This window comes from Gossypium hirsutum, chromosome A07, assembly GCF_007990345.1.
Source record: "Gossypium hirsutum isolate 1008001.06 chromosome A07, Gossypium_hirsutum_v2.1, whole genome shotgun sequence".
NCBI classification, from domain to species: domain Eukaryota; kingdom Viridiplantae; phylum Streptophyta; class Magnoliopsida; order Malvales; family Malvaceae; genus Gossypium; species Gossypium hirsutum.
The window spans coordinates 7,902,694-7,974,782 of NC_053430.1; the positions used below are offsets into that span (position 1 = coordinate 7,902,694).

The 72,089-nt window shown below is 33.6% G+C and overlaps 5 protein-coding genes, 1 long non-coding RNA gene and 1 pseudogene across 6 annotated transcripts; 1 reads left to right on the forward strand and 6 right to left on the reverse strand.

The window, feature by feature from the left end:
- Window positions 1-1,659: 1,659 nt before the first annotated feature.
- Window positions 1,660-7,263, forward strand: LOC107926590 (ketol-acid reductoisomerase, chloroplastic). The gene is made up of 10 exons (XM_041117465.1): window positions 1,660-1,897; window positions 1,964-2,056; window positions 2,619-2,684; window positions 3,123-3,233; window positions 3,386-3,613; window positions 3,694-3,811; window positions 3,893-4,032; window positions 4,174-4,341; window positions 6,366-6,521; window positions 6,600-7,263. The coding sequence occupies exons 1-10, from the start codon at window positions 1,814-1,816 to the stop codon at window positions 6,966-6,968; spliced, it is 1,533 nt and encodes a 510-aa protein (XP_040973399.1). The 5' UTR covers window positions 1,660-1,813; the 3' UTR covers window positions 6,969-7,263.
- Window positions 7,264-11,856: 4,593 nt separating this feature from the next.
- Window positions 11,857-13,530, reverse strand: LOC107926666 (flavonol sulfotransferase-like). Its single transcript, XM_016857560.2, has one exon. The coding sequence runs from the start codon at window positions 13,290-13,292 to the stop codon at window positions 12,246-12,248; it is 1,047 nt and encodes a 348-aa protein (XP_016713049.1). The 5' UTR covers window positions 13,293-13,530; the 3' UTR covers window positions 11,857-12,245.
- Window positions 13,531-19,079: 5,549 nt separating this feature from the next.
- LOC107926670 (uncharacterized) lies at window positions 19,080-25,973 on the reverse strand. Its single transcript, XR_005930285.1, has 3 exons — window positions 25,962-25,973; window positions 25,825-25,872; window positions 19,080-19,214 (listed from the first exon to the last, which is right to left on the reverse strand). It is a non-coding gene; the product is annotated as an uncharacterized lncRNA (long non-coding RNA).
- A 1,614-nt stretch (window positions 25,974-27,587) lies between these two features.
- LOC107926647 (amino acid transporter AVT6E-like) lies at window positions 27,588-28,222 on the reverse strand (annotated as a pseudogene).
- A 4,134-nt stretch (window positions 28,223-32,356) lies between these two features.
- LOC107926669 (flavonol sulfotransferase-like) lies at window positions 32,357-33,742 on the reverse strand. Its single transcript, XM_016857561.2, has one exon. It carries the CDS (start codon window positions 33,608-33,610, stop codon window positions 32,564-32,566), a length of 1,047 nt encoding a protein of 348 aa, XP_016713050.2. The 5' UTR covers window positions 33,611-33,742; the 3' UTR covers window positions 32,357-32,563.
- Window positions 33,743-60,041: 26,299 nt separating this feature from the next.
- LOC107926622 (flavonol 3-sulfotransferase) lies at window positions 60,042-61,530 on the reverse strand. Its single transcript, XM_016857516.2, has one exon. It carries the CDS (start codon window positions 61,360-61,362, stop codon window positions 60,337-60,339), a length of 1,026 nt encoding a protein of 341 aa, XP_016713005.2. The 5' UTR covers window positions 61,363-61,530; the 3' UTR covers window positions 60,042-60,336.
- Window positions 61,531-62,594: 1,064 nt separating this feature from the next.
- Window positions 62,595-65,076, reverse strand: LOC107926646 (uncharacterized mitochondrial protein AtMg00810-like). The gene has a single exon (XM_016857544.2). The coding sequence runs from the start codon at window positions 64,249-64,251 to the stop codon at window positions 63,013-63,015; it is 1,239 nt and encodes a 412-aa protein (XP_016713033.2). The 5' UTR covers window positions 64,252-65,076; the 3' UTR covers window positions 62,595-63,012.
- Between the last annotated feature and the right edge of the window lie 7,013 nt (window positions 65,077-72,089).

Here is a 72,089-nt window from a genome sequence, read left to right on the forward strand (position 1 = left end):
TCTTAGTTATTGTATAATTTTTTTTTTTGTTCCAAACAAATTTCTTAAACTGTGTGCAGAACAATAAAAAAAATATTGTACATCACAAAATACTATTTTCAATATATAATATAAGTTTTTTTTTCTTTTTTGGAATGGAGTGATTCTTCTTATACCTTTAAATACAACAATTGCACATTTGAATTATATAATATTAGAAATCAAAAGTTTATATAATATATTTTTGCATTCAAATTTTGAAGTAAATAATTATACTTTTAATATTGAATAATGTTAGTATTGATACAATATATAAATGTTAATGGTTAAAGTTATTATTATATCAATTTTAAAAGTTGCCAAATTATTTTTTTTTAGTAATTTAATAGTTGATGACCAAAAAAAGAAAAATTCAAATAGTTAATTAATCATTTTGTAACTTTTTATAGTTGAACGAACATAAAAAAAATACTAATAGTTAGATGACTACCGATGTAGTTTATCCATTTTATAATTACATTTGAATTGTTTCATGTCTAAATAATATGATTAGTTAATTTTATGTGTGTTAAAATTTTGAGAAATTACAATTGTTTTGGTGACTAATTTGAGAGAGAAATATTTTTGGAAAAATGATTGAGTAGAAGAATGTGAAATGAAGTTACAAGATGCAGAATGTGAATATTAGTAGGCATGATTTTGAGGAAAATATCCTTTGTGCGTCTATACTAACTCCTTGGCATTGTTGAGGTGGGCCACCAATCTCCCCGCAAATACCTTCAGCATGTCTATCAGCTACCACTTTCAGATATGTGAAAATGTGATCTTTCTCAAAATCATTTCTTTTACATTTACTTGTCTACAATGAGAGGTTCATCCAAGCTGATTTCAATGCAAACTTGCCCCATTTTGCCTATCCTTGCTACAACAAACCAAGGGCCCTACTTCAACGCATTTTCCTCTCTTCCTCACAGAGAAACTCCATTGTCCTACGTCTATTCCTCAAGCTTGAATGAATCTACCTTCTTGCCAAAACCTTAACTAAACTAAACAATGAAAACACCCAAAACTCTAAAATAATTGGACGACAAAAAGGGCAACATTGATTATTTTATAATTAAATATAATTATTTATGGTAAAAACCAAGATTTTTCACATGTTTACCATTACTTCTCGTTTATGGGTAATTTAATTAGAATTTTGATTGTAGGCACAATATTTCTTTTTCTTTTCTTTTTTTTTTCCCTAAATACTGATGGTTGACAATTTTATTATTCACCATTGCGTTACATTTGATACAGTAGCGCCTACTAAAGCCGAAAGTTGCAGAGGGCAGGGCTGGCCCACCTCAGAAGCTTACTTAATATTATAATTAATAACCTTCGTTAATACAATTTATTATTACATAAATTTAAAATAAATAATAAAATCAAAGTTTATTATTTAGGTTTACTAACGGAACAGAACATTTGGATTGATATGAAAGTATCGAAATAAAAGTTCATGTACATTTTATATCTTTTTAAAAATTTAATCCTTATTATTTAAATTATATTGCTATCAAATAATAATTATTTTATTTTAAAAAGTGATACTAACAAATTAATAATAAAAGAAAAACAAACTTAAAAAGATTAAATTTGTAGACTAAATTCCAAATGCTTGTGCCCCCTTTTTGCTAAAGCTCAATATTTGGCGCCTACTTACTTCACTGCTCTCTCTCCCTCAATTTCCTCCAAAACTTTAATTTAGGTTTCTTGACGTCCATTTTCAGTTTTTTTGAGTCCTCTCATACCAACTACACTGACTATTCATAATTGCTGCGACTCAGCTATGGCCTCCCAAACCCACATATCTCTCGATTTCCAAACTTGTGTCTTTAAGAAAGAGAAAGTCTCCCTCGCTGGTCACCACGAAGTGGGTTTTTTTTTTTTTTTGTAATCTCATTTCGAGAGCTTATTGATTTGGGTTTTTTTTTTATAGTACATTGTGAGAGGAGGAAGAGATTTGTTTAAGTTGCTGCCTGATGCTTTCAAAGGGATTAAGCAGATTGGTGTTATTGGCTGGGGCTCCCAGGTACCAAACCAAACCCCCAGAATTTTATTTTTATCATTTTTTTTGTCTTAGGCTTTATTTTCGTTTTATTTATATATGGCCATTTATGACTTCTCCACTCTTGTATATATATTAGACATTGCAATTCGTGTATGCATGGAGTAAATATAAATATTATTTTATCCTGGAATTGAATTATAAAATATTTGGTGTAATTTTATTTTGTATTCATTTATAATTCCATCATTTTGGAAAAAAAAAATTCATTTGATGGCCTCTAAATTTGCCTCTGGTTTGATGGCATCGTGTGCGTTGTGTTATGTTATATAGCTTTTGGTTTATTAAGCAAGTGGTATCCATGTATTGTTGTATAAAAATACTTTGCATCTTCACTCAACTAAAGAAAGAAATGGTATTTTGCTTCTTGTAATAGATATTGTTGCCCCAGCAACATGGGTTGCTGTTTATATCTTTCATATTCTTCATTATGGTTTCATGAAGTACCCCTTTGTTCAATGTATATCGGAATGTAAGTAGAGGGATAAAATCTCCAACTTACTAACTGCTAACAAACTTCTTTCAGGGACCTGCTCAAGCTCAAAATTTAAGGGATTCTCTTGCTGATGCAAAATCTAATATCATTGTCAAGGTGATCTCTTTAGTTCAGTTACGTTGTTATCAGCAATTCAAATAGCGGAAGAAAATGGTTGTGAATATAAATCACAACAATAGCGGCGCATAATGGCCGCAAGAATAGCGACAATAACATCCCGCTATTCTCATTTTCTGGCTTTCATAACGTTAAAGGAAAAAAGATGGCGTTTTAAGCTGGAAAGAAAATAAATTAATGTTACTCAAATTCTTAAACATTTCAAGCTTTAGCCTTTTTACGTGTTTTAAGTTTTGGTTTTTTAGGTGCACCTGCTAAAAAAACCTAGAATGTTAAAATAGAAAATAGAAAAAATTTTATAATACGTACAAAAATTTAATGGTTTTATTTTTTATTTATTTTAGAGATGTAGGCATTTACATTTATAAAATATAATATAATATTTTTGAGAAATATTTAAATAATATAAAATTACAGGTTGGACTCAGGACCGGTTCTCCTTCTTTTGCTGAAGCTCGCGCTGCTGGGTTCTCTGAAGAAAATGGCACTTTGGGTGATATGTGGGAAACTATTTCTGGAAGTGATCTTGTATTACTCTTAATTTCTGATGCTGCATAGGTTTGTTTCAATATAATATTTCTTTTGGCTAAACTACTAATGAAAATAACTGGTTGGTCATTGGTCTTACTAATTATATGATTTTTCTTGCGCAAAGAATTGAATTCTATGTGATTTTGCAGGCTGACAATCATGAGAAGATATTCTCCCACATGAAACCCAATAGCATCCTTGGGCTTTCCCATGGCTTTCTTCTTGGACACTTGCAATCAATGGGCCTTGATTTCCCAAAGAACATTAGTGTAATTGCTGTGTGTCCTAAAGGAATGGGTCCATCTGTAAGGAGACTTTATGTTCAAGGGAAAGAGATCAACGGTGCTGGAATCAATTCTAGTTTTGGAGTCCATCAGGTATTTTTTTCCTTGTCTTGCTCCGTTCTCTTTTCTTTTCTTTTCCTGTTAAGGCATTGACTAATTTTCTTTGTGCACAGGACTTTGATGGTAGAGCTACTGATGTTGCCTTGGGGTGGTCGGTTGCCCTTGGATCACCTTTCACCTTTGTTACTACTTTAGAACAGGAGTACAAGAGTGACATCTTCGGGGAGCGGGGTAAGTAATTTACCATGCACTTCTGCGATCAACTTATATGCTTTTTCTTTTAGCTTATTGTGCTTTGACAATCATTTCTAGGCATTCTTCTCGGTGCTGTTCATGGAATTGTGGAGTCTTTGTTTAGAAGATACGCCGAAAACGGAATGAACGAGGATCTTGCTTACAAAAACACCGTTGAATGCATTACAGGAATTATATCAAAGACCATCTCAACAAAGGTTGTCCATTGTGTCCAATTTCTTCAACCTCTTATATTTCCTAATCTTTATCTACTTTTCTCTTTTGCTCTACCATGGTGCAGTTGGACCTGTTAAGTGTTTGCATTTATTTACTGTATTCTATTTTTTTTCCTTTAATAGGGCATCTTGGCTGTGTACAATTCCTTGTCAGAAGAGGGAAAAGGGGAATTCGAGCTTGCCTATAGTGCATCTTATTACCCATGCATGGATATACTGTATGAGTGTTACGAAGATGTAGCTAGTGGAAGTGAAATCCGCAGTGTTGTTTTGGCTGGGCAACGATTTTATGTAAGTATTTTCTTTAATCAACTGTTGATACTTTGACTTGTAATGAATTCGAGTTTCTCATTATTTGGAATTTAAAGTTGCACATGGTTATTGTTATATAATTTATGGATTTATTCACACTCTGGACCAGTAAGATTCATTGTGTTTGGAATTGTTGTTGAAAAATAAAATGTGAAATAATGCTTAATCTTTATTAACCATGTACATCCATATATATACAAGTATTTACAACTAACTGCCTTGATAACTAATCCCTAACTACCGGCTAATAATTACAACAAACTCTAACACTCCCCCTCAAGTTGGAGGTTGAAAAACATCCTTAACCCCCAACTTGTACATTAAATTGTTGTGCTGTTGGGACCCTAAGGCCTTAGTCATGATATCTATTTCGATATTTTTGTACGCTCATGGTAAACAGGATTTGCTGCAATCTGTATTGCTGCTTTACTATCACAACACAATTCAACTGGCTTCAATGCACTCCTATCTCTTGTAACAGTCCTGTTAACCACACTATCTCTGCTGCCACAGTAGCCATGCTCCTATACTCGGCTTCAGCTGAAGACCTAGCCACTGTAAATCAAGGAACTCCCCAGCATGATGCAATAACCAGTGACAGATCTTCTCGTCATTGGGCAAGCTGCCCAATTAGAGTCACAAAACGCGGCAAATTTTCCTTCATTATTAGCCTTGAACAACAAAACCTTGGCCTGGACCTTTCTTGATATACCTCAAATCCTAATTGCTGCCTCCATGTGAGACCGTTTTGGCTGCTGGATAAACTAAGATAGTGCACAGCAAACACTATGTCAGGTCTAGTATGAGTCAAGTAGATTAATCTTCCAATCAGCCTCTGATAGCTTGTTTTGTTTTCTAGCAGTGCATCCTCACTTTGTATGTCTTTATCATAATCCACAGTTGTCAACTTTAGATTTTGTTCCAATGGTGTTGAAGCTGTTTTAGCATCTTTTAAGCCAGTGTCTTCAATTAATTCATGCGCATACTTCTTCTGGCTCAACACAATTCCTTCCTTAGACCTCAGCACCTCAATTCCAAGAAAGTACCTCAAGTCTGCCAAATCTTTCATCTTGAAGGTCATATTTAAAACTTCTTTTAATTCCTCTATCATATCAACATCATTCCTTGCTATCAATAAATCATCCACATATACAAGTAACACCACAATTTTTCCTTCAACTCTTTTTGTAAACAAAGAGTAATCATACTTACTTTGTGTAAACTCGGCTGCAAGCAAGGCTTCAGTAAGCCTAATATTCCACTGTCTGGAAGCAAGGCGTATCAAGAACTGAAATAACCGCTGTTGCAGCAAATGCAACAAGTTATCTTGAGCTCAATCACAACGACAAGAACTATAGGGCACAAGAGCACTATGCTTATCCCACAACAACTTCAATCGATTAAAGTATGCAGCAATCAAAGAATCACCCTGACTTGCAGTAGCAATCTCTCTATGCAAGTAAAAAATCCTCGCCCCATCGACCTTATTGAATCTCTCCTTCAAATCTCCCCAAACCAATGCAGCACTGGAAGCAAACACAATACCTGCGGACAAATCTCGGCTCACAGTATTGATGATCCAAGACAAGACTAAAGCATTACAGCGATCCCATTGGCTACGAATCTGATCATCAAAATTCTCCCTGCGACAAGTGCCATCCACAAACCCTAATTTATTCTTCGCTAAAAGAGCAATCTCCATAGACCTACTCCAAACGTTATAATTCTCCTGTTCAGTCAACTGTTGTGAGACTAAAATCATCCCGGCGTATCTGACGGATGCAAATATAGCTGGTGAGTGTAATCAATAGAAACATTCTCCAATCCCGATGACGGAAAACCTGCCTCGGATACCATGTTGAAAAATAAAATGTAAAATAATGCTTAATCTTTATTAACCATGTACATCCATATATATACAAGTATTTACAACTAGCTGCCTTGATAACTAATTCCTAACTACCGGCTAACAATTACAACAAACTCTAACAATTGTTTCACAGGAGAAGGATGGTCTCCCTGCTTTCCCAATGGGAAAAATTGATCAAACACGCATGTGGAAAGTCGGTGAGCGAGTCCGAAAGGCACGTCCATCTGGTGATTTAGGGCCATTGTATCCATTTACTGCCGGTGTCTATGTGGCCTTGATGATGGCTCAGGTATGATGCTTGCCTTTGATATAGACGAAGGTTGTCAAACTTGTCTGATGATTTTTATATTGGTTTGAATAATTGCAGATCGAGATATTGAGGAAGAAAGGGCACTCGTACTCTGAGATCATCAACGAGAGTGTGATAGAGGCAGTGGATTCGTTAAATCCATTTATGCATGCTCGTGGAGTTTCTTTCATGGTTGACAATTGCTCTACAACAGCACGATTGGGATCCAGGAAATGGGCCCCTCGGTTCGATTACATCCTAACCCAACAGGCTTTGGTGGCTATGGACAATGGCACTCCCATCAACCAGGATCTGCTTAGCAACTTCTTGTCAGACCCAGTTCATGGGGCTATCGAAGTTTGTGCTCAAATGAGGCCAACGGTTGACATTTCAGTGCCCCCTGATGCTGATTTTGTGCGACCAGAGCTGCGTCAATCTGGCAATTGAGTAGGTGGAATCTTGGAACTTGAGTGGGCAGCTATATTTATATAGTGTGTTTAAGCCAAAACTTTCTCTTCGTTTATAAATGAGTGATGTAGTTTTAGCTGTCTGTAGGGTATTTGAACACTAATGGCACTAGATTCCTTTTTTTTTTCCTTCCTTATTAGCCTCTTCTTTGATATGACTCCTTTGGATTTACTCTTGAGAATGCTTTTGGTGACCAAATTTCTTGAATCTTTTAGATTGCTTTTTGAAAGTTTTGTTGAAGTTATGAGTAAGCAAAACAGTTTATTGTTGGAGATCTTTAATTGCAGTGGTCATTGCGTTTATCACTTGCAAAATAATAATTCCATCTTCTCAGAAAATTTTTTTTGGGGGGGGGGGGGCCGGTTGAAATTTTAATTTTTTATAATTTATATTTTTATAATTTGTAAAGGACTAAATTGAATTTTTATAATTTTAGGGGGCGCCAAAGTGTAATTTTACCTTTATTAATTTAAAATTTTTAAAAAATTTCAAAAGCTTAAAATGTAATTTTCTATTTTAGGGGGCCGGGGCCCATTCCAACCCCCCTAGCTACACCCCTGCATCTGCTCCTTTTGCCTTCTTCAAAATACATCTCAAAAGTCTATAAGGACTCAATCTCTCTGTAATTTGTTTCCTTGACGGTTATGACCTTAATGGCAAAGATCTTTTTAACACTTTTCTAATTAATTAACTAGAAGTGCACATGGCTAGATCGGGTCAAGTTTTAGTTGGACCATGTAAGGTTTTGTAATTTTTTTATAAATAAAATTGTTTATGATTGTAATTTTAAAATTTAAAATAAAATTAGGTAAACTACATCAACAGTCAACTTCAAGAAAATAACAAAATAATCATTGAACTTTCAACCATGTCAATAAACTTTAGGAAAATAACAAAACAATCACCCACTAACATTTTCCGTTTCAAACTAATAGAACAGATGACATGACAATGAACTAAACAGCAAAAACAGAAAGAGGGGGGCTTTTTCACCATTTTTCTTCATCCCTCTCGGCTCCCTCATCACCAACCTCGACGTTGGCCACCTCCACAAGCTCACTATCATTTAATCACCACACCAACATCACTCATTGTCACTCCTTTGTCAAGACACCACCACCATAACCACAAAATCCCTACCCTTAAACATTCTATACCCATGGAATCCCAACCAAAAATAAAAATTCCAAATATCAAATCAAATCAGCAAAAGCAAAACAAGAATCCCTAATTGGCTTGCATCAAAAGAGAGAAATAAAAAAAACAAAAAAAAATCAAAAGAGAAGAAATACACACCCATTTTGTGTCTTACGGGTTGGAGAACTCGAGCCACCAGTTCGATGATCTAAATAGAGTCATGGTTGATTGAAGAAGAGTAGTGGCCGAAATATGGTGGTGATCCAACGATGGACGACAGAGATCTATTGAAGCCTTGTTCGACACTTTGAGGTCTTAATCTCATGGTTTTGAAGGCCTATTGATAAACCTGAGGTGAGATTTGAAAAGAGGCAAAAAACAGCCATTTAGTGATAGCGGTTGGCCAAAGAAGGCCATGAACCGCAATGACTAGAGTTATGAAAAGAGAGAGAGAGAGAGAGAGAGAGAGAGAGAGAGAGAGAGAGAGAGAGGGAGGGAGAGAGAAGAGAAGAAGAAGAGAGAAAAAAAAAGAAGGACAAAGATTCAATGGAGTTGCCTTAGAGGAACAAAACAATCGTAGTTAAGGTATCTCCATTTCTTCTCTTCTTCTTCTTCTTCTTTTTCTTCTTCTTCTTCTTCTTCATCTTCATCTTCATCTTCTTCTTCTTCTTCTACCGCTCAGCCCAGCTAGGGTTCTTATGATACGAGCACGCCCCGCGAACTTTATCGAGCAAGTCTGTCAAGCCGAGCATTGACATGTTGGCAAGCTAATCCCAGCTCGTTTCCAGCTCTACGAGCTCCGTCCAGTTCAAATCCAGCTTATTCGAGCTTAATCCAACTTGCCTGAGCTAAACCGAGCTCACTCCTAGCTCATATTCAGCTCACGAGCTAAACCTTAGCTCAACTTCAGCTTAGGAGTTTAATCTCAGCTCAACTTTAGCTTAAGGGCTAAAGCTTAGCTCATTTTAGCTCAAACCCGGTTTTAGACTTTAATGCATTAAATAAAATCTGAACATAATTATTTAAGCATCAAATTTGACTTATATTAATATTTGTTTTAATATGTCATAGTTATTACATATTTTAATTATGTTCACATTGTAGCCGATTTAATGCATGACATTAATGTGTTCACATGATGTCTCATAATTTGATTTTATTTTATTTTTTGTAGATAATGATCAAGGACGGCACAATGAATGAAGAAGTATTAAATACTGGTGCATGTACGGCTAGATGCAATGTTTCTACAAATTCATGCATGTGTCGAATGCATGTATGGACATTAAAGGCTAGTCCATGAATGGATCAAATGCATGGGATGATAGAATGCATGAATGGCTTAAGTGCATGTATAGTGGCTGTCTCCTAACTTTCCAAGGCACTTATTCGGCCAAGAAGTAGCTACTAGCTAATTCCATGTTGACCATAGAGCTCCTTGAACATGTTCACACTTTGAATTGACCTATAAGCTACTACACATGCATGGATGGGTTCAAGAACGTCCAAAGGAAGGAATTAACTCAACAATTGATTGAATTAAGTGCATGCACAAAGGGGAGAATGAATTTACTAGGTTCATGCTGCCATTTATGAACCTACATGCCATTAAAGTGTTTAATTATGAAGATACATGTTCCATACAAGTGCATGAACGTCCCAAGGAGATGAATGCAACCTTTGGTGCACATACAAGTCACTTGAAGCCTTTCTTTATGACTAAGCATTCATGCACACACTTAGGGGGAAGAAAGTGTCCATTCAACTAGTGCATGAATCTGTCGAATTTATGAACTATTTTAATACATTAGTGTGAACGTTTTTATTATTGTATGAACACCTAGATGTCGAATTTGAATGGTCATCTATGTGCCTATAAATATTTGTTTTCTTTCATTTGTAAAGTGGGTTTTTTGAACTTTGTTTTATTGTTTCTTTGTTAATGAAACTATTTAGAGAGGATCTTTCTCCCATATTTCGTTGAAGACTTGTTGGCCTATCTAGTTCTTAGTTGGTGTCAACCTTGTTCTTCTTTTGAACTTATTGCTCAACCGAGTGTGGCGTTCATCCTTATACCGAGGTTCCTACTTTGCTAAGTAGCGGGTCGAGGTTTATCACTTTCATCCTCCACCTTGAAAGCCTATAAGCATTTGGGTGGATATTTTCTAATATTGGTTCGTGCTTGCTTTTAAGAACCCTTTCTTCCATATCCATCATTAAACCATTATACATAGCTTCTATCCTATTTTCCTATCAACTTCATTCCAAAATCGAATTGAACGATACTTTCTCGTAGACGATCGGGCAACTCAGCATACGACTTGACTCTCCCCGAGGCGGTTCGTATCATCTTAAATTAGGGTTGTTTCTACCATAGGATGTCAAGATGACCATTAACCATGATAGGTTAGCTTTCTAGTGCAGACTAACTGAAAATGATTATTGGTGTCTAGTTTATTTTTTTTACTCACTAGTGGTGTACTTTACCAATAAAATTATTAATTTTAAAGGTACAATCAATTTATAATGTTGGCATTATAAAATCTTTGTGAGAATTCTTTTTACCAAATTTAAATTCCATAATACTTTTAAAATATGAATTTATGAAAGAAATATATATTTTAATTTATTTTTAAAATTTGAAATCCTACGAATAATTTATTTCAATTTTTAATATAATGTTTTGAGATTTTCTTGGAATATTGGTTCCCCTTTTTGGATCTACTTTTATTTACTTTTTCAAATAATATAGAAATGAAACATAGTTTTGTATTAAATTAATTGTTCATTTAGTTTTTATTTGTTTAAAGTAAAATTTGTAATATTTATGGATAAAAATTTATAAAATACTAAAAATTTTATATTGACAAAATAGATATTAATAAATTAGTATAACATGATATTTTTCTTTATTTTTAGCCTTGGATAAGTTATTTCAATAAAAAATTTTAAATATACTTGATAAGTTCAATATGTTGTTTGGTAGGAAGAATAGGTTAAGGGTGGGTTTGTATGGGCGGTGGTGCGTTTAATTTACTTTTTGTTTCATGCTATAGTATTTAATCTTACTGCTATCGATATTTTTACATTGATCACAGATAAACGTACCACCCATCTAAACCCACTTTAAGACATATTAAATATTGCTACTTCTCATTCTATCAACATCAATATATCTCCTATCATTGTCCCTAGCAAGGCCCGTTAAAGAGATTAAACCAGTGCTGCCTTTTATTGCCTTATCGATATTCAGTTGGAATCAACTAAATTCTTGATTAATGCTTTCAATATGATTTCATTAGATATTTACATCCTACTCAAAGAAGGCAATATATTCTACTCAAAAAATTATTATTATCTAACCCCCCCCCCAAAAAAAATTAATTTTCCTGTTCAAAATGTTATACAAATTAACCCAACACACTAATTATTATACAAAATAGTTAAAGGTATAAACAACATGTGACAGTTGATATAAAATTTAATGGCAAGAATGATTATTTTTTTTTGAAGTTTTTTAATCCTGTTTCAATAAACAATATGTTTAAATTTACTTAACAAAGAGATATTGAAGAAGAAAACAAGAGTTTTAAAAGCCCAAAATAAAATGAATTCATTATGTTAAATTAAAAAATAAATTAAATTAAACTAAAAGTAAACGAACATTTAAAAATACAAAGAGAAATTTTATGTTATCTGTCACATGTTTGTCATACATTGATTATTTTTACTCCTTCGTAAAAGTAACATTGTTAGCATATTGGTAGATTTAACAAAATAATTTTAACCGTATAACAATTGGGCTTGAATTTTGAAAACTGAAAAGTAGATGGACTAAAATCTTAAAAATAAAAGTATATGGGTGAAAGGATATGGGAAATGTAGTTTGGGCGTATATGTTTTGGTGAATGTATTTAAATTTATGTATATATTTTGGTTTGTATAGTTAAATAAATTTATTTACAAGTGTTAATGATGCCGGTGAACATATGTTTGTAAACATAAAACTAAATATGTTGATTATATATATAAAATAATGAAAGATAAATATTAACATGGGCACATAATAAATACATAGAAAAGGTATTTAGTACGTAGTTGAATAAATGAAAATAGAGATTAGGAAGGAAATAGCAATCCAGAAGCAAGTAAGTTGTGATATGTTATTTCATCTAAACGTTCTACCATCTCAGCTGTTAAATAATTCCTCCAATCTCCAACTTTTCCCTCTCTAAAAAAATGGCGATTATCAACTGTGGCACCTTTGCTGAACTTTTGCACACTTGTTCTATTCACTTCTAAGTTGCTCAAATTCTCAAAACTACATAGTTTCACTATTTCTTCAACCACTCCTTTACTTTCTTCCTCTAACGAAAAAGGGTAACCAAGAAATTCACCTAAGCTCTTAACAATAACAAAGGGCTCCTTCTTCAACTCTTCGTATTTCAAGAACAATATCTTTTCTGGGGTTTCTAAGCTTGCTCTCCAATACCCTAAAACATGATCCCAAAAAGGTCCATAAGGGGATATCCCTTGGCAAAACAACTCAAATGCTTCCTCAAGTGAAAGGGGTGCCAATTCTTTAGGCCTCAACTTGTTCATGAAGAGCCATGTCGAAACAAGCACATCTTTGGGGTCCCTACAGATGTAAATGAACCTGTAACTTTGATTATCAGTCATGGAATTTGGTAACGAAGCATAAGGGATATGACTTGAAAGAAGACGTGGTGAAGGAAACCCATCAAGATCGAAACGAGACCGATCTTTTTCATATAAGTGAGCATACAAGAAAGGGAAGCAATCGTGAGGGCCAGTGGTGAGCAAAGGGTGGTCGGCAAAACCATAGCGGGTGCGGTTGACGATGGCGAAAATAAGTGCCTTGAGCCAAGTGGTGCCGCTTTTTGGAAAGGAGGCTAAGAAAATATCGGTGGGTCTAGGTTTGAAGTGGTCTTGGATCCACATCAAATTTTTCAAAGCTGCATCAGGGTTTACCCAAAAACCTTGGTATTGAACCAGATGTTGAGTCATCCAGCCTTTGCCTTTAGGAAGATTGGGGAGTGTTTCCCTATATCTTTCATCTGCTTTTTGGATCAAATCCGAATCTGTTTGCTCACTGTGGATATTGGAGATGTTATCACACTCTAGAGAGGGTTGAAAAGTAGCCATGGAGGAAGAATTAAAGGGTCGCTTCAACACTAGTGGTGAAGTATTAGGGTAAAAATGGTGAGAGAGACCCAGTCTATACCATTACATCTATATTATTATAATCCCCAAGGATTATTAGCTGGACACATTCCTAGGCACATGGCCAGCTTTTCTTAAATTAGTTTAATTTTTTTATATCGCATTATAAAGACATGATACTCACAAGTTTAATTTAATTATTTTGAAATCATGTATTTAATTGTGTACGGTAATTCACTCATGGTTGTATATATTAAATTTTATAATTCAAATATTTTTTTGAAATAAAAACCAATGAGCTTCATTAGAGAAAAAACAAGTGGCCAACATGCAATAAAGTATCATACTTAAAGAAAGCAAAGTAAAAGTCCACCTCCTACAAACTCTACCATCTACATGAATTAGAGGTGTGCATGGCCGGCCCGGGTTCAGGCCGTGTTTAACTAAAATTTTAGGTCCGTTTGTTAGGTTCGGCTAAAAAAATAGGCCTAAAATTTTGTCCAAACCCAACCTTGATAAAAATGTTAAAACCCAAACCTGATCCAGCTCACCCATATTTATTTTTATTTAAAATATATACAATACATACTAAAAACATCAAAATAAATATTTCCTAACAAATTAAAAATAAAATTTAAAAAATATGTATACTTAAATAACACTAAGATAGATGCAACTTAACAAGTAAATGTCTCTAAAATAATAACAAAATTAACAATAAAATAAGTTTTATACAATATCCAAACAATAACAACAAAATAGTAGCAACATAATAATAAAATGTTAGCAAAATAGGGAGAAAACAATAAGAAAATAATATTAAAAAACAAAAAAATATACTTTTTTTGTCCTCTAGTAAATTCGGGCCGGGGCAAAAATGTCTTACCCGAGGCCCGACCTGTTTTTTAAATAGACCTTGTTTTTGTCTAAACCCATTTTTCAGGCCTATATTTTTACCCAAACTCTCTCACATTTCGGGTAGGCTTTTTGGCTGAACCGGGTAGCCTGACCCATAAACAGGTCTACCTAGAATACTAGCAAAACCATCCAAATCTCTCTCCTTAGCAACACATATCAGATACAGATGAGAAGACCCAAACAAAAACAAATCTCATCTTTCAACTACACTGAATGCCCTCACTCCAACCCCGGTGGATCTTCAACTCTATGCACTACTTGATCAAGTATTTCCTCCAACCCAAACATTGGTTATTTGAGTTTTGGGAACCCATTGATGTTGTATTATTAAATTAAAGAGGTTATTTTAACAAGACTATTTTTGTAATGGCCTAAATTCAAAGTTATCGGAACAGTGGTTTCGTAACCACAAATCTGATTTAAAGAGAAATTATTGTAAAAAATTATTGCATGAATATTAATATAATAGGAAAATCGTATGAAAATATCGATAGAAAAATTTTACCGATTTAGTGGTTAGTTAGAAAAAAAAGAAATTATTGAAAAAATTGGGTAAAAATAAGGTATTGATATCTCGATCTCATAAAATCGAGTCGAAAATATTTTTATAAATATTTATGAAATGTTAGTGATGTGGTATTAAAATTTCGTTAGAAAATTTTAATGTTTGGGTATTCAATTAAATGAAAAGGACTAAATTGGAAAAGATGTAAAAGTTGCTAGAATGATTAAATAGCTTAAGTGTCTAATGAGAAAGGATTTAAAAGGAAATTAGACCCAAAATTTATTTGGGATGGATCGCAAGGGCATGAAATCAGCAAGAAAATTGATTATTTAAGGGCAAAATTGGAATATTGCATAATTAAATAAATAAAGATGGGACTAAACAGGAAATATCTAGATTTCTCTTCATTTTTCTTCATTCTCATCAGCCAAAACGCCATAGGAGGGGTTCTTTAAGCTGTTATTTCATAATTTTTGCACCAAGTGAGTTAATCCTTGCCTATTTCTTGTAATTTTTGTGTTTCTAAGACTTTTACAACTAGGTAATACTATTAAATTCATTAGTTTTTTATTTCATGGATGAAATTGAAAGTTACCATGGTTGAGTGTTGTAGGTTTATGATGAAATAGAATGAAATTGAAGCTTTAATTTGTTTATGAGATGATTTTATTAGGTAATTTAAATAGAAATTGATTTTTAGGACCTAATTGTGAAAATGTTTGAAATTAAAGTCTAGTGCTGAAATTATGATTTTCAAAGGTTGTAAACTAGTTTAAGGTGATAAAATAAAGTGTTAATTGAGAAAAATCAGCTCAATTGAGAGGCTAATTGAGTAGGGACGAAATTATCATTTATTAAAAGCCTAGGGAAAAATGGTAATAAACCGCTTGCACTAAAATAGTTTTGGATAGCAGCAGTAGGCTAACTTCGAAAAATCACCATAAATTGTATAAATATATTTAGAAGATGAAAAAAATATGGAATTAAAGATTATTGAGTCTAGTTTCTCATAGAAGAAACGGTGTAATTTGTGAATCATGAGATATAATGAATTTTGTGAGACAATGTCAGAATGAATTCGGGTTCCCCTGTTCTGATTTTGAAAAATCATAAAAAAATTGAATAAAAAAAATTAGGGGCTTAAATTGATATATTTAGAATCCTGAATGAGTTTATTTTCAAGAGAAAAAAATGGGAACATCATTCGAATCCTGTATGAAGAGATAATTAACTTTTAGTGAAGAAAGGTCAGAACTGTCACACAACAAAATATGGGTGACTTTAAAGAATAAACTGTACTTATTGACTAACAAAAAATTCTAAAAATTTTATAGTAATAAGATATATGAGTCTAATTTCAGGGAAAATTAGCAGATCCTAATTTGGAGTTCTGTAGCTCAAGATAAAAATAATTTAGTGACTATGACTCAAGTAGACAGCTTTGAATGAACTATAAATAATAGTGGAATTATAGAGAATGTTGCATATGAACATGAAATGTATTAAATTGATAATTATATTTATTTATTTAGATCCAGAAGATTCAAATACGAAGCTAGATTGAGGAAAGGAAAAAGTTCGGGATTAGTAGATTTTTGTTTACGAACAAGTATCGAGGTAAGTTCGTGTAACTTGAATTATATTCTTAAATGCTTGAAATGTATGTTATTGATGTGAATATGATTTGAAAGTTCATTGTATGAAAATTTATGAAACATTAATATATTTGATAAAAAGGGGAAGAAACCCCGGTTGAATGAAAGGAAATGATCTCTGAAAAGGAATTGACAGTAAAAAGTATCTAGCCCGGACGGGTGATCCTATCTTGATATAGCCCTCCCGGAGAATATGTGTAAAATGGATTTAGCCCGGACGGATAATCCGAATTAGGGTCTGAATTTAGCCTGGACTGGTAATTCAGATCCAAGCTTATTAGAGTAATTGTCGTTGCAGGGGATTTAGCCTGGACTGGTAATCCCGACAATACTCTATGAGTTTATATTACAGGAGATTTAGCCTGGACTAGTAATCCCGCTGTAAGGATGATGTTCGAGGGAATGTGCTCTTTGAAATGAAAATGTGCGCACATGAATATGAATTGACGGACCCGAAAATGTATACTAAAAGTGTACCTCTGAAAATCCATCGAAAATTCCAAGAAATTCAATGGGATAAATATGGAAAAATAATAAGGGAATGAAAATCATGGTATTGATGAGTTCATCAATCATGGTATATATATTATTGACACATGGAAATTATTGTACTAACTTGAATGTTGAGTTTGTCACTACAGGAAAACAGACTTTTAGCGGCGCTTTTTTTAGCCTTTAGCGGCGCCACTAAAACTTTTAGCGGCGCTTTCTAAAACGCCGTAAAAAACGCTGCTATAGGTAACGCCACAAAAATTTGTGGCGTTTATTGGAAAAAAACGCCGCTAAAGGTCAAGGCTTTTAGCGGCGCTTTTTTTACAAACGCCGCTAAATTTGGCAGATTTGTAATATTTTTTTACACCAATATCCAGCCCTTCCTGCATTAAAATCCAACCAAATACAACAAATATAATATAAAATGCAGCCAAAAACAGTAAATTTAACATAAAAAATACAACCAAAAACATTAATTCTAAATGATACTTCAAATTTAACTAAAGATATATGATATAATTAATAAATAAAGTATAATTTAAAATATTTTTACAATAATGTTAAACGTGACAAAACTTAAAAACATTCTTACAATTAAGAAAACTAATGTCTAAGACGGCGGCTTTTGCGATTGTTAAAACATATGCATCATCTGCTGAAGCTGTAGCTGGAGGTCATCGTACTTTTTGCTCTGTTCTGCTACCATCGCTCGTGCCTCTGCTTCTCTCGCTGTAGCCGCTGCCTCTCTCTCTGCTGCCTCCGCTCTAAGTTGTTGCTGGAGTTCTTCATATTTTCGTTGAACCTCGGCAATTTGCTCAACCGTGTTCGCTTGCATCTGAGCTATCTGGTCTCTTAACCTCTGAATTTCAGCTTGAGCTTGACTTCCGGAAGGCATGTATTGCTGGGAGCCAGATCCAAAATATTGGGTCGGGGTAACACCAGATCCTTGAAATCGAACCCGACCGTACCTTTCAGGACCCAAAACTTCAGTGATAATTCTGTTATCAATGTTCTCAAGATTAACAGAACTATCACTCGAAGCAATCGCTTTATATTCCGCCTTCTTCTCCTTTAGTTTCTCCTAAAAAATCAATTAAAGAGTTAGAAACGAAATATATAATAAAAAGAAATGCAACATAACTTAACATTTTTTAAAACTACTAATGATGAATTGAATTAAACAATTATAATTAAAGATTATAAATATTTAGAATAAATCAAATATTATTAAGTGAATATACCATAATTTCTCCAGCTTCGGATGTCATAGGAGATCCATCTTTCTTCCTATGCGTAATCTCAAAAAGCTGAAGGCGTCCAACTTTTTGTCCAGATTTGACTTCCTACAATATAGTAGTAAGAATATTATTTAATAATAGAAAGTTATTAATATTTGAAAGAATTAATAAATTCATAATACCTCGGCCTCAGCTACAGAAGCAAAACTTCTCGACCTTGCCGTGTGCGTGAATTTTTGTTTTTGCCTGCTGCTTGTTCCAACTCGCTCACGGTCCTACATAATAAAATTATTATTACGTATATAGTAAACACTATATATAAGAGTTTGGAAATACGCAATATCTCTCCTTTCTTTGAATTCCAAAATCTAACCGCATCTTCCCATTGATACCTCAGCATTCCTGACGGAACATTTCTCAGTTTTTCCTCGAGGCTTATGTCTTTCTTAAAATATTGTTTCTTTAAAGTGCTTTTATTGTCTCTCCATCTTTTACCTAATGCCTTCTTGATATAATTATCGGAGACTTCTAAAGCAAATCTCTCCTAAAAAAAATAAGTTTAGAATGTAAATATAAATGAAACTTAAACCAAAGTATTATAAATTGCATTCACATTTTGTTACCTTAATATTAGCGAGAGCCTGGTTTTTGTTGCTATCAGGCATGTGATGCCATGATTCGTAGTTGATAGGCAACATATTTGCATTTCGTGCTAAAATGCCCAAATAGCCTGCTAAAAGTCGAGCTTCAGATCCAACAGGCTGACCATGAGTATTTCTACTTACTTTAACACGTTCGACAGGATCTAAGTCGTATAAATCTCTAAGTAGCGTACGTCCTCGAACTCTGCGCGTCCCACCACTTTCAGCTGAAAAATGATATACTATTATTATATTAAAATTGACAAATAACTCAATAATAAAAGTCAACACATGTAAAATGAACATAATATTACTTTGAAATTCTTCAGGCTCATCAAGTGTCTCCGGTACATTCGAAGATCCAACAACTGTCTGCAGTTCACTATTTCTTTCTTCCAAATTTGGAGTATTCTGGACAATACTTAAATCTCGTACTCTTCTTCTACGCATTTTTCCTGCAATACACATAAAATAATTAAAGTTTTAGTAACCAATTACAACAATAGTAGTACATATAAAATAGTTAAATTATATAACATGACAAAGATTAAAATTATAATATTACATATAATTAAAAATTGTAAAATCTTACTACATCATTATTCGTAAATATCTTCATCCACATCATGTCGAACCCATTGATGTTGTGTATTAGTACTAGGGATATTTTCATCTAAGTTTTGTTCTGGAAAAGGTAATGTTTCTGATCTTTCGACGATGTCATCTCTACTTCCATTACCCATTTCAAACAAGTCTCTAGGGGTGTTCCGGAGTACAACATACCAACCCTCATCAGTTGGATCTTTCGAATAAAAAACTTGTTTCACTTGAGAGGAAAATACATATGGCTCGTCCATCAATTGTTGTCCAGTGTGAATCAAGCGAGAGAAATTCAACATTGTAAAACCAAATTGATCTTCTTTAATTCTTCGAGCAGTATTAACATCATCCCAATCACACCGAAATAAGACAACTTTCCATCTGCCATAGTAATCCAACTCAATAATGTCGGTAATAAGTCCGTAATAGTCCACATTACCCTCAACTGGATTACTATCCCTAGCACTAGCATAACTTGTAATTGAAGAATTAACAACAACTCCACAATTTTGAGTTCTCCTCATTCTCTCACGATACTTTGTATGAAATCTGTATCCATTGATAAGGAAGGCACTATATCTTTTTATTATTCTGTTCGGACCTTGGGAAAGCCATTTAACTTCGTCATTGACGTCCTTTCCACTCCAAACCTATTGAATCGAAAGTAAATTGAATAATTAACTAAATTTCGGGATTATATGTAACTTATTAACTTTAGTTACATACCGTTTGACTTAACCATTCATGAAAAGGTTCTGTGAATAACTTATTAATCTCTCGATGTTACAATCTTCGAGAGCGTGCACGAGATCTCAAAATTTGTTTGTACTCACTATGTTAAAAACAAGTGTATTTGGTTAGAAGATAAACAAATCAAAACGACAAATATGTGAGGAAATTTTATAACTTACTTGCGTAACGGTTCAACTAAATCGTGGTGAAAAAGTACATATCGATGTGCTTGTATCCACGATATATCATCTAATTCTGCAATTTCAACTTTGCCGATTGGTTCTCCATAACTTTGGAATAAATAAGTTTCGGCCAAGTTATGATCATTGAGCCCAGCATTTCTATTTGGTCTATTCAATCGTGTTTCAACATCTTCTAAATATCTAGAACAGAATGTCATGCACTCCTCTGCCAAGTAGCCTTCAGCAATTGATCCTTCTGGATAACGCTTATTGCGACAATAAGATTTCAATTTGCTTAGGAACCTAAACACGATATACAATATTTATCAAAAGTTGTAACTAAATGTATAGACGCGAATAAATAAATACTTGACAAATAAATTAGCACCTTTCTATTGGATACATCCATCGATAAAAAACCGGTCCACCAAGTATTGCTTCGTGAGGGAGATGGATTACCAAGTGCACCATAATAGTGAAGAAGGAAGGTGGAAAGATCTTCTCCAAATTGCATAAAGTCAAAGCAGCTCGATCCTGTACTTTCTTAAGTTCTTCAACATCCAAAAATTTGCCACAAATAGCTTTCATTATATTGGATAGTTCAATTATACAGGACGTCACATTTTTTGACATGCAGCACCGTAAAGTAACTGGGAGTAAATCTTGCATCAATATGTGGTAATCATGTGATTTTAATGAATATAATCTTCGATCTTTAAGACTCACACATCGAGATATATTTGACGCATACGCATCTGGGACCTTTATATCCTTCAACACCATACAAAACACCTCTTTCTCTTCCTTTGACATTGAAAAAATAGAAGGCGGCAACCGATATTTCCCATTCGGAAGTTCTTGAGGATGAAGATCACGCCGAATTCTCATGTCAACTAAATCAAGTCGACTCTGAAGATTGTCTTTTGATTTTCCATCGACATTCAAAATTGTCCCAATTATGTTCTCACAGACATTCTTCTCAATATGCATGACATCAAGATTGTGACGTAAAATATTATGCTCCCAATAAGGTAACTCAAAAAAATACTTCTTTTTTTCCACAAGTCTGCCTCATTAGGATCATCCTCTTCGTCAGATTCATCATCAGATTCATCCCTTGATATTCTCTTTGATCTCGTGTTAGGTGGTTGATTCATCTTCCCATAATTAAAGTTGATATCTTTTAACATAAACAAGATTTCAGATCCAACGGTCTGCTGAGAAGCTCCTCTGTACTCTTCAGTACCGTCAAATAGAGTCCTCTGAAATCTAAATTTATGATTTCCATCTAACCACCGACGATGGCCCATGTAAGAGAACTTCTTCCCATTGTACAACCACTTCGAACAAGTTTGCACAGCACAACAAGGACAAGCATAACGTCCTTTAGTACTCCAACCCGATAAATTAGCATAAGCCGGGAAATCATTAATTGTCCACAATAAAGCGGCAAGTAAATTAAAGTTCTCATTTCTCAATACATCATATGTCTCAACACCCGACCATAATTGTTTTAACTCTTCAATAAGTGGCTGCAAATAGATGTCAATATCATTTCCGGGACCTTTCTCTCCAGGGATAATCATTGATAAAATAAATGAAGATTGCTTCATGCAAATCCATGGAGGCAAATTGTAAGGAACAAGCACTACAGGCCAAGTACTGTACGAAGTACTCATGATTTTAAATGGATTAAAGCCATCAGCTACTAGCCCAAGCCTCACATTCCGAGGATCGCTTGCAAAGCTTGGAAATTTACTGTCAAATGATTTCCAAGCTAAAGAATCCGCAGGATGTCTTAATAATCCATCATCGGTCCGTTGATCATTATGCCACCTCATAGATTCGGCTGTCTTTGAGGACATGAAAAGCCTTTGAAGTCTTGGTATCAGAGGAAAATATCGCAAGACCTTGACTGGCTTCTTTCTTAACTGTGCCCCACCTTCATCCGTATTCACATCTTCTGTATTACTATTCATCCAATGAGACTTACCGCAAACATGACAAGATTGTTGGTTTTTCTGATCACCCCAGTACAACATGCAGTCATTTGGGCAACTATGAATTTTATCGTACCCAAGGCCCAAATCTTTTATTAGTCTCTTCATGTCTTGACAAGACTGGGGAATTTTTGCAAACAGAAACATCTCTCTTAGAAACTCTAGCAGCATTGTAAAAGAGTTTCCGGTCCACCCTCCCAAACATTTTAAGTGAAATAGACGAATGCAGAAGGACAATTTCGAATATTTTGATCCCTCGTAAAGTTCTTCATTCATTTCATTAAGTAAATTGTAGAACTTAGCCGCTTCTTCATTTGGCTCCTCATTAGGTGCACTTGTTCCCGTTTCGCAAAAAACATTTCCAGTAATATTACAATCCTCAGATATAATAAAGTCAGGTGGAAACGATTGCTCACCATGACTACGCATATTAAATGCATCCCACAACATATCTTCCATGTCATCTTGTCTAACATACTGATGGTAATCAGTATCAGGATAAGTCGGATTAATCGTTGAAGAAGTTCCACTAGATGTACACTCTCCATGGAAAATCCATTTTTTATACCCCTGAATAAAGCCATCAACAATTAGATGTTCGTAGACAACTTCACAAAAATACCAGTAGATGTTGCCACACTTCTTACACGGACAAAGAATCATATTCTCTTGGCTTGCATTTTGAAATGCAAAATTTAGAAAAGTTTGTACTCCATTTTGATAGGCATTGCTTACCCTTGACAATTTCATCCAACTCCTATCCATTTTGTAGTTCTTGAAATCTAAAGTTGACAACATATTACAGTTACTTAAATGTTCTCAATTGATTTAAATCATATCATTATATTAAATATCAAGTCTCTAATGGGTATAAACTAATTTAGGCAAGTTGCAGGATTTTCGACTATAGATTTATGTATTATGTAAGTTAAGTAAATTTCGTAAACTCGTTATGTATGATATGATATATATTTAAGTATTATGTAAGTTATGTAATTTATGATATGATATATATTTATGTAAATTATATATTTATCTAAGTTATATAAGTTATGTAAGTTATGTAAATTATGATATAAAATATATTTAAGTATTATGTAAGTTATGTAAGTTATATATTTATCTAAGTTATATAAGTTATATAAGTTATGTATGTTATATAAGTTATGTAAGTTATATATGTTATATAAGTTATGTAAATTATGATATCAAATATATTTATGTATTATGTAAGTTTTTTATTTCACGATGTGGAAAATCACATGGATAATACATATCAAATATCAAGTATCTACAGGTAAGTAGCGGGATTAAATAATATTTATAAAAATTATTTTAATTAAATAATATACATGTCGTTCGTTTTTATTTGACAAATCACATGTGCAGTTAAAATAGTCCACACTTAATTTAATTTATGTTTTACAAGTCATCTTTTCTTAAGTACATATTAAAGCACTGTGTGGACATCCGTATTTAGCTTAAAAGCTATGATTTAGTTTGAATAAAAAGTTTAACTTAAATGGTAAAACGGACGATAATATTTGTGATAAAACGGACGAGAATATTTCAATAATAATTTAAATTTAAGTTAAAAACTATATAAAATATTTTATTAAATATTTGTATATTAGATGGGACATATTAAATTGAAACATACAAATTTTTTAAGATTCATCATACGTGGCGTTGTTACACCTAGGGAGGATCCATTATATCTTGCAGCTCGATATAAGGCAACCCGTCAGGTTTCCAGCCTATATACTTTGAATCTTTAAAATATTTAAAATAAGGTTGGAGAGAAGGTCAGGTATTGTTGTAATTTTGATAAAAAGTAGTTATAACTTTTAAAGAAATTTAAAAATATTAAATATTAAAATAAAACATTATTAATATAAAAAATAGTAATTTGAATATAATAAAATCAAAAAAGAATCGTAGTTTAATTTTTATAAGTAAATTGGAAATAAATTAAGGTTATATAAATATTCAATAGTAAATGAGCTCGATAGAACTTTTTTCAAGTCTTTTTGAATTTTTTAAGGTTCATCATACGTGGCGTTGTTACACCTAGGGAGGATCCATTATATCTTGCAGCTCGATATAAGGCAACCCGTCAGGTTTCCAGCCTATATACTTTGAATCTTTAAAATATTTAAAATAAGGTTGGAGAGAAGGTCAGGTATTGTTGTAATTTTGATAAAAAGTAGTTATAACTTTTAAAGAAATTTAAAAATATTAAATATTAAAATAAAACATTATTAATATAAAAAAATAGTAATTTGAATATAATAAAATCAAAAAAGAATCGTAGTTTAATTTTTATAAGTAAATTGGAAATAAATTAAGGTTATATAAATATTCAATAGTAAATGAGCTCGATAGAACTTTTTTCAAGTCTTTTTGAATTTTTTAAGATTCATCATACGTGGCGTTGTTACACCTAGGGAGGATCCATTATATCTTGCAGCTCGATATAAGGCAACTCGTCAGGTTTCCAGCCTATATACTTTGAATCTTTAAAATATTTAAAATAAGGTTGGAGAGAAGGTCAGGTATTGTTGTAATTTTGATAAAAAGTAGTTATAACTTTTAAAGAAATTTAAAAATATTAAATATTAAAATAAAACATTATTAATATAAAAAAATAGTAATTTGAATATAATAAAATCAAAAAAGAATCGTAGTTTAATTTTTATAAGTAAATTGGAAATAAATTAAGGTTATATAAATATTCAATAGTAAATGAGCTCGATAGAACTTTTTTCAAGTCTTTTTGAATTTTTTAAGATTCATCATACGTGGCGTTGTTACACCTAGGGAGGATCCATTATATCTTGCAGCTCGATATAAGGCAACCCGTCAGGTTTCCAGCCTATATACTTTGAATCTTTAAAATATTTAAAATAAGGTTGGAGAGAAGGTCAGGTATTGTTGTAATTTTGATAAAAAGTAGTTATAACTTTTAAAGAAATTTAAAAATATTAAATATTAAAATAAAACATTATTAATATAAAAAATAGTAATTTGAATATAATAAAATCAAAAAAGAATTGTAGTTTAATTTTTATAAGTAAATTAGAAATAAATTAAGGTTATATAAATATTCAATAGTAAATGAGCTCGATAGAACTTTTTTCAAGTCTTTTTGAATTTTTTAAGATTCATCATACGTGGCGTTGTTACACCTAGGGAGGATCCATTATATCTTGCAGCTCGATTTAAGGCAACCCGTCAGGTTTCCAGCCTATATACTTTGAATCTTTAAAATATTTAAAATAAGGTTGGAGAGAAAGTCAGCTATTGTTGTAATTTTAATGGACAAGCAAGCTACACGGTAATAAAATTAATTCATACCTATTCATACTTAAGTTGAATCAAATAATAATTAAGTTCAACCAAATATTTAAAATTAATTTGGAAACAAAATAGTTCTACTCTAAACAGAACTAGCAATTAAATCTTTACAAAATCGCAACCCCAAAATATTAATTTTTCCAAAATCATCATGATAAAACTATTATTGATTAGAGTTTTGAAATAAAGCCTACCTTAATAAAATGTACCTGGTCTACTCCACTCTCACCAGCAAACAGAGGCTGGAGTCAAAAAGAATTATGTATTATGTAATTTAAAGTGAAAATGCATAGAAATAACGAAAAATTTTAGCAACGAAACTTGTACGTACCTAGAACAAATGCCAATGGCTGTGGTGTATTTAGTTGCACCAAATATTAATTCAGGTGCTCGATAGTACCTAGAACAGATGTAAGATTATAAGAGTAGCACCAAATATATTTCAGTTTAAGCAAATATAAAAACTTTACCTATATCAGTTTTGCAAGTACCCACTTGTACCAGGATCAAAGACACTGCCAATGAAGCTATACATCTTAGCAAAATATGGCAAAACTGCACAGTAAACACATAAGTTGGATAGAAACATGAAAACAGACCAAAAGAACATCTAAAAAACAAAAATGGAATCACCATTAGTATGTAAACATGAAAATGCACAGCTTTAAACAAACCAACTTAGCATGTGCAGAATCATACTCCACAAAACTCATAAACATTAACTTCTCCTAACCAGAATACCAACTTTATGTTTACAGAGGCCTTGATCAAAACTAGCATAACTGTTGATTTATAACTTATCTAATAAGAATCACAGAATATGCAGAAAGTACCTGAGCATTTAGTTTCAAGAGAACCATGTATTTGAAGGAAAAGAGCCAGAAAATGATCAATGTATGCAAAACCTGGTCTATATTTCAAAACTGGAGTAAAGCTTTCATCTAGTACCAAATACATACATATATAGAGACACAAACACACAGGCATACATCTTCCATTACCTAAATCTGTTTCTTGCAAATAAAAGATAAGTAAGCTTCTACATGATTCATACTAGATTGCTAATCCTAGCAGAAAAAATGTATGATTCAGTTTCTAGAGATGTTGAATCTTTCATCATAAACATAAAAAACATAAAAGGAAAAACATGTTGAAAGAAACATAAATGTTAGGGAAGACAATGTTTACCTTGATTGAATTGGAAATGTTTTCTTGAGGGTTTATTTGGAGATGCTTGGGATTGATCTCTAATAATGTCGAGAGATTTATCTACTCATTGCATTTGAAGAACAGAAGTCTGTTTCTGGTCGACAAAACAATCAAATGAGTTCTAAAAATAAACAATATTTAATGATTGGTATAATATTAATTATATTTGCTAATAACAGGTGGGAATAAACAAATAAAATGATAAAAAAAATAGAAGCTACAAGAATTACTAAAAATAAAGCTACGTCAACAATGGTATCATGAGAACGAAAATTAAAAATCCGAATTAAGTAAAAAAACAGAGAAAAATATAAAAGAGAGACAAATAAGGGGACAAAGGGCTGGTTTTGTTGGAATAACCGAAGTTGCCGAATTTTCCACTAAAAATCATAGTTAAAATTCTAGGGAAAGACAGTAAGTAACAGTCACCCTAATGAAGACCATTGTGAGGAGAAATAGGACCAAGCTCAATACCATTAAAAGACAGTAAGTTACATTGTATACATATTATCATTGCAATTTGGTATAAATATTTCCTATTATCCCAGCAATGCTAACTATCACAGCCAGTATTAACATTAACCACGAAAAAAAATTTTCTACTCTGCTCAAGCTCATGCTCTCTTCTTGCTAACTTATCCTTAATGCAATTAGAGCAGGGAACGTAAAACCTAAGGAAACAGCTATTGTTGCTCCAGTAAATTTGAAAGCTGTCCATATATTTGGGATCATAGTAGATCCAATAAGCTTAATTAGGGAACGTAAAATCTGGGCTCATCCTTGGAGCCTCTATCTTCCCCTCAATAAGCTTAATGAATGCAACAGCAAAGCAAACCACAACGAAAACAACAGCGAGAGCTACCGAAGTAGCCGAAGTCATGATCAATGAATCAATCCTATCTAACTCACAAAGTGGAGTAAGAAAAACAACCTAACAACCAAAACCAATAACTTCCTATGATCCCAAAAAACATATCCTAACCACTTATCGAAACCCCAATATGACGAACCGAACCAGACATAACATCACCCATAATAATCAAATAAACTATCAGGACACCTGCATTGTTGACAATTATGCAAATCTCAGACAAAACCCTAGCAGTTCTCCCCATTGCAATTTGCACAACTTCCCCATAAGATCTAGCTTTACAAGAAACTGCAAACCTAATCAACATCTCGACACTAATTTCAGACAAAATCCCAACCAGGTTTATCCAAAAAATTCCCTAAAACAAGCCCCAGAACCTTCATAGTAGCAGCTAAAGCCATGAATCCAGCACCAATAATTGTGGTGGTTAAGTTAAAAACAGCACTAGAAACACCAGACCCGGTATTGGGTTTACTTAAAACAAGGGTATAACCATCCAGATCAAACCCATTTCAAACCATTTCAAACAAAAAAAAAGGCAAGTAATACATGAAAAAACAAACAAACAAAACCACACAAGGAAAATAAAACAAAACAAAACAAACGCCCCAAGTACGAAAGTTAAGTTGCTTTAACACGCAAAAACTGAAGGATTAGATTAATTAGTTTAGACCATAGTTGAACTAAATTCAGTGTTCTATAAGGTGACTTTTGGTTTAAGTAATATTTTCGAATTCAATAGGCTGGCCTTACCGCCAGTTCATCATTGACGATATTTTAAGGAAAGAAAAGAAATACTGTTGAAGCTTCAAGGACCCAACAAATAAAGTGAAAGAAAAAAGCGATATGGCTTAGCAGTTACCAGAAAGTTTGGGATCGATCGGTGTATAGTTGACGTATGAAGAGTTGGCTCTTCTGGTTCTGGTTCAGACGAAATCGAGTGAGAGAGAAGTGCTTTGCTACTTTTTCATAACATTCAGAAATTGAGCTTTGTACGAATCAACTAACCCTGATTTGTCGATAAAATGAATCGATAGGGCTTTCTTCTTGTATGTTTTTCAGTTGATGATCATTGGGCTAAAACCCTAAATATGAAGCATATCACCGTCGACGAGAGGAAAGGGAAAATAATTAGGGATTTCGGGGATGGGGGAACAGATTAAGGGAAAAGAAGGGGACTTGGGAAAAATGTTAGGGATTTCGGGTTTGGGGAATTAGGGGATGATTTGGGGAAAAAGAAAGAGGGGTTTTCTGTTTTAGGGATTTAGGGAAGGAAGAGACGAAATGGGGGAAAATTACTTAGCAAAAATCGAAACTGATTTCGGGTAAAGGGCATAAACCACAGGAGAGAAAAAATGACGCCGTTTCAAATAAGGAAATTTTGTGGCGTTTTCAGAAACGCGCCGGTAATGAGCCCTTTTGCGGCGTTTTCAGTAAAGCGCCACTAACGCCCTTTTATCTACACAACAAAACGACACTGTTCTAATACGAGTTGTGGCGTTTATATTAGAAACGCCGCTAAAGCCGCTACTATTCAAAGGAAACGATGCCGTTTTACTCTAATGTATATTGAAGTTTTATGGCGTTTTCTAAAAAAACGCCGCTATTTCCTATCTTTTGCGGCATTTTATGTATAAACGCCACTAATACGTGAATATTTTATAAAAATTGATCAAAATTTAAAACTATATATATTTAGAATTTCTTTTAAATTATATCTAAATAATGTTACTGTGATGTACAAAATATATATTTCAATCTTCAATATATTAGGTTTAGTACAAATTCGCAAGAATATCGTAAAATTCAAAATATTGGTTCAGTCTTCAACAATAATATACCTTAAACTTTAAACCTCAAACTATAAACTTACACTCTAATTAAACCCTAACTATAGTTAAAATTTTATTTTTGATTTAATACACATTTTAAAATACATATTATGTATGCATATAAATTAATTAAATAAAAACATGATGCTATTTATTATGTCAAAATTAATTAAATATTTTACAAGATCTAGATCAAATTATAGTTCATGTACACAATTGCACACTAAACCACTTTTCATATATATATATTTATATATTTTTTTAAAAATAATAATTTATATATATTTATCTTATATACATTTATCTTCTACATTAAAATCCAAAATTATACTCTAAATTTAAAACCCTAAACTTCAGACTCTAAACCCTAAACCTTGGACCACAAACGCAAAACCCCTAACCCCAAACGTTAAACCCCAAAACCATTCGGTAACCCCTAAACCAACCATAACTCCTAGACCATAAAGCCCAAACTATAAAGTGTACTTCAAAAACTGTTAACCCTAAACCATAATATTCGTAGACATATTTTTGGAATTCGTGTGGCCAATGTTAGTGTAGTACAAATTAAAACACATATGTATATATGTTTATATTCTTATATTAAATAATATGAGTATATACAAAATAGCTTGAATCTTAGTAAAATCCAAATGTTCTTCAGTTAATTTCTAGCTAGCTAATAGTATCATTTCCTTAAACCCTTAACCTAAACTTACACCCTAAATATATATTAGAAGTTTAATATATATATAACAAAGGACAAAAGTAATTCAAATAGAATCTTAATGCTTACCAAAACTCTAAAATAAATTAATTTTTTTTCATTAATCATAACCTCTAATCCCTAATAGCATAACCCCTAAAACATATATATGTACCTATTTTTTAAAATAATAATTTATATTTATCTTATTTAGATTTATATTATAAAAAAAATCCAAGATACACAAGTTAAGTAGTTTACCATATTTACCTCTAAATTCTAAACCTCAAATCTCAAATCCTAAACTCTAGGCCCTAAACACTAAACCATAACCCATAAACTAAATTACTTTTTTGCGGCGTTTTTCCAAAAGCGCCGCTAAAACATCGGCCTATAGCGGCATTTTTCCAAAAGCGCCTCGACCTATAGTGGCGTTTTTCCAAAAGCGCCGCTAAAACGCCGCTAAAACCTCGACCTATAGCAGCGTTTTTCTAGAAGCGCCGCTAAAACCTCGACCTATAGCGGCATTTTTCCAAAAGCGTCGCTATTGTACAGTTTTTAGCGGCGTTTGGGCCAAAAACACCGCTATTGCTCAGTTTTTAGCGGCGTTTGGGCCAAAAACACCGCTATTGCTCTGTTTTTTGCGGCGTTTTACTGCAAACGCCGCTAATGTAAAATATTTGCGGCGTTTTTTGTTCAAACGCCACTAAAAACGCCGCTAAAGCCCTATTTTCCTGTAGTGTGTGCATGTTAGGGTAATAATGCATTGAATGATATTTGAATGTTTATTGCAATGTATTGAAAATATTAGGTAAGTATAATTCTTGTTACTTGAGCTTACTAAGCAAAAAGTGCTTACCCTGTTTCCTTTTCCCCTGTTTTGTAGTGTTAAGAGCTCGGAGGTCGGATTCGGTCGGAGATACATCACACTATCAACCTCAAGACTTCGGTATATAAAGAAACTTTATTTTGGAAATCAATAGCATGTATAAACTAATAAAGTAAATGTTAAAATGAAATGAATGTAAGGCCAGTCATTGGTATGGCTAACAAATCTTGGTTTTGGCATGTGATGATGTTATCTTATAAATATGCATGAATCTATCTTGAAATATGTTGAATTGGATTGGTTGATGTGGATTGGTCTCGGTTTAAAATTTGCAGGGAAGGTTAGATATCTATAAAGGGGCTATGTTGAGTAAAAAAATTTAAAATTAATTCGTAAACTCCGGTATTGCCTCGTACCCTATTCCGACAATGAATACTGGTAGGGGGTATTACAATTTTCTTCTTCATGATTATATTTAATTATTTCAAAAAATTAATCATGAAATTACAGTCCTAGTGATTAACTAAATTTACTCAGTTGTGAGATGCTATGAAAAATTAGGAATTTCTTATTCTATGTTATGGTTAAACCAATTAAGTTATCAGTTTATTGGTTTGATCGATTCAACCAATCCGATTAAAAATTTTTTAAAAATTCAAAAAATTAATTTAACCACTCAATTCAATTTGATTTTTTATTGGGTTTAACTAATTCGTATCAATTTTCAAGTTAACCAATTCAAAGCCTTATTCTAAATCGATACCTCAACTGATTTCAAACCCAATCGACCAATCCAATTAAGACAACATTGGTACCTACACTAAAAAAAAAATAACACAAACCGCACGTAAAAGAAAACCTTGGAGCTAAACTACCAAGAAAATTGGAAATTGCTACAATTATTGAAAATGAAACTCACCTTGCGAGGATAAATTCATGCATTTTCAAGGACTACTATCATTTTCTTATTAAAAAAATTAAAATATGTCACTAGTTTATTTTTCACGAATCTAGAATTTAATCCTTGTATATAATTTTTAAGAATTTAGTTTTTTTTTTAATTTTAAAATTTAAGTTTAATTGTTAACTTTGTTATTTTTTTTATTAAATTTGTTGTGACATTTACAAAAAAATCACTTGATAGTAATGTAACAAAAAAAAAGTTGTGATGAATCTGAAGTAACAAAATAATTTTAATAGTATTAATTATTGGACTTAAATTTTGAACTCAAAAAAGTAAATAAACTAATTTTCAAATTTACAACTAGTGCATTGACTTATAACATATTTTAACTTAAAAAAAAATTACAACCCTAAATTGTAAATAATGACTACCAACTAACCAACAAGTGTTGGTGTAATAATACATTGTACTTTTAAGAGAAGAATGTAGAAACGACATTATTAGAACCAACAAACACAGATTGTAAAACATGTATAAAAGATACCAACAAATTTTGAATAGCAAGTAAATTAAATTGGGAAATTAACTGCCAAATACCAATCCGGAACCAAGTAACTTCTCATATGTTATTTCATCTAAACGTTCTACCATCTCAGTTGTCAAATAACTCTTCCAATCTCCAACCTTTCCCTTTCTAAAAAAATGCCGATTATCAATTATGGTATCTTTGCTGAACTTTTGTACACTTACTTTATTCACTTCTAAAGTGCTCAAATTCTCGAAACTACATAGCTTTACTATTTCTTCAACCACTCCTTTACTTTCTTCCTCTAATGAAAAAGGGTAACCAAGAAAATCACCTAATCTCTTAACAACAACAAGAGGCTCCTTCTTCAAATCTTCATACTTCAAGAACAATATCTTTTCTGGGGTTTCTAAGCTAGCTTCCCAATACCCTAAAACATGATCCCAAAAAGGTCCATAATGAGATATCCCTTGGCAAAACAACTCAAATGCTTCCTCAAGTGAAATGGGTGGAAAATCTTTTGGCCTCAACTTGTTCAAAAATAACCATTTCGAAACAAGCACATCTTTAGGGTCCCTACAGATGTAAACGAACCTACAACTTTGATGATCAGTCATGGAATTTGGTAACAAAATGTAAGGGATATGAATTGAAAGAAGACGTGGTGAAGGAAACCTATCAAGATCGAAACGAGACCGATCTTTTTCCTGTAAGTGAGCATCCAAGAAAGGGAAGCAATCGTGAGGGCCAGTGGTGAGCAAAGGGTGGTCGGCAAAACCATAGCGGGTGCGGTTGACGGTGGCGAAAATAAGTGCCTTGAGCCAAGTGGTGCCGCTTTTCGGAAAGGAGGCTAAGAAAATATCGGTGGGTCGAGGCTTGAAGTGGTCTTGGACCCACATCAAAATTTTCAAAGCTGCATTAGGGGTTAGCCAAAAACCTTGGTATTGAACCAGATGCTCAGTCATCCAGCCTTTGCCTTTGGGAAGATTGGGGAGTGTTTCTCTATATCTTTCATCTGTTTTTTGGATCAAATCCGAATCTGTTTGGTCACTGTGGATGTTGGAGATGTTTTCACACTCTAGAGAGGGTTGAAAAGCAGCCATGGAGGAAGAGTTAAAGGATCGATTCAACACTGTTGGTTAAGTAGTATTAGGGTTGAAATGGTGACAGAGACTCATTAGCCGCCCCAAATTATACCATTCCTTCTATACAATATTAAAGAAAATATAATCCCTAAGGATAATTGAAGAATTTCATGGAAGGTGCAATCGTAATGCAAATTCTCAAAGTTTTTTATTTGTTCGCAAAAGCTACTTGATAATATCGTAATACAAATTAACTAAGCAAAGCAAATTATTTGGTTTTAATTAAGTTAGAGTCATAGTCTTGGTGGAATTATTGAAAATAATAAATTCACGCATTTCCAACTAATAATATCATTTTCTTATTCAAAAAGTAAAAATATGTCATAGGTACATATATTTTTCATAAATTTAGAATTTAGTTTCTCTATTTTTATTTTCAAGAGTTTAGTCCTTTTATTTTCATATTTTAAAATTCAAGTCAAATTATTAACAATGTTAAATTGTTTTTGTTGAATTTGTTTGTAACGCCCAAATTCCAGTGGTGTCGGAACAGTAATTCGAGATCACTAAATCCGAAAAATGAATAGAAAATATTATTAATTTAATGAAAGTAAGTTAGATGTGAAGTTAGGAAAATGATTGAAATAGTGAATAGTATTTTATAATAAATACTAAATAATTTGGAAGTGAAAACAAGGTATCGAGACCTCGGAATATTAAACTGAGCCATAAATATTTTTATAAATATTTATGGAGTGTTAGTAAGTTAATATTAAAGTTTCGTCAAGAAATTTTAAGGTTTCAGTAGTCAATTGGGTAAAAAGAACTAAATTGAATTAAGTGTAAAATTGTGAAATTAAATAGCTCTAGTAATAATTAAAGGAGGACTAAAGAGGCAATTAAACACCTATTATTGGGCTGGACGGCATGTGTGTGCAGGAAATATTGAAATTAGGTGTAAACAAGGGGTAAAATTGGAAAAGGAGTAAAAATTGAATAGTTAAAAATGAGATCTAATTGGAAATCTTGAGATTTCTTCAATTTTCTTCATCCTCTTCAGCTAAAAATAGCCATTGAAGAAACCTTAGAGCTGGTTTTTCATATTTTTACTGCAAGTAAGTTCAAATCTTGATTATTTCTTGAATTTTTTTTTGTGTTTTCAGTCTTTTACAACTAGGTCCTATCATCTAATTCATTAGTTTTTGATTTCATAGTTGACTTTAAAAGTTTCCATGAATAAGTACTGGAAGTTTATGACGATTTAGCATGGAATTAAAGCTTTAATTTGTTTATATGCTGATCTTATTGAAAGAATTATATAGAAAGTGAATATTTCGGGACCTAATTGTAAATGTAACAGCTCGATTTGTACCCTAATCGGAACAGTGGTTTCGGGATCACAAATCTCAGGTTGGAAAATTATTTTAACATTATTTTTAGTGTTTAGAATATGTTAATTACTATGTGTGAAAGTTTCATGAGATAATTTTAACGTTTAAATGCTTAATTACAAAAAAAGGACCTAATCGAATAAAATATAAAAATTGCATGCTATTTGTTAAAGGTGTTAATTGACCTTGACCTTTAAAGGGTCCTTGCATGGTAATTATACCATTAATGTTGGTAGTGGATATTGATGGACATGTAGTAGTTAAATGTTTAATGAATTATGTCATAATAAAAATAGTAAAATAATGTATATTAGATATCAAAATAAAACAAAAACAAAATTTAGCCATTTTGTGTTGTTGTCTGCCGAATATTGAAGAAAAAGAAAGCATTTGAAGCCTTTAAAATTTCAGCACTTGCATGATCAAATTGAGGTATGATTTGAGTTCGGTTTTTGATAATTTTTTCGTTTTTGAGATCGTTGCTTTGAGTATTAGCTAGCCCATGTCTTAATTTTTGAATGTGTTAATGATGTTGTGAAATGCCATTGATGAGTGTTGAGCTCTTGAACGTTTGATGTTGAAATATGAAAGTTTGTTAGAAGTTGAACTATGTTTGTAAAATGATTTTTGACAAAAATGTCAATTAGGGTTTCAATTAAGAAAATATGAAAATGTGTGGGTAAATGTCTGAATAAATGAAATTTTTTGGCTGCTATGAAGCTATATGAAATTCGGCTAGCATGAAATTTGAATGAAATTGTGTTTTAATGAAATAAGGACTAATTTGTAAAAAATGTGAAACTTTAGGGGCTAAAGTGTAAAATTTTTATTTTTGTATTCTTGAGTGAATTTGAATGAATAAGTGATTAAATAAGTTAATTTTTATTTTAATTAGATCAAGAACCAAAGAAAACAGAATTAGATCAGGGGAAATCGAAAGTAGTTGAATAGCCGTTCGTTTCCTTTCATTCTATACAAGGTAAGTTCATATGCAAATAAATATCGTTACATTGAAATGCTTATGTTATTTTTTCATTGAATTGTCATGAATGTTGAATGATTGTATATGAGCAAGAATCGACAAAGTTGCGATATCCGAAACCCCGGCCCATACGAAACTTAGGAATAGTATAGGATACAAATGTCCTGACATTAAGTATTGAGATGTGGTTACATGTAAGACCCTTTGTGGGATACTGGCATTTTATTACGATTACGTGTAAGACCATGTGTGGGACATCGGCATCGTTAATCGACTTCATGTAAGACCCTGTGTAGGACAGTGGCATCAATACATCTTAACATGTAAGACCATATCAAGGATATGACATTGTACGAGCTATAAATGATTACCAAGTATCCTTAATGATTCCAAATGGTTCAACGGGAAAAGTTAAATCGGGAAAGAAAGTGTAAGTGAATCAAGTGACTCAGGTATGTACGAGACTCATTTAAGTATTGAAACGGAAAGTATTGGACGAATTCAACTATAGAATTGAATGTGTATATTATGAAGTAGGTTTGTGAATTTGTTTATGCATTTATATGTGCTCATGTATAACTTGCTAATTTGATGAGAAAGATATTGATGCATGAGATGATTTATTTGTATATGGCTTACTAAGCTTTTAAAGCTTACTGTGTTTATTTTTCACTGTTTTATAGATCATCGAAGCTAACTCAGATTCGGGGATTGTCTGGAAGCGTCATCACACTATCAATCAATATTTTGGTACTTTTGAAGTTATGTATATATTGGTATATGACATGTATAGGCTAGTGTCACAATGGTATATTTTGGCTTGTAGATGAAGTGTGTTTGTGGTCATTTTAATTGGCTTTAAATGGTGAGTTTGGCTCATGTTATGTGATGCATATATAATGTCTAGTGATAGTTCATTTTGGTAAGTGATTTAGTTGTTGATTTAGTAGGTCATGAAGCATGTTTTAATTGATGATATAAATGGCATGATTTAGACTTGAATGAGGTTGTTTTATAACCATTTCATGTTTTGAAATGTGTCATGTTAATGGCTAGTGAATTTGTGCTTGTATGTATAATTTGAGGGTGGCATGTTGGCTTGGAAAATAGCTTTGAGTTGTCCACACGGGTAGACACACGGGCATGTGTCTAGGCCGTGTGTGACACACGACTTGCACCATGGGCGTGTGCCCTGGCTGTGTGAAGTCTGCACCTTAATTTTGGATTTTTATTTGTCACACGGGCTGAGGACACAAGCGTGTGCCTTGGCCGTATGCCTCTTATTTGATTGTTGATGTCACAAACAGAATGCGAGCTAGTTTTGGCATGGCTGAGCACACGGCTTGGACACGGGCGTGTGCAAGGCACACGGGTTAGACACACGGGCGTGTGGTCTGGCCGTGTAAGAAAGTCAGTATGTATGCCCTGTATCGACATGGCCTCAGACACGGGAGTGTCTATTGGCCGTGTGAGTTACACGGGTTGGGCACACGGGCGTGTGACCCATGCAGTGATGAAAATTTTCTAATTTTTGTAAAGTTTCTCGAGTTATCGGTTTAGTCCTGAACCCCTTTTAAGCATGATTTAAGGTACCGTAGAACCTTATAAGGGACAATGTGGATGAATGTATAAAAGTTTTAAATTGTATGCAAGTTTTTGTTGTGATATATGACTGAATGATTCGATATAAGTACGGTAATGCCTCATACCCTATTCCAGTGTCGGTTACAGGTTAGGGGTGTTACAGTAAAAGAGCTTGAAATTAGGGTTTTATGTGGAAATTATAAATTTCAATGGTTGTGAAGTAATTTAAAATGTCTAAGGAAAGTGTTAATTGAGAAGAAAAGGTTCTATTGATGAGTTAATTGGTCAGGGACCATGTAACGCCCCTAACTCGAATCCGTCACTGGAATAGAGTTACGGAACATTACCTGAGTTACTGATTTATTTATTAGATATTTTATTTCATCTAACGTTTATATTTGGAACCAATTAAAATCAATCATATTGTACTTTAAACATACTTATTTTTCTCGAAATGTTTTACTTGAATTTATTACTCGTCTCAATATACTTAATTTCCTTGTATCAACGTATCAAAGATAATCACATATTGACATATCATGATAAATATCATTTTCTTGCCATTTCTTCATAAACATAAATCAGGTAATTCATTATATCGATATTTCATGCATTTAAAAATAAAATTCTTACAATTTAATCCTTATTTCCAGCCATTATTCTCATACAAATTGATAACAACCCGTGTATTCTATAAAATATCAGAATTTTTCATAATTTCAACACTTTTCAATTTAATCCTTAAAACATGTTTTTCCCCGATCTTGAACTAAATTAATAATTTTATTCAATTTTGAAATTTTAAATAATAAAATAATCTACTTCATGCAAATTGGTCATTTCTAACTTTTTACAAAATTGCCCACAAAGTTTTACTTTTATTCAATTTAGTCCCTGAGCCTAAAACATGCAAATTAGCTATGCTAGCTGAATATTAATACATATTTTCCTCCTCCTCCTCTCCATTCCACATCCTTAATTTATATATTATGCTTATAAGTAACATTATCTATAATTTCACTATTTACTTATATGTATATTCAAAGTTGTCCATTTGAGTCATAGTTACTAAATTATTTATATCTTCAGCTACATAACTCCAAATTAAGATCCGTTAATTTTACCTGAAACTAGACTCACATTTCTTATTACCATAAAATTTTCAGAATTTTTTATTTAGCCAATTACTAAAGTTTATTCATTAAAGTCTCCCCTTTTTTGCTCTTTGACAGTTCTGACCACTCTTCACTAAAGTTTAATTATCTCTTTAAAAAGAATTCAAATTATGTTATAATTTGTTTCTTATAAAAATATACTCATTAATTAATCTAACCATATAAAATATGTCCAAAAATTATTTTTTTATAATTTTTAATGATTTTTCCAATTCAGAACAGGGGATCTCAAAATCATTCTGAACCAGTCTCACAAAAATATAAATATCTCAGAATTCATAATTCCTTTGCTTTCTCTATTTCTTTTATATGAAAATAGACTCAATAAGATTTAATTAAATATATTACTAAGCTTCTAATTCAATTTATACCATTTTTTGTGATTTTTCAAAGTTAGCCTATTGCTGCTATCCAAAACCACTTTAGTGCAACATATTGATTACCAAGTTTATAATACTCTGATTTCCATTCTCTACCATATTTACCATTATTTTCTCTCATTTCCCTTCACTAATATATCAAGAACATGGATCCTTATATAAGAAAACTCTACCTTAACATCATTTTCACGCTTTTGATATTACCTTACATGAGAAACTCTAGTTAAAATATATTGAAATCTTAAAATTCTTACCTTGTCCCATTGATTTTAATCTTTAACTTGATTTTTGTCTCTCCTCCAGCTTCTATTTCTTGAATCCAACTTAATATTCCAACTCCCCTTAGTCTCCTTAACATTTTTCTCTCTTGGTAGCTATGAAAATTCTTTTGATTTTAGGTGAAAATAGTGAATTTTTGGTGGAAGAACTAAATTGTAAAGAAAGCAAAACTTTCTTTCTTCTCTTTTCTTCTAACGTGAAATGCATGGAGAAAGATGGATGGTGTATATATATTTTTTTCCACACACACACACACACACATATATATATATATATAGACTAAATAAAATAATAAAATAATAAAATATCTTATTAACATATTAAATAAATAATAATTATCTAATTAAATAATTATAAAATATCACCAACATCATCATTCTTTCTAGATTTCTCTCTCTTCCAATTTACCATTTTGCCCTTTGGGATCTTTTAAAATTCCATTCTTGAGTCATCACTTAATTTGATAAAATTACAATTTAGTCCCTCATAATTCTTTACCTATTCAATTTAGTCCTTATTCAACAATTTTCCTTGGTTTTTAGATCATTCCACCCTTAAAATATTTTCACTATTAGTTATTCAACTTTTTCATATTTACACTTTAATCCCTCAAATTTTGAGTATTTACTCTTGGGCTACAAAACTTTTCTCACTTTTACAATTTAGTCCTTTCTTGAATCAATATGTCATAATATACTTTCCAGTGACATAACTCAATTTTCCTCTTCTTGTCACTTTATTTCCTTATTTTACTATATTAAGGATAATATCTTACTGTAGAAATTTTCAGGGTGTTACAGACCAAATTGTGAAAATTATGAAATTTGGGGTAAAAGTGTAATTTAAGAATTAAAGGGTATAAATTGTGAGATATAATAAAATTGAAATGAATGCTAATTAATGAATGATTTTTTACTTATAGATCAAAAAATTGAAGTGAATCGTGGAAAGAAGAAAATAGTCGAATAATTTTCTCCAACTTCTACAACTATTGTGAATTAGGTGGCTAAATTTTAGTGATCATTGTTATTCTTATGAATTTTATAATGAGTTATACTATATGATTATGATAAAACCATGAATAATGTAAAAATATGAAATTGAGGAAATGATCAAATTGATAAAACATTGGATTGAGTACTTTTGTCCAGTGACAAACGATGAATTGACGGAAAAAGACCATGGTTGGACCATGGCAACAAGTGATAAGCGATATACGTACAAGACCATAGCTTGGCTATGGCATCGGAAAACAAGTGATAAGTGATTCCCGTATAAGACCATAGCTGGGCTATGGCTTCGGATTAAAGTGATACAAGCGATCCATATAAGACCATAGTTGGGCTATGGCATCGGAGAAAAGTGATAAGTGCTTTCGTTTAAGACCATAACCGGGATATGGCATCGATATGATATACCATATCCGGGATATGGCATCGGTATGATATATGACTCATGTAAGACCATGGCTAGGGCCATGGCTTCGGAAAGTGAAACGTGATCATGTACAAGTCCATAGTTTTACTATGACAAAGTGAAGACGAAGTACTCAATTCTGTATAGTTTCTTAATTTGAAAAGAGATGGTAAGCAATAAATGGACCCAAAAGAATGAAGTTTAAGCGTGAATAATGTAGCGACGTAAAAATTTCTGCTTTCGGTCGCTAATTAAGGCGATTATTTGAAAATTTAAAAACTGACTTTTGATTTTATTAAAAAAGGGAGTCGCCACCGATCTTTTTTCTAGGTGTGACCGGACACCTAATAAATCATCCTTTTTAGAAAAGAAAACTTATTCTTGCACAAAAATGAAGGCCGAATTTAGGTCTACGTCAAAAGTCAGAGTAAAGTTGGGTTCGGGAGTCGGTTACGCGCGAGGAAGGTTTTAGCACCCTTGCGACGCCCAAAATTGGTATCTTGTTAAACTCGTGTTGTCTTGATTTTCAAAAGTACGAATTCAATTTAACATTTACTCGTGATCCAATTGAAAAATGAGAATTTTTAGTTTTCAATTTTTTTATTAGAAAGGGTGTCCCGTTTTTTAACACAAGCCAACAAATTTCACCCAACATAGCGATGAAATCGATGGCTTAATATTTAATCGGTACATTGCCTTATTTTTGAAATTAATTAAAACATGAGAAAAAATATTCTTAAGGTGAGAAATTAAAAATAGATAAAGGACACAAAAAAATGATATCATTAATGAAAAATATTAACATAGAATACTAGAATATTAGAATAACAATAATAATGATATTTACAAAAAGGAAAAAAAATAAAAACAAATCATATACTAATAATAAAATAGGAAAAATGATATATTTGGTAATAATAATATAAAATAATAATATGTACAAAAAAATACACATATATATATGCATGTAATAAAAGTATGTAATAATAATAATATTTACAATAAAAGAAAATATTAGGAAACGTACATAAAAAATATATACATAAAAAATTTACAACAATAATATAAAATAATGATATGTACAAAAAATATATATATATGTACATATGTACGTAAAATATACACTAATATAATAATAGTTATAATAATACTAGCAATAGTAATAATTTGTAACAATAATATATACACAATATGGTATTTTTAAAAAAATATAAATATATATGTATATATAATAATATTTAAGAATATATACATAAGATGATATAAAATACATACATGGAATAGTATGAGAAATATATAACTAATGGCATTAAAAATATATACATAATATATATAAAATGCATATAATATATATATACGTATTAGAAATGATAAAAAAATTATTAACACACTACATAAGTAAATGAAATATGATAATAATACTAAAATAATTAATTTAAATTGCAAAGTAACTAAAAAGAATTAAATTGAACTAAAAACAAAATATTGGGGCAAAATTGAAATAAAAATAAAAGGAAAGGACTATATTGAACATGCGCAGAAATAGTGGGGGGCCAAAACAACAAATATTCCTTCTCATCAAAACTCAGCACATCAGCGGGGACTAAATTGAAAATCGCGACAAATTTCGGGGCCAAATTAAAAAACGAATAATGACTTAATTGCAAAATAATAAAAAGCGGAAGGGCTAAAAGCGCAATTAGCCCTTCCTTAAAAAAACACGAGGATCCTAGGCGGGTCGGGTCTGGTCGAACCGGTCCAAGTCAAAACGACGTCGTTTTGGGGCTTAAGTGTAGCCTCTAAAACGACGTCGTTTTGGTGGGCTATATAAGGCCTAAAATAACCAAAAAAATCATTTGGTGAGAGGGAAAGAAAAAAAAAAAGAAGAGAGAGGGAAGAGAGAAGAGAGAGAGAAGGGAGGGGGAAGGGGAAGGGGAATCCGGCCAGGGGCCGGTCACCGGCCGACCGTCGGCCGTCGTCCGTCGCCGGCGCTGGCAACCACACGCGGTGGCCGGAAAAGGTAAAATTTTTTTTATATTTGTTTTGTATATATATTTTTATTATATTTTTTTATTATGATGTATATATATATAGATTAATAGATTCGAAAAAGGGGAAAAAATAAAATAAAAATAAAAATAAGAGTAAAATAATAAAGAAGATAAAATCACCTTTAGGTATTTTTTTAGCTTTCGATTTCTGAGATTTTTGGTTTGTATTCGACGCTATCCACTTTCTTTCTTAGTTTTAATCTGCTAATATTGATACAAAAATGAAGATAAATTCTTTGTATTGATCAAAATTCCCTCCATTTACATGATTTTTGAATGGCTTTTTATAGCCATCTTTTACATGATTTTCCATTATTTCTTTTTCTATTTTGTAGTTGATGGTGGCAGACAATGGATATCAAAAATGGGAGGAAAAATGGGGCAAGTGGGAAAGTGGCTAGGTGGCTAGGGTTTCTTGGTTTTTTTTTTTGGGTTAGGTTTTTTTTTTGGGTTTAATGAGCTTTTGAATTGGGTTTAATATTTGGGTTTTGTAATGGGTTTAGGTAGATGTAAATGGGTCATGGGTTAAGGGTTTTAGTGGGTTTAGAGGTTTGGTTGGGTTTTGATGAAATCGGGCTCGGGCAATTTGGGCTTCTACAGTTGCCCCTCTTTGCTCATTGTTGTGCAATAGGAATAGAGCAAAGACTTTCAAGGAAGACCAAATTTGCCCGGTCTTGCTAGGTCTTGACTTGCTTTGGAACTCTTGTTTAGTTAGTCCCTTTTCAGTCCACCGCATCTTGTAGCTTTGGTTCACTCCACTGCATCTTATGATATACGCCTTGTAGCTTCAATCTGTTCCAATGTAACTTCAAGGATATGAAATTTATGGCTTTGACCTACTTTACTGTAAATTCAGAAGGGTGAGATCTACAACTTCAATCTGCTCTTCTATTGCTTTAGTGAGATAAGGTTTGTGGTCTTTTCTTCTGCGACTTCAGAAAGGCAAGATCTGATGTCCTTGATCAACTCCACTACAACTTTAAGGAGACAGAATCTGATGTCTTCAATCAGCTTCAATCTTTATTCTCTACTCGGCATGTGCTCCTGAGCTCAACTAATTTTCGCAATATGAATTTTGACTCTCTAAAAATAGACAATAAAAACAGAAATTGAAAATAGCTCAGCGCGTGAGCCAAGGCTCAACTCACCTCTCGCAATATAAGTTGATTTTTGAAACTTAACTTGAAAAGCAGATTTTGAAAATACCTCGATATGTGACTCGAGGCTCAACTCACCTCTCGTAATATGAGTTGATTTTTGAAAAACAGAAATTAAAAGACTCAACTCAACTCTAGCAGAAATTAAAAAGCTCAACTCACCTCTCGCAATATGAGTTGAATTTTTTGAAAAAAATAGAAATTGAAAATAGCTCAGCACGTGAGCCAAGGCTCAACTCACTTCTCGCAATATGAGTTGACTCACTTCTCGCAATATGAGTTGATTTTGAAAACAGAATTTGAAAAACAGATTTTGAAAATACCTCGACATGTGACCCGAGGCTCAACTCACATCTCGCAATGTGCGTTGATTTTTTGAAAATACAAATTGAAAAAATACATCAGTGTGTGATCTGAAGCTCAACTCACCTCTCGCAATATGAGTTGATTTTTTGAAAGAAAGAAATTGAAAATAGCTCAGCGCGTGAGCCAAGGTTCAACTCACCTCTCGCAATATGAGTCGATTTTTTTTGAAAGGCAGAAATTGAAAAACGGAAATTGAAAATACCTCGGCATGTGACCTGAGGCTCCACTCGCCTCTCGCAATACGAGTTGATTTTTTTTGACAACAGAAATTGAAATTACCTCAGCGTGTCCTGAGGCTCAACTCACCTCTCGCAATATGAGTTGATTTTTTTTTGAAAGGTAGAAATTGAAAAACGAAAATTGAAAATACCTCGGCGTGTGACCTGAGGCTTAACTCGCCTCTCGCAATATGAGTTGATTTTTTTGACAACAGAAATTGAAATTACCTCAGCGTGTCCTGAGGCTCAACTCACCTCTCGCACTATGAGTTGATTTTTTTTTTGGAAAATACCTCAGCGCGTCCTGAGGCTCAACTCACCTCTCGCAATATAAGTTGATTTTTGAAACATACGAAAAAATTGACAATACCTCAGCGTGTCCCGAGGCTCAACTCACCTCTCGCAATATGAATTGAATTTTGAAATAAAACATCAGAATACCAGAACATGTCATCTGATGGAACTCATGTGACTTTTCAGCTATCATCACATCTTCTTGCTCTACTGGAGTACCTGTATATGTCATGCATGATGTTATCATGATATGCACATGTTTTTCGTAAATGATTTTATTCCTACATGATTATGCTATGTGTCTTAGGCATGTTTGTCGTATGCCCTTTTTCATCACGATTTTCGTGATGATCTGTATTCATTACTTCGGCTCCTGACTTTCTCCTTAGGCCCTGTACCCGTCCTTAATTTTCACGAGTAATCAATGTTTCTCAAATATCACTCTTTTGCCCTTGGTTGAGCTTTGTCCTTGCGTTGAGGCTCTTGTACTTATCAAATTCTTACCCGGGTAATGCTTAACATTTCTTTCGTTTAGAGTATGTCATTTCACTATTTATCATGTAAATGAATCACATAATGAGATGCGTGAAAATGGTTAGGTAGGGACAAAAGGATACCTCACATTTATTCAATATGTAGCAAACAAAGAAAGTTAACCAATGATAGTAAAAGAGTGTCATAAAGAGAAAAGGGATTGCATTCAACGAATACAAATGCTCTAGATATTCAAATGCGTGAACTCTTCCACGTTCCTCAATCAAGAATCTTTTCGAGCATGGCTTCTTGCGTAAAAGATTTCGAGCTTTCAGAAATGCTTCAAATACGGTAGTCTCACTATTTGACCCACCGTTCAAAACGCCTTGTTCTTTAAGCCTGGGTTTGCTTCATTAGAATGCCCTTTCGGGTTTCATCCTAATCTTTTGTGTTTAATCAAGACGCCCTTTTCGGGTTTTCACCTTGATCACCCTTTTTCTTTTTTCTTTTTTTATATATGCCCTTTTCGGGTTTTCATCTTGGTTTCCTTTTTCAAGCATAATATTTCTTTACAGCATCTAAATTTACTGGACTCGGTAACTCTTTCCCATCCATCTCGGTGAGGATCAAAGCTCCGCCCGAGAATGCCTTCTTTACGACGTATGGACCTTCCCAATTTGGCGCCCATTTTCCTCGGAAATCTTTTTGTATTGGGAGAATCTTCCTCAGCACGAGTTCTCCTTTGTGGAATTCTCTTGGTCGTACCTTCTTGTCATGGGCTGCGATCATTCTCTTCTGGTACATCTGTCCATGGCAGACTGCCTGCAGACATTTTTCTTCAATAAGGTTTAACTGGTCTTATCGAGCTCGAACCCATTCTGCTTCTTCTAGTTTTGATTCCATTAAGACTCGTAGAGAGGGAATCTCAACTTCGATGGGTAGCACAACTTCCATTCTATAGACCAGAGAGAAATGAGTTGCTCCCGTAGATGTCCGCACAGATGTACGATATGCATACAAAGCAAATGGTAGCTTCTCCTTCCAGTTTTTATATGTCTCGGTCATTTTTCCAATAATCTTTTTAATATTCTTATTGGCTGCTTCAACAGCTCCGTTCATCTTTGGGCAATAGGGTGAGGAGTTATGATGTTTTATTTGGAATTGCTCACACACTTCTTTCATCATCTTGTTGTTCAAATTCAAGGCGTTATCTGAGATGATTCTTTCAGGCAAACCATATCGACAAATGATTTCCTTTTTTAAAAATCTGCAAACTGCAGTCTTCGTCACATTGGCAAACGATGCGGCTTCTATCCATTTTGTGAAGTAATCAATGACCATAAAAATGAACCGGTGTCCATTGGAAGCTTTTGGAGAGATTTGCCCTATAACATCCATGCCCCACATAGAAAAAGGCCACGGAGAAGTCATGACGTGAAGGGGCAAATGGGCTACATGAATTTTATCACTATAAATTTGACATTTGTGGCATTTTCGTGCGAAATTAATGCAGTCACTTTCCATAGACAGCCAGTAATATTCGAGTCTTATAATCTTCCTGGCCATAGTAAAACCATTGGCATGTGTCCCGCAAATTCCTTCATGGACATCTTTAAGTATTTTTCTGGCTTCAACTGTATCCACGCATCTCAAGAGCACCTGATCTTTTCCTCTTTTGTATAGGATGTCCCCATCAAGAATAAATTCCGCTGCCATTCTTCTGATTGTTCTTCTGTCGTTCACATTTGCTTGCTCGGGATACCTTTGATTCTTGATGTATTCTAAGATATCATGGAACCATGGCTGCCCATCTGGCTCTTTCTCAATGCTGAAACAATGTGTAGGGACTTCATATATGCTCATTTGAAGAGGCATTATTTCTGTTTCTCTGTTTACTTTAAACATTGAAGCCAAAGTGGCCAGGGAATCAGCTAACTGGTTTTCTTCTCGTGGAAAGTAATTAAAAGTTATTTCTTTGAATTCTTTAATCAACCCTGCCACAAGATCACTGTATTTGACTAATTTTGAATCCCTCACTTCCAATCTCCACGGATTGATAAATCACTAATGTTGAGTCTCCGTATACCTCTAAAGTTTGGATGTTTCGTTCAATTGCTGCACGAAGTCCCATGATACTAGCTTCATATTCCGCTATGTTATTGGTACAGAAGAAATTCAGCCTGGCAGTAAACGGATAATGGTTCCGTTCTGGTGATACTAAGACTGCTCCAATCCCATGCCCCAATGCATTCGATGCACCATCAAAACTCATCTTCCATGACTTTTCTTTTGATGACTCACATTCTTTTTCTGTAATGCACATTAAGTCTTCATCTGGGAAATCAAATTTCAATGGCTCGTATTCCTCCGTTGTTTGAGTTGATAAGAAGTCAGCTATTGCGCTCCCTTTTATCGACTTTTGGCTCACATAGACAATATCATATTCTGATAGTAAGATCTGTCATCGTGCCATTCTTCTTGAGAGTGCAGGTGATTCCATCATGTACTTTATTGGGTCTAACTTTGAAATTAGCCATGTCGTATGATACAGCACATATTGCTTGAGTCTCCGAGCTACCCAAACCAGAGCGCAGCAGTATTTTTCTATGGACGAATACTTTGCCCCATATTCAGTAAACTTTTTGCTGAGGTAGTAGATCGCCTTTTCTTTCTTTCCTGACTCATCGTATTGCCCCAGTACGCAACCATTGAATTCTCAAACACAGTTAAATACAATATCAATGGTCTTCTCGGCATTATCTGTACTAGCACTGGAGGATTAGACAAATACTGTTTTATCTTGTCAAAAGCCAATTGGCACTCCTCGTTCCATTCTCCGGGATTATGTTTTCGAAGGAGTCGAAAGATTGGGTCGCATTGGTTGGTAAGTTGAGCGATAAATCAGGCGATGTAGTTTAATTTCCCTAAAAATCCTCTGACTTCCTTTTGCGTGCGCGGGGGTGGTAACTCTTGAATGGCTTTTATTTTATCTGGAAGAACTTCAATGCCTCTCTCGCTGACGATGAAGCCAAGCAATTTTCCTGAGGTAGCCCCAAACGTACATTTGGACGGATTGAGCTTTAGCTGGAACTTTCTCAGTCTGTCGAACAACTTCTTCAGGTTTGCTACATGCTCTTCTTCCCCTCGGGACTTAGCAATCATATCATAGACGTAGACCTCTATTTCTTTATGCATCATGTCATGGAATAACGTCACCATAGCCCTCTGATATGTTGCCCCAACATTCTTTAACCCAAATGGCATCACCTTGTAGCAGAATGTTCCCCACATTGTTACGAAGGTAGTTTTTTCCATATCCTCAAGGGCCATCTTGATCTGATTATACCCTGAGAATCCATCCATGAAAGAAAACAATGAATGTTTTGTTGTGTTATCCACCAACGTATCAATGTGTGGTAAGGGAAAATTATCTTTAGGACTTACTCGATTCAGGTCACGATAATCCATGCACATTCATACTTTGTCGTCTTTCTTTGGCACCGGGACTATGTTAGCCACCCATTCTGGATATTTGGAGGCTTGTAGGAAACCAGCATCAAATTGCTTCTTGACTTCCTCTTTTATCTTCAACAACATCTCAGGCCTCATCCGTCTTAGCTTTTGTTGAATGGGCTTGCATTCTGACTTTAATAGGAGCTTATGGACTACTACATCTTCATCCAATCCTGGCATGTCCTGATATGACCATGCGAATACATCTTTGTACTCGCGAAGCAAAGCAATCAAATTATGCCTGGTGCCCCCTGAAATAGAAGTCCCAATCTTCACTTCTTGCTTCCTTTCTTCAGTTCCCAGATTTATTGTTTCAACAGATTCTTGATGAGGCAAAATCTGTTTATCCTCTTGTTCCACCATTCTTAGCAAGTCAGGAGACGAGACATAGTCTTCAGCATTTTCTTCGGCTTCGAATTCTCCTAAACAAACAGCCTTCTCAAAATTGATTTCAGGACTCGTAACGGGATTGTTCGTGCAATTGATATCTGAGCACCTGAAAGTTGAATGGAAAAAGGAAACTATAGAGGGGCATCTAAGTATTGAAACCAACAAACTGAATGTTATGGTATGGCGTGAGGCAATTGTAAAGATAGGCTATGAAATGATTATGGAATTAGTGATGATGCGAAAAAATCGTGACAAAATGCATCTTTATTGATATTCATTTAAATGATAAAGAGTGAATGCAAACTCTTTCAAAAGAATTCTATTATATCTAAGGACATAACAGAATGTTAACGTTTGAGCATTACTCTGAAGACTTATAAACTACAAGAAGATCCTCGGCAGTCCAATTGTTCAACATGAAACCCGGGCGTATCTTTGAGATGTCTTTACTCGGGTCAACTCCTTTATCAATGACATTTATATTGATATTCTGAAAACCCTCTTCGATCATTATCATTGTGCTTTGTGCACTATACTGCCCTGGGTATATCATTCCCGCAGACGTAAATATTCTTGACAAAGGAGGAAATCCCATGGGCTCCCATTCTGGTTCTCGGCTTAGTGTTCTCGCAATCCTTCTTTCCTGATCTTTCTTCCACTGCTTTCTTCTTTGACGCATGTCCGGTTGGAACCCTAAACTGTATCTGGCCTTGTGGTGTACTGGCTTTAGAGCCCTGACTATTCCTTGCAGGTACCTTCCCAAACCTTTCCTTGCTCGGGCTCCCTTTCTTACAGTCAGTTTGACACCCATCCTAGTATTTCTTGACAATTTTGGCGCGAAAATTCTGTTTCCCTCAGCGACGAATGTGGCATTGATGAATTCAAGGGATCGGAAGGAACATTCTACTGCGTCTTTGCTTACTTCAAGGTATGGCGTGTCAGCAGAGATAGATGCGACAATGTCTTCTTCTCCCTCGACAGTGACCAAACAACCATCCATGATAAATTTTACCTTTTGATGGAGGGATGATGGGACTGCTCCAGCAGAATGGATCCAAGGTCTTTCCAAGAGACAATTATATGATGGTGTGATGTCCATGACTTGAAACTCAACATCGTATACGTAGGGACCCACTTCTAGAGGGATCTTGATTTTTCCCATAACTTCTCGTCTTGTTCCATCGAATGCACTTACTGTAGAATGGCAGGGCCTTAGATAGGACAAATCTATCGGAATCCTGGAAAGTGTAGCCAAAGGTATGACATTGAGTGCCGATCCATTGTCGATGTGCACGTTCGGTATTATATAGCCCTTACAATGGGTTGCGATATGCAATGCTTTCACTGAGCCTCTACCATTGGGTGGTATTTCATCATCACTAAAAGAAATAAAATTATCCGCATTCAAGTTTTTCAACGGATACATTGTTTGCCACATAAGCTTAATTTAACACTTTCAGCAGAGCGTTTCGGTGTGGTTCTGAATTCAACAGCAGAGATAATACCGAGATTCACGCTGGCTGCTTACTCAATTGTTCTACCACATTGTACTCACTGTGCTTGATAAATTTTAAGAATTCTTGTGCTTCCTCCTCGTCCACAGGCTTTTTAGCTTCTTGTTCAGGCACAGTTTCATGCTCCTCTTCGGTCACGTGCATCGGTGCTTTTCCTTTATGTTTCAAGTCACTGTTCTTCTTCACCTCCTTCGAATAACATCTTCCACTACGAGTGAAATGACCTACTTCCCCGACGTTTCCAGTCATGGCTTTGGGTTTTTCATCTTCAGGTGTGACGATATTAACGTCATATTTTCATGGTACTGCTTTATTGTCCTTGTAGGGGAAAGGAGATGGTACCTCGATTATCAATTTTGGTTTCACCGGCTCCTTCTTCGCGTCGTAATAAATTATTAACGGTCGGTCGGTGCTATACGGAAAACCTGACGATTGATGGTCAGAGGCGCATATTTTTCCTCTATCGGCCTCTTTGTCTTTATAAAAGATCTCAATCTTTTTATTATCCATCATGTTTTGAAGTACCCTTTTAAATTCCTCACATGACTGAATGTTGTGCCCTATGATTCCATGGAAACCGCAAAAACCTTGACCTTTTTCATTTCTTCCTTCGAATATTCTGTTAAGATGACAGAGCAACCCCTTTTTAGCTAGTACCTCCCAAATTTTCTGCAGAGGTGTTCTTATTTCAAAAACCCATCTTTTGCTTTGTCGTTTGTCCTCCTCTCCCACTGCGCTCACAGTCTCTTCAGCGTAGTGTGGGAATGGGTTCCCGGATGTACCGCCAGTGCCATCAAATCGCAGAATACCCGCATCGATGAGCCCTTGAACTCTCCTTTTGAAAGCTAGGCAGTTTTCCGTAGAGTGCCCATGGTTCCCGGCATGGTATGCACAACTAGCATTTGGGTCGTACCATTTCGGGTATGGAGGTTTAAGGGGTGCCATGTAATGGAGAGATATTAACTGCTTCTCCAGGAGTTTTGGATACAACTCCCCATACGACACAGGAATAGGGGTGAATTACTGTTTCTCGGGATTGGGCCTTGTTGGTCTTGATTCATTTCTGGGTTGGCTTTGAGCGGGTAGAGTGTTTTATGAGAATGTAGTGACGGGCCTTTGGTTGTTCATGGCGTATACGGGGTAGGAAGGAGGTGGTGCTGGGTAGTAAGGGGTCTGAGGAGGATAATAGAAATTCAGAGGAGGATAATTTCGAGGTCGGGGTTGGTTTGGATATGGGTTAGGGGCATAACGGCTTCCCATTCCCACCATTTGGGCTTTTGGTTCTTTCTTCTTCATGGGCGCTGCCCTTCTTGAACTTTCTTGACCTTCCATTCTACCGCTCTTGACGGCATTCTCTATAAGCTCATCGGATATTACAATATCTGTAAAGTCTTTCGTAGCACTTCCCACTAGTTTGTCATAAAACGGTGCTTTCAAAGTGTTGATGAAAAGAACGGTTATCTCCGTTTTTGTTAATGGGGGTTCCACTTGGGCTGAGACATCCCTCCATCTCTGCGCATACTGTCTAAAAGTTTCTGACGGCTTTTTCTCCATCATTTGCAAAGTCATCCGGTCTGGCACCATATCCGATACATGCTTGTATTGCTCACAGAATGCTGATGTCAAGTCCTTCCAAGATCGGATCCTTTCCCTACTAAACTGGTTGTACCACCGAAGAGTCGATCCTACTAGACTATTCTGAAAACAATGTATGAGTAGCTGGTCTTCATTCACGTAACCAGTCATTTTTCGACAAAACATGACAAGATGCGCCTTTGGACATCTTGTGCCATCGTATTTTTCGAAATCAGACACCTTGAACTTTGGAGGAAGAACTAGATCGGGTACCAAACTGAGTTCTTTGGCACTTAGTGCAGAGAAGGCTTCAGTACCCTCTATTGCTTTGAGTCTTTCCTCTAAGCTCCTATACTTCTCTTGAGCCTCATGATCGTCCGTTCTCAACCTGGCTATTTCCACTGGATCGTCCAAATCTGGAACAATTGGATTGGCAGGATTAGCCCCAGAATTTGATATGAATATTCCTTGCCCTAAATGAGTACGTGGCACCGGCCGTTGCTCTGGGTCTGTGGGTTTTCCTTGGGTGTACCCTCTTTGTGCTGCACGGGCGTGTGGTGGAGTGAATCCGGAGGGATAGAGCGGGTCTTGATTGTGATTAACTCTTGACCGAGATTCCTCGATGTCAGGGCTCTGCATGGGTCCGTTTCCTTTAACTAAAGCTGACATCATCTCCATCATCTTGGCCATTTGATCCTTCTGTTCGAGCGATTCTTCTCGTGATCTCACCATTAAGTCTCTCGTCTCTTGCTATGACCTAGCCAACTGCTCTTGTAATTCCTTTTGGATTATTTCCATTCTTTCAATCCTTTCATTGAATTCAGCCTCCATTGTTCTAGTTTGCCGACGCGTTCTATACGAGTGGCGTGGTTCCAGATTTGAAGTATTGCAACTGTGAATTGTACGTTTTAACCTCAGCAAATGAGTACGGGATATGCCATGAATGAATGAATAAATGCATGAATGCTTGAATGTCAAATGAATGTTAGTCATGAATGACATGTAAGGAATTGGTGTTGATTTCAAGATAGCCCCTATTTAGACATTTTATTCATCAAAAGAGTTCATTACAAAACATTTTGCCATTTTTGATTCAGCTATTACACAAACTTTCTAGCTATATCGCCATATTTCTTTATCCGCTCTAAGAATTCTGATATGCTCGATCGTTGGCTTGGTGGGAATTGGCAACTGAGATTTTCAGCTTCTTCCGATAATTGTACCACGTGCATGGCTACCCCATGAACTTCATTGATCAAATAGCTAAGTTGCCTTTCTTTTTCCTAGAGGCCCTCTTCGTAAGCACGAACGTCATACTGACTATCCTTTTCTTCCAAAGCCTTCAAGAGAGTATCTAACTGTTGTTGACGATCTTGCAGCATATCTTCTAACTCTCGTATCCTTTCTTTTAGTTCTTGAAGTTTAGATCGACTAGTCATCACGTTGGCAGACAAAACTTCATATTCGGCGTTCTTCTTCCTCAATTCTATCATAGCCCGCACAGCCTTTTCTTCCTCTTTCTTTGCTTTTCCTTTCCAAAATTCCATCCCTCCTTTAATGTTGCTTATCTCCTCTTTCCATTCTGCCGATGATTTGCCAGGCCCACTATTTTTTTTGTGCCTCTTAACTTTTTATTTTCCAGATGGAGGTCTCTTAAGTCATTTCTCACGACTTCAACTTCTTTTTGCACTTTCTCAGTTCTGGATCTTTCAATCTGAACGTCGATCTTAAATTGGTAGTTTTCCTCTTGAAGAGCACTAAGGTCCTGAGACATCTTAGCCTTTTCTCGTTCAAATTCTTGTCTTGCCATTTCTAGCTCAGAGGTATTTCTTCCGAGAAAGGATTCTAGACGGTGTAGTTCGTTGACGAGATTTGCTGACTGTTCGCTCGTTGCTTTCTCTATATATCGTAATCTTGGGTGAGGGTATCAGCGTATAGAGCCAATTCCATGAGATAAACTTTCTTCCAAGACTTTGCAGTGTCTCGGACCCTCTTCATATACCCTTCGCCTGCGAAAGCGAATTCGAATTGTGCCAATCCTCTAGTGGCGGGTATGAATTGTCGCAAAGAAAATTGCCTTTGGACTAATAGTGGGGCATATCCAACTCCTCCCCATAATCCGAGTAGTGGTACCCAATCTTGATCTCCGGCCTTGTATAGCAGAAACGAAGGGCGTATCCACGGTGCTCTCCACGTTATATCCTCAGCTCGAAGGTTCTGAAAAACTGAGACCCAATGCTGTTCAGTGACTTCCTTTGGCCATTCTTTCTTGAGATAAGCTTCCAACGGGGCAAATGTTTTTGAAAACATATGGAACGGAGTACGCTCTATTTTCCAAAAGTGACCCAAAATCCAGACATTTAGTAACTGCGCGCATCTGATAAAGCGTTCTTTCCCTATTTTCCTACAACTATTCAGGGATCTGAAGGTCTCGACTAGGATAGTCGGGACAGGGTTGATTCCTTATTTTAACCTTTCAAAGAAATCGACTACTACAACTTCAAGATGTCCGAGAACTTTCGGGAAAATGATCAAACTGTAAATGGCCAAAGCGAATAGATTTATCCTTTTCAACATGTCGGGATGGTTCGGAACCAAACCTCGTAGGGCAGACCATGGAATACAAATGGTTTCATTCTTCTTCTTTATCTGTTTTTCGGCCCATGCGTCAGTCATGTCTGTCAATCTCACCAACTTTTTCTTGAAGGTCATCGGCTTAGGTTCTTTCACATATATCTTATAGGGTTGTACATTATCGATACGAAGCAGAACAGCGTACTCTTCTATAGTCGGGGTCATGTCTTACTGGTTGAAAGTAAAACATTGGTAAGCCAGATCCCAAAATCTGACCATGGCTTGGATCAATCGTTCGTCTATGTTGACAGCAATCAAGTTGGCTATGTCCCCATACCTCTCAGTGAAGATACCCCTAGTGTCCGAGTCCCACTGATTTCAAACCCGAACCAAATCTTCAAGGTTATTCTGGCGAACATTCATAGTTACATGCTTGGGCAGATTGGCAATACATCCCTCCTGTAGACTATCCCCTTTTTCTTTCTGAGTTTTTAGAGACCAATCTCGGACTACGGCATTTTTCTCAGTTGTTTGTATAATTGACTCTTCCATTAGAAACCCGTTTTTTGGCAACTGATCTTTAGTAAACACCTTTCTAATATGATGCCTATAATGCATGATGAAAAACAATACGACAAAGACAAACAACCTTGATTAGTAGTTAAATACAGACAGAAAAAATATGGAAAATTTAACAAATCAAACTACCCAAATCTAATTTATTAAACAGACCCAATCCCCTTTGTATAGAAAGTGAAAATGCAAAAGGCAAGAGGCGTTCCTCCCGTGTACTTATTTTGGTGACTACTAAATGGACGGAGGTTCGGCATGGCTCTAGTTAGGTGGCTCGTATGGTTTATTATATGCGGTTTTGGTTCTAGATGGTACTCGAATTGTCCGTACTGTCATCTGCTAAGATTAGTACGAAGCCTCGGTCATAGCCCATCACAGACTCACGAGTTCAATTCGAGGGATTACATTTACTTATGCCTATGCGGAGGGACAAGTTAACTCACGAAAGCATAAGTCATATGTAACCCGAAAGTATTCACTAGCCTGTTCGGAGGGACGAGTTAACTCACGAAGGCGTAGCATTTACTTTCACTTAAACGGACGGGGCCCAGGTTGAGAGCTCATGTTATGCGAAATGCAAGTGCACGGTGCGTGGGGAGAAACTTGCAAACCTTTCATTTATTTTAAAACTACAAAACTAAAACCGTAAAACTTAAAGCTGAAAAACAAAAGATAAAACAAATTAGGAGATATGTATGTATGATTTTTTCGAAAACAAAACTTAAGGATCATGATTAAATATTAATTTGAACACGAAAATTTGAAAATTTTGACAACACGCGTTTAATTCAACTCGACTCTCAAAAATGGAAGTCCCCAGTGGAGTCGCCAGCCGTAGCGACGTAAAAATTTCTGCTTTCGGTCGCTAATTAAGGCGATTATTTGAAAATTTAAAAACTGACTTTTGATTTTATTAAAAAAGGGAGTCGCCACCGATCTTTTTTCTAGGTGTGATCGGACACCTAATAAATCATCCTTTTTAGAAAAGAAAACTTATTCTTGCACAAAAATTAAGGCCGAACTTAGGTCTACGTCAAAAGCCAGAGTAAAGTTGGGTTCGGGAGTCGGTTACGCGCGAGGAAGGTATTAGCACCCTTGCGACGCCCAAAATTGGTATCTTGTTAAACTCGTGTTGTCTTGATTTTCAAAAGTACGAATTCAATTTAACATTTACTCGTGATCCAATTGAAAAATGAGAATTTTTAGTTTTCGATTTTTTTTATTAGAAAAGGTGTCCCGTTTTTTAACACAAGCCGACAAATTTCACCCAACATAGCGATGAAATCGATAGCTTAATATTTAATCGGTACATTGCCTTATTTTTGAAATTAATTAAAACATGAGAAAAAATATTCCTAAGGTGAGAAATTAAAAATAGATAAAGGACGCAAAAAAAATGATATCATTAATGAAAAATATTAACATGGAATACTAGAATATTAGAATAACAATAATAATGATATTTACAAAAAGAAAAAAAATAAAAACAAATCATATACTAATAATAAAATAGGAAAAATGATATATTTGGTAATAATAATATAAAATAATAATATGTACAAAAAAATACATATATATATGCATGTAATAAAAGTATGTAATAATAATATTTACAATAAAAGAAAATATTAGGAAACGTACATAAAAAATATATACATAAAAAATTTACAACAATAATATAAAATAATGATATGTACAAATATATATATGTATATATATATGTACATATGTACGTAAAATATAAACTAATATAATAATAGTTATAATAATACTAGCAATAGGAATAATTTGTAACAATAATATATACACAATATGGTATTTTAAAAAAAATATAAATATATATATATGTATATATAATAATATTTAAGAATATATACATAAAATGATATAAAATACATACATGGAATAGTATGAGAAATATATAACTAATGGCATTAAAAATATATACATAATATATATATATAATGCATATAATATATATATATACGTATTAGAAATGATAAAAAAATTATTAACACATTACATAAGTAAATGAAATATGATAATAATACTAAAATAATTAATTTAAATTGTAAAGTAACTAAAAAGAATTAAATTGAACTAAAAACAAAATATTTGGGGCAAAATTGAAATAAAAATAAAAGGAAAGGACTATATTGAACATGCGCGGAAATAGTGGGGGGCTAAAACAACAAATATTCTTTCCCATCAAAATTCAGCACATCAGCGGGGACTAAATTGAAAATCGCGACAAATTTTGGGGCCAAATTAAAAAACGAATAATGACTTAATTGCAAAACAATAAAAAGCGGAAGGGTTAAAAGCGCAATTAGCCCTTCCTTAAAAAAACACGCAGATCCTAGGCGGGTCGGGTCGGGTCGGGTCGAACCGGTCCAAGTCAAAACGACGTCGTTTTGGGGCTTAAGTGTAGCCCCCAAAACGACGTCGTTTTGGTGGGCTATATAAGGCCTAAAATAACCATAAAAATCATTTGGTGAGAGGGAAAGAAAAAAAAAGAAGAGAGAGGGAAGAGTGAAGGGAGAGAGAAGGGAGGGGGAAGGGGAATTCGGCCAGGGGCCGGTCACCGGCCGACCGTCGGCCGCCGTCCGTCGCCGGCGCCTGCCACCGCACGCGGTGGCCGAAAAAGGTAAAAAAATTTTTTATATTTGTTTTGTATATATATTTTTATTATATTTTTTTATTATGATGTATATATATAGATTAATAGATTCGAAAAAGGGAAAAAAATAAAATAAAAATAAAAATAAGAGTAAAATAATAAAGAAGATAAAATCACCTTTAGGTATTTTTTTAGCTTTCGATTTCTGAGATTTTTGGTTTATATTCGACGCTATCCACTTTCTTTCTTAGTTTTAATCTGCTAATATTGATACAAAAATGAAGATAAATTCTTTGTATTGATCAAAATTCCCCCCTTTTACATGATTTTTGAATGGCTTTTTATAGCCATCTTTTACATGATTTTCCATTATTTCTTTTTCTATTTTGTAGGTGATGGTGGTAGACAATGGATATCAAAAATGGGAGGAAAAATGGGGCAAGTGGGAAAGTGGCTAGGTGGCTAGGGTTTCTTGGTTTTTTTTTTTGGGTTAGGTTTTTTTTTTAGGTTTAATGGGCTTTTGAATTGGGTTTAATATTAATTTGGGTTTTGTAATGGGTTTGGGTAGATGTAAATGGGTCATGGGTTAAGGGTTTTAGTGAGTTTAGAGGTTTTGTTGGGTTTTGATGAAATCCGGCTCGGGCAATTTGGGCTTCTACAAATAATATTAAGTGGAATTGACTTGGTTTGTGAATGACAGGAGAAATTAGTGAATTGTATAGTATACGAATGCTTTACCATATTTGGTAAGTTTACGTTCTAAGCCTATGAACTTACTAAGCTTTCACAAGCTTACTTGCATGTGATTGTCATGTATTGTAGATTAACGTGGAGTCGGAGGATCGGATCATCACCAAGAATCACACTATCCAAACGTTCTCCGGTAGTTTTTGGGTTATTATCTTTTGATTTATATGGCATGTATAAGTATTTAGTTGAATAAAGTTATAGATGGTTAAAGTATGTAAAAAGGATGGCATATGTGTATGAAACTTAGTTAATGGTTAAGTAGTAGTGTGTTAATATAAAATGCATATTATGGGGCATAAATTGGTTGGTTGGTTGTAATTTGTATATAATTGTGTTTAAGTGCAGGTAATGGATGAAAGGGTAAGAAAAGTGGCCTAAAACGGCCTATTTTCGTCCACATGGTTAGACACACGGGCATGTGTCTAGGCCGTGTGTGACACACGGTAGCCCCACGAGCGTGTGATATGACCGTGTGTGACACACGGTAGTCCCACGAGCGTGTGATATGACCGTGTGTCCTCTGCATCCTTAAATGTAAAGTCAGGATAGTACACGGACAAAAGACACTGCCGTGTGTCTTGGTTGTGTGAAGGACACAGGTTTCAAGCATGGTCATGCGTCAAAATCGTGTGAAAATGGCTTAAAAAGGTGAAAAATCAATTTACCACACGGCTTAGCCATATGGACGTGTGTCCAGGCCGTGTGCCCCTTTGATGCTTAAGAAATTGCAAGTTAGAATTGCCCACGGGCTGGCCACATGGCCATGGGAGCCACACGGGTTAGCCACACGAGCATGTACCCCTAACTTCAAGAAATTCTTTTTTAAAGTTTTCCAAAGTTACCGGTTTAGTTCCAAATCACTTCTAAAGCATGTATTGGGCCCCGTAGGCCCATATTTGGGACTTTATGGTGAAATTTGAAAAGTTTTGATTTGGAATGCAAATTTATTACTCAGTTTTGTACAAATGCTAATGTATAAGTTCGGTAATGCCTCGTAACCCTATTCCGATGACGGATACGGGTTAGGGGTGTTACATTGTTAGTATGACATTTTAAAATAAAAAAACTCTATTGGCAAGAATGTAATTAGAACAATGATATTTTAATGAATCTTAATTTAACAAAATAATTTTAACTATATAACAATTGGACTTGAGTTTAAAATTTAAAAATTAAATGAACTAAATTCTTAAAAATAAAAATATATGAATTAAATTCTAAATTTACAAAAAGTACAATGACTTATGGAATATTTTAACCTAAAAAAAGTCATACTCATAAATAACTTATGCCAACTACCCAACAAATGTTGATTGTAATGGTAGAACACTTTGTACTCTAAAAAAGAAAACTGAGTTCGAATATTAGCGATGAAATTATTAAAAGAACCAGCTACCAACTCCAACATAGCAATTAAAGTGGACGTAGAAAATACCAACAAGATTAATGAGGATCTTGCAATGAGAAATTAGCTGTCAAATACCAATCCGGAGCCAAGTAACTTCTCAGATGTTATCTCATTGATACGCTTTATCATCTCATCTGTCAAATAACTCTTCCCATCTCCAACTTTTCCCTTTCTCAAAAAATGGCGATTATCAACTATAATCTGTGTACTGAGCTTTAGTACACTCGATTTATTCACTCCCAAGTTGCTCAAATTCTCAAAACTACATAGTTTCACTATTTCTTCAACAACTCCTTTACTTTCTTCCTCTAACGAAAAAGGGTGACCAAGAAACTCACCTAATCTCTTAACAACAACAGAGGGCTCCCCCCTCAACTCTTCATACTTCAAGAACAATACCTGTTCTGGGGTTTCTAAGCTTGCTTTCCAATACCCTAAAACATGATCCCAATAAGGTCCATAATGGGATATCCCTTGGCAAAACAACTCAAATGCTTCCTCAAGTGAAATGGGAGCCAATTCTTTTGGCCTCAGCTTGTTCATGAAGAGCCATTTCGAAACAAGCACGTCTTTAGGGTCCCTGCAAATGTAAACGAACCTGCAACTTTGATTAACAGTCATGGAATTTGGTAACAAAGTGTAAGGGATATGAGTTGAAAGAAGACGTGGTGAAGGGAACCCATCAAGATCGTTTGGGCAAGCCTCCAAGAAAGGCAAGCAACCGTGAGGAACGGTGGTGAGCAAAGGGTGGTCGGCAAAACCGTAGCGGGTGCGGTTGATGGTAGCGAAAGTAAGTGCCTTGAGCCAAGTGGTGCCGGTTTTTGGGAAGCTGGCTAAGAAAATATCAGTGGATCGAGGCTTGAAGTGGCCTTGGACCCACATCAAACCTTTTAAAGCGGCATTAGGGGTTAGCCATACACCTTGGTATTGAACCAGATGTTCTGTCATCCAGCCTTTGCCTCTGGGAAGATTGGGGAGTATTTCTCTATATCTTTCATTGGTTTTTTGGACCAAATGTGAATCAATTTGGCCATTGTAGGTCTTGGAGATGGTGTCACAGTCAGGAGAGGGTAGAAAAGAATCCATGGGGGAAGAAATACAGGATGAATTAGAACACTAGTGATGATCGGGTTGGTGTATTTCTTTTTTTGTGGTTCTCAGTTGTCTATTTTCTTTCATCTCTACCTTATCTCTTGTTATAAAATTAAATTTGAAAATTAAACCTTCTAAAAAAATCGAAATTTTTAATCCCAAGTATTAATTATATATTAAAATCGTCAAAATAATATGTATTTCATGTTAATATTTTTGAATTTTTATGAATTTTATATACTTTTAATTTTAATTTTAATTTTTAATTTTTATAATTTTTAAATTATTATTTGTCAACGTGACATATAAGATAAATAATTACAATCTAAGTTATCAAGCCAATAAAATTAAAAATTAATATTTTAGTTATTATTTTTATTAATAAATTTATTTAACTCTTTTTTTAATAGTTAAAAGCTAAATTTTACTTAAAAATAAAAATTAAATTAACAAAAAATACAATGGTTGACTATGTCTATTTTCTTAATTGATTATATATTGCTTTTTTCGGAAAAAAAAAACAAAAATAACCACGTGTGTATGAGCAGAAGAAAATTTAAATGAAGTACACAAAATAATATGAGTGAAGTATTAAAATATGCATTTATAAAATTATTGCATAAACAATTTATATACTTTTATTATCTTCTATTCTCATTCTTTTTCTTTTTTTAAAATTCACTATTAGTCACTAAACTATAAGGATATTTTTATTTTGGTTATCTAACTTAAAAAAGTTACAATTTAATCACTGAACTATTCAAATGCTTCCATTTAAATTATTGAACTATTCAAAACTTTTTATTTAAGTCACTAAGCTGTTATGTGTTTTGTTTTAAAAAAAGCTCCACCAACAAGCTTCAAGCAACAATTCAACAATCAATACAGTGGATTAGTAACCATCGACGAGTAGAAGAACATACTTTATACCCAAGTAGATCTGATGGACAATGATGAAGATCAGAAAAAAAGTTGTTTGAATTTTGGTTTGCAAATATGTGACATCCAGAACTATTCTATGAAAAAAACTGAAGTGTAGAAGAGAAAGAGAAAAATAGCTTTCAATTGTTGTAGGCAGTGCGAACAGAAAAAGCCATATAACATCGTTCATTAGCAACCCGATGACTTACATGAAAACTTTTAAATAGCAATGATCAAATTGTAACGTTTTTTAGTTAAGTGATCAAAACGAAAATTTACCCATAATTTAGTTGTTGGAAGCGTAATAATAAAAATAACTCAAATATTAATTTTATTACACAAAAATAAAATATAATACAAACTCTCTTTTATTTTATTTTTTCTCTCTATGCTAGCTGCTGCTAGTTTTTCTTTCTATACTCGCAACACTATTTTTTTTCTCTCAAACTCACTATTTTTTTTCAGCACACACACATGAACTATACATACATATATATAGACATAGTCTAGTTACCTTAATGATTGCTTATCCCTTAAGTATATCATAAATGATAATACTTACCCAATTTGCAAAGTTGTATTCAATTTGAAAACCAAGTTGTATGAGGTAGAACCCAATTTGGATATGACTTCTTTAGTTGCAAATTTTGACCTTGAAAAGTTAGTTTGATTTCTAACACTCCCCCTCAAACCGAACTTTTCATTCCAAGCTTTTCTTTGAGTTTATAGAATATGTCTGCTTTCAATGGCTTCGTAAAAATATCCGCCAGTTGATCTTCTGTTTTGCAGTAAACTAACTCCACATTTTTTATTTTTCACTTGCTCTCGAATAAAATGATACTTTGTATCGATATGCTTGCTTCGACTATGAGACACTGGATTCTTTACAAGAGATATTGTGGACTTGTTGTCAACATAAATTGTAATTGGACCTTCTTGTATAATAGATAATTCACCTAAAATATTCTTCAACCAAATTGCTTGACATGTACAAGTTGCAACAGCCACGTATTCTGCTTCACATGTTGAAAGGGCTACTGCTTGTTTCTTTTTCGATGACCATGAAAATGCTGCAGAGCCAATATGGAATAAATATCCTGATGTGCTTTTACAATCATCCAAGTCACCACCATAATCACTATCTGAATAACCAACCAATTTTGAACTCTGTGAGTATGTATAAAATAAACCCTGATCTATCGTACCTTTGATGTATCTCAAAATTCTCTTTGCTGCAATCAAGTGATCTTGTTTTGGCTTCTCCATGTATCTGCTAACTATTCCCACTGCGTACATGATGTCTGGCCACGTGATAGTCAAGTACCTTAAACTTCCAATGATACTTTTAAACAATGTTGGATTTACTGGCTCTCTAGATGAATCAACACTTAATATCGTGCCTGGTTCTGCTGGCGTGGCTACTGGCTTACAATCTTTCATATTGAATTTTCTTAAAATTTGTTCTGCATACTTCTTTTGAGACACGAATGTGCCATCTTTCGTTTGTTTCACACTGACTCCAAGAAAGTATGACATTTCACCTATATTTGTCATTTCAAATTCTTTAGTCATAGCTTTCTTAAAGTCATTGAACATACCTGGATTGTTTCCCGTGAAAATCATATCATCCGAATATAAAAAAAAAATCATATCATCCACATATAAGCAAACGATCATGATGTCACCAACTTCATTTTTCTTCGTATATAGAGCATGCTCGTATAGGCTTTTTATGAACCCATTCTTCTGAAAGTATTCATTTATTCTTGTGTTCCATGCTCTTGGAGCCTGCTTCAGTCCATATAAAGCTTTTTTCAAGTGATAAACTTTGTCTTGTTGTCCTTGTTTGCTATATCCAGGTGGTTGTTCAATGTAGACTTCTTCTTCCAAGTAGCCATTAAGGAATGCTAACTTCATGTCCATCTGATAAATTTTACATTTATTTTGTGCTACAATTGCCATGAGAAGCCTTATAGTATCAATTCTGGCTACTGGAGCAAATACTTCATCACAGTCTACACCATATATTTGCTTGTAGCCTTTTGCAACTAGTCTTGCTTTGTATTTCTCCACTTTTCCTTCTTTGTTGGGATTCGTCTTGTATACTCATTTGACTCCAATTGGACTATGTTCTTTTGGTAGACTTGTTAGCTCCCATGTGTCATTTCTTCTTATTGCTACAATTTCTTCATCCATTGCCTTCTTCCATCTGATGTCTTTAATTGCATCTTCATATATTATTAGACCATATTCTGTCATTAAATAGAATGATGAATAACCGAGTATTGTTTCTATGGGTTCTGTAACCTCATAAATATCGTGTAAACTATGCGTTCTTGCAGGTGCTTCCTCTGAGTTGTTGGTATTGCTGGTGGTTGGTGATGATGATGTTGTAGGAGTTGTTGCAACAGGACTTGGAGGAAGGCTTTGATCGTTGCCTTGTTCTTGATTAATGAAGTCGTCGTCTTTGTCATCACTAAAAAATAATCCTTCAATTTTCTTCTCTTTTTCACTCTATCTCGAGTAATCAGCTTCATCGAATTCAACATCTCTTGAAATAATAACTTTCTTGGTGAGGGGGTTGTATAACCTATATGCCTTGCTTCTCTTTTCATAACCAATGAAAATACATTTTAGTCCTTTATCGTCAAGCTTCTTTCTCGTCTAGTCAAGAACATGAGCATATGCGATGCATCCAAAAATCTTGAGATGTCCGACTCCTGGCTTTTTATTGCTCCAAGCTTCGTTTGGCGTTTTATATTTCACACTTTTTGTTGGACACCAGTTCAACAAATAAACAGCACATTGAATAGCTTCAGCCCAGAAAGTTCTTGGTAAATGCTTGCTTTTAACCATACTTCTTGCCATATCAAGAATAGTGCGGTTCTTTCTTTCAGCGACTCCATTTTGTTGTGGTGTGTACGCAGTTGTCAACTGGTGAATAATTATGTGTTCTTTACAGAAGCTTTCAAATAGCTTTGAAGTATACTCACCACCTCTATCAGTTCTGAGTATCTTAATGAAATGTTCACTCTATTTTTCTACCATGGCTTTGAACTCGATAAACTTGTCAAATGCTTCAGATTTTATTTTAAGAAGATATATCCAACTTTTTCTACTAAAATCATCAATAAAAGTAACATAGTATCTGTTTCCACAAGTGATGATATATCAAAAGGACCTGCTATGTCAGAGTGCACAATCTCCAATGGTCTCCTGGCTTGTCGAGTTCTTCCCGTTTCAGAACTCTGTCTGTGTTGTTTTCCTTTAATGCAAACTTCACACAGTTGATCAGGAGGATTAATTTCTGGCAACCCATTCACCATATTTTCTTTTGACAATAGCTTTAGACCGAAAAATCCAAGATGCCTGAACCTTAAATGCCACAACCATGAATTATCTTTAATTGCATTCTTCATACATTTCACCTCTCCAAATTCAATGTCAATAGTAAATAGACGGTTATACGTCATATCAACTTGGGCAATTAATTCACCACTCTTATTTTTTAAGGCGAGCATGGAATCCTTCATATGTACTTCATATCCTTTTTTTAAAAGTTGTCTAAGGCTGATAATGTTGCTTTTCAAAGCTGGTACGTAATAAACATCTGAAATGAACTTCTTTTCTCCATTCTTTTGTGGAATAGTGATTTTTCCCGTGGCATGCGATTCATATCCAAACGTTACTTGTCCATGAATATTCCCATCTAACTCTGAAAATAAGTCTTTTAGGCCACACATGTGATTGCTAGCGCAATTATCAAGATACCAAATATTTTTTCTTGATTTTTCACTTTCTTTATAGGTGAGAAATACACTAGATTCCACATTTTCTTCTTCTTTAGCTGTTGCTACATGATTTCTCTCCTCAATCTTTGGATTTGATCTACACTGGTAACTACAATGGCCATATTTATTGCAATTATAACATTGTACCTGAGATTTATTTCCTTGTTGAAATCTACCTCTGCCTTCATCTCGGCCTCGAGCTCCTTGTCCACGACTTGATGTTTGATATTCGTCACTTATGTGGACTTTACCATGTGATTGATTGCCTCGTCCACCTCTATTTCTGCCTCTATATCCTCCACGATTGCTCGTACCTTGTCCAAAGTTATCCCTAGCTCCACTTTTGTTGAAGGACAACTTACTTTGCAAGACTTGCTCCGGATTTCCAATATCATCATTTTGCTTCATTTTATGCTCATGGGCTTAGAGGGAACCCACAAGTTCGTCGATTGATATTTGTGATAAATCTTTTGACTCTTCAATGGCAACCACCACATAATCAAATTTGCGTGTCAATGACCGCAAATTTTTTTCCATTACTCTGACATCATCAAGTGTTTCTCCATTCCTTTTTATTTCATTTACCACTGATTTCACTCGAATGACATAATTATCAACGTTTTTCTGAAGGTTTCATTTTTAATGTCTCAAATTCGGCTCTAAGGGTTTGTAAACGTACCTTTTTAGCCTTTTCCGCTCCTTAAAGGGATTTTTGCAAAATTCCCCATGCTTCATTTGATGTCTTCGCATCTGAAATTTTTTCAAAGGTTGATTCATCAACGCCTTGAAAAATAAAGAATAGCGCCTCTTATCCTTTTTACGAGCCTCTTTCAATACTTTTTTTTATTTGTCAAAGCCGCTTCAGCAGCTGCATTTTCAAGCTCGACATATCCTTCTTCGACAACGTCCCAACGATCTTGAGTACAGAGTAAAGCCTTCATCTAGATGCTGCAGTTGCCATAATTTGTCTTTGTTAATTTTGGGATCTGCAGTTAAATCATGTTTGCCATTGTGACATCAACACGAACCTAGCTCGGATACCACTTGTTGGAAGCGTAATAATAAAAATAACTCAAATACGAATTTTATTACACACAAATAAAATACAATGCAAACTCTATTTTATTTTATTTTTTTTCTCTCTATACTAGCTGCTGCTAGTTTTTCTTTCTATACTCACAACACTTCTTTTTTTTTCTCTCAAACTCACTAATTTTTTTCAGCACACACACATGAACTATACATACATATATATAGACATAGTCTAGTTACCTTAATGATTGCTTATCCCTTAAATGATAATGCTTATCCAATTTGCAAAGTTGTATTCAATTTGAAAACCAAATTGTATGAGGTAGAACCCAATTTGGATATGACTTCTTTAGTTGCAAATTTTGACCTTGAAAAATTGTTTGATTTCAAACATTAGTGACTAATGATATAATTTACTTTTTTTATATTTTCTTTTCTTTATTTTCTCTCTTTCCGATGTTGGAAAAAAATAAGGGACAACTATCATTTCCTAAAGCTAGGACCTGATATATATATTATATATGTTTATAGATAATTTTAGTAATTATGTTGTTTTTAAATTGACATACATGCACTCGTTCATTCACGATAGTTTAGAATTTTTATCTTTTTTTAAATGATGCATTTAAATGTTTTGGTTTGAGATTTTACATACATTTTATTGAGTTAATACTCATATTCATCCTTTTAAAATATGCCATAAATTTTTATATTTTTATTTTAGAAATTTAATCTTTGTACTTTGTAAATTTCAAAATAAATTTTTAATTCTATTATTTTTTTTGTTAAATTTATCGATGTGGTATTTTAAAATAAAAAAATTACCCACTCAATAGCCATGCAATTTTAAAAATAGTGTACTAATAAACTTAAATTTAACAAAATAATTTTAGTAACAATTGAACCTAACTTTTTATATCTAAAAAGTAAAAGAACTAAATTCCTAGAAATAAAAAGTAAAGGGACTGAATTCAAAATTTAAGAAGAGTATAACGACTTATGACATATTTTAACCTTTGATTTTAAGTTAGTATAGGTTGTTAATTTCACACTCTTATATAATTTTAAATAATTTTCTTTATAATTAATTAATAAAGTATGTTAATATTTTTAAAAATAAAATGTAAATATGATTTCTTAATAAAATTTAATTCTGTTATAAAATAAAAAGACAAAAAGTAAAGAAAATAGAAAATAGAAGAGCAAATGAGAGAGCGTATTTTATTAATCAATGGGAATGGGTTACAATGCTTCTCCAAAGTCTATATTTATAGACATAAGAAGTATAAATGAAATAAAGCTTTACTTCTAGCAACTATTAGAATTTTAAGTAAATTAAAACTTATTTTGATATTAATGAATATCCACTTAATAATAAAATATTCATAACAAATTCAAAATTAATTGAATTTTAATTAATAAAAATAGGGTAAACTACGCACAATGTCACTAAATTATTAGTAAGTTTATGTTTTGGTGAGTTAACTTCAAAAAGTTTCAAAATGGTCATTCTACTATTCAAAAGGTTTCATTTAAGTCACTAAACTATTTTAAAGTCCGTGTTTAAATCACTGAAAAAAGTCTAACTAACAAGCTCCAAATTTGTGATTCAACGATCGGTACGGTGGATCATATCCATCAATGAGTAGAAGAACATACATTAGATTCAACTTGTGATGTTCAAAGTTGTTTAATGAAAAAAATGAATTGTAGAAAAAAAGGGGAAGGAGAGCTTTCAATTAGTACTGGTAGTGCGAACAGACAAGGTCATACAACAATGATTTTAACAATCCAATGAGTTAAATGAAACCTTTCAAATAACTTAATGATCATTTTGTATCTTTTTAAAATTGAATGACCAAAACATAAATTTACTAATAGTTTAATGGCATTGGGTAAATCTATTCAAAATAAACTAGAATTTTGCGGGATTAAGGGGAAGGATAATGCTAATTATACTTAAGATTGCCTCGAGTTCATAACAGAGAAAAGGTTATACAAAATCAAACTATGGAAATTATATAATGAAATCAAGAAAGATTGATATTCTAGAGATAAGATACGAGTTTGATTTTGTATCTTTCCAATCCTTTATGATATGCTAAACCCTAATATTTTATTATTACATTTTTTTTATTAAGAGGAGGATAGGGTTTTGGTCTCATCTCAAAATTTAAAATCTAATACTAATAACAATAATAATCTAATCTTTTATGAGTTATATAGTGTTATTATTATTGAATTTTTCCTAAAATTTGACAGATATTTTAATCAAAACAAATATTTATAAATATTTAACAAATAAGTCTCCATGCATGATGACATGTATCCAACTCCATTTATTTTTCTTTTAGAAATTATACCATTTCCTCAATAAGCTGACCTTCTAGGGACTGACACGTGTCCTAAGGTTTGGGATAATTTCCCTTGATCCCTGCCTTTTTTTGCGCGTTATAATTTGGTCCTTTATTCTTTTTTTTTAATTTGGGCCCCTAAATTTCATTTAAACTTTAATTTAGTCTATTTTTATTATAATTTAGGCTCTAAATTTCATTTTAATTTTGATTCAATCCTTTATTCATTTAGTTTCAGCCTTTATATATTCATTTTTATTATAATTTATAGATTTTATAGGTATATTGTTTTGTTTTGTTTTATTTATTTCTTTATATATTCATTCATTTATTTATTTCTTTACTATTTTGTGTATTTAAAATTTGTATTGTTATTTATTCCTTTATTTGCATATTTTATTATTATTGTTATTATTTATTGTACTTTGATTATTTATTATTAGAATTAAAATAGTAATTATGAATTTATTTATTTGTGTATTATTTCCTTACCTTTTTTATTTAAAATTCATATTACTCATTTTATTTTATTTTTTTTCACATTTTTGTTGCCCCTATTATTGTTATTATTTTCCTTATCATTATTATTATTTTTATTTTATTAGACATATTAGCATTATGATTTATTATTATTACGCTTTTATATTTTATTATGCCTATTATTATTTTGCCATTATTACTACAAATTGATGTTGCATTGTCATTTATTAGCACGACATTTTTTTTTATACTTCCATTCGATCTTATTATTGCTACAGTCATGTCACGAACCGTGTTCAAATACATTTACTTGTTTTTATACTATACCCAAATAAGATAAATACATGTTATTTTTTAAGTGTTATATAATTGTCGAAACCATTTTTTAAATCGAGTTTTGGAAAATATGAATCGACTTTAAGAAAAACGAAAACGGGAGTCGCCACCAATCTTTTTAGGTGTGATTGGATCACCTTATAAAATGTTTTGTTTTAAAACAATAATTTTGGTCTACAAAAGTCGAGAAAACGGATTCGGGAGTCGGTTACGTACGAGGAAGGGTTAGCACCCTCGTAACGCCCAAAAATTGGTACCTAATTGATTATCAAGTGTCTTTAATGTCAAAAATTTGAAAGTTTTAATATGCAAACCTCTTTTAATTAGAATGTCTCAATTTTGAAAATTAAGGCTCACTTATTTCAAACAAGTTAAAACATCACATCCAGTAAGTTAGGACGCAACATTTTAAAACCTTCGAAACTAAGCTCGTCTTTCGAAAATTTCTATCTCGAAACAACAAAACGCCATATCCAGTAAGTTAGGACACTATGTTTTGAAATCTCGATATAATTGTTTAAGTTTTGAAAACTCAAAATCACTTAGAAGGGTGCTTGACTATTCGAATTCAACGAGAAAAGTCGCAACCAAGTAAGTTAGGGCACTACCTTTCTCGAAGTTTCCAAATATCAAGCATTGCCTTTTAATTTTTTTTAAAAAAAACCTTGGAATATTATTTTTAAATGACGTTTTAGGATGACATATTAATGCATCATGAAGCATAGATGTACAAAATATTCTAATATTTCCATACAAACATAAATAATATCATTATGACAAAACTAAATAACATGAACATACCTTTAATGAAAAAATCATACTAGGGTAAATATAAGATAATAAACAAATAAAAATATGAGTAAACTAAAAGAAAAACATAATACACGCAAAAATTATACAACAATATATATCATAAAATAGCACATAAAAGAAATAATTAAACATAGCATATAAAAAAATGAAACTATGCACAAATAAGATAAATGACATACACAAAAAAATGAATAAATAGAACATTTACAAATTATAAAAATATAATGCAATAGTTCAAAATACATGAAATGATAATATAATATATATATGCATAGAAAATATATATTTGAAAATAAACTATATAAAAAGGTTAAATATTATGATATATAAAATACATAATCAAATGTATAAAAGATAGGAATAAATATACATATTTGAAAAATGAAGAAATTAAAATAAAAAAGGTTGAAAAACTAAGATAGACGAAGAATAAAATAAGAACAAACAACAGAGAGTAAGAACGCAAGATGTTAGAATTGTGTGACCCAAATTCTAAGAGATTGCTTGCAAGTCAAGTTAAACAAAAATATATTTTCTTTCTAGAAGATTTAGTATTTATTAGTATAATATATTTAGCATTTATTAGTATAGTTTATTTGACTTACTAATTTAGCTTCTAAATAGGCTCCTTTACAATCTTAGAATTAGAGAGACACTCATTAGATTAGAACTCATAACACATTCAGAGAATTTTGTGTTTACGTTTGAGGGTTCTTTGTTTTTCGGGTTTTCGGGGTTTAGTTTTTATCTCCATCTTTTGTACTCTTCATTCTTTTGCCATTATAGTAAAATTATCTTTGCCCGTGGTTTTTTATCCTCTTTTGAGGGGTTTTTCCACGTTAAATTTGTGTGTTCATCTTCTCAATTTCTTCTACTATTTTTACTTGTTCGCTGCTTATTCGGGACGATCCTAACAAGTGGTATCAGAGCTAGTTTAACTTTCATAGATCAGCCCGTTCAGAGATGGCAGCAACAAGGTTTGAAATTGAGAAGT

Excerpts from the sequence above, each read along its gene's own strand:
- LOC107926646 (XM_016857544.2), bottom strand. The coding sequence starts at position 64,251 with ATGGCAATTGTAGCACAAAATAAATGTAAAATTTATCAGATGGACATG.
- LOC107926622 (XM_016857516.2), bottom strand. The coding sequence starts at position 61,362 with ATGGATTCTTTTCTACCCTCTCCTGACTGTGACACCATCTCCAAGACC.
- LOC107926666 (XM_016857560.2), bottom strand. The coding sequence starts at position 13,292 with ATGGCTACTTTTCAACCCTCTCTAGAGTGTGATAACATCTCCAATATC.
- LOC107926590 (XM_041117465.1), top strand. The coding sequence starts at position 1,814 with ATGGCCTCCCAAACCCACATATCTCTCGATTTCCAAACTTGTGTCTTT. Across the intron at positions 3,234-3,385 it reads CTATTTCTGGAAGTGATCTT|GCTGACAATCATGAGAAGAT; the intron begins GTATTACTCTTA and ends GTGATTTTGCAG. Across the intron at positions 4,342-6,365 it reads TGGCTGGGCAACGATTTTAT|GAGAAGGATGGTCTCCCTGC; the intron begins GTAAGTATTTTC and ends ATTGTTTCACAG.
- LOC107926669 (XM_016857561.2), bottom strand. The coding sequence starts at position 33,610 with ATGGCTGCTTTTCAACCCTCTCTAGAGTGTGAAAACATCTCCAACATC.